Raw genomic sequence first — 72,089 nt, 5'->3', positions numbered from 1 at the left:
ACAGCGTCAATGGATCACAGAGTGCAAGTATTGACTCAGCCACACAGCAACTAAGGGGAATGAGAACATAACGGGATGTGGGGGTGGTAATGTGTATTGTTAAGTATCTTTGGAGTATTGTTGAGTATTGTCCAGTAGTGTCGAGTATTGTTGAGTCATAGTAGGGAAAGGAGCAGAGGTAGATGTCATTTCTGTGGTTAGGGCACAATGGATCTTGAGGGAAAGGGTTCTGGTGAATAACCTAGACTATTGACTTAAGGGCACGGATGACAGAAGTTTTTGAATATTGGATTCCCTGTGGATTGGGCATTTTCGCCCGGGTCATGGATGATGGTATCCCTGTGTAAAGGTTTAGCAAAGGGAGTTGGCCTAGATTGCAGAAGGTGTTCATCTGATTAAGTCTCACAGAGACGTTTCATCTGCAAGGCGACGCTGTAGGTACAGATTGAACATGAAGAAATATTGGTATCCCCTGTTAGGAGGCAGAAAGACAGCTATGGGATCATGTTGGGGTTTTGTAAATGTTTGTGTAGTGAAACATTAGCACTGTGTGCATTGTAAGTGATTTGTAGCACTCCCTTGTCTAATTAAGTGGTGATGTCACCCATCAAGTCTGTGCATAGGACTCAGAGAGCACAAGAAGTTGGTGTTTAGAAACGTAGAATTGACAGACAAGGCTGTTGGCTGGCGTTGTGCAGAAAGCACATGTGCGAGATTGGTGGGTGTGCCTGAGGAGGCGGAGAGTGGCATAAGGGCTCTGCACGGAGCATGCCTGACAGGTTGCTTTGGGAGCCAGAGAGGCTTGAGAAGAATTGTTAAGAACTGATATTTGTGATATTCATGATTCTGCATTGAAAATATTAATTGTACTTGTGTAATAACGGAGTGTTGAAAGCCTCGACTTGAGGTCAAGCAAGTATAAAAGCAATGTATCGAGGGAAGTGCGGGGGTACACGCCCCTACAACCCTTGTGTAAGGCTCTTCTGATATTTGTAAATATAGCGTGGAATGGAGGAAAAGCACAGATGGTAAATTGACTAAGCCATGGCCACAAAGCAGAAGTTTCTCCAAAAATGCACAGCAACCATTACAGACACACATACAAGACACCTATAAGAGGAAGAAGTTGACCGAGCATGTGGCGATATTTGAGCTCTGGTGAATGTTCCAACATGACGAGGGGGAAGTAGCGAGGCATCAGTGGATGCTAAGCCAGCAGGAGAAACCGTGGGCAGCGCCCTCTGCCCCCTGCTCACCCACCTTCTCCTGAAAGCGGGAAACAAGGAGCTGCAGCAGAGTTGCAGGGATTATAACCTATACGGGAGCTAAAAGCAGTGGAGGGGTTCACAAATCCAATATTTCAACCCACCATATAGCAAGGAGGAGGGGCAGAACGGGGTCAGACAGACAGACGATGGAAAGGGTTCACGAGTTGAGACCCAGACTAGCACTAAGGAGGGTCTAAAGAGCATAGCAACAAACAAATGGGTAGGAGGACAGATACTCCTGAAGTTAGATGGGAAGGCAAAGGGAGAATCAGCAGAGGCGACTAAAGAAATAGAGGGTCATAAGGGAAGCAGTGAAGCACGAGACTGGACGGAGATAATGGAAGAAGTAGAAAGAAAGTAGAAGGAAGAAGAGGAAGGACATGAGAGAGCATGTAGAGACAAGAAAAGGTAAGTGGAAAAAGAACAGGAGCAACAGGAAATGAGGAGAAGGGTAGAGTGAGGGGGCGACCTCAGTACATAGCATGGAAACACATACACAAGGAAAACTTGAGGTGTAGGCTACCCTTGTTAACGGTGGGTACGGGGAAATGGATATATGAAATAGAAAGCATAACAGCGGTACAGAAATTAACAGTGGTGGAAGTAAAGGGGCTGCTCGTAGAAATCCTCGGGGAAGCCGTGGATGACGTATGGAAAAGGGCGGGGTACCCAGAAGTAACCACCCAGGACATAGCGCACAATAGCGTGCCATTTGCTAACTGCCAAGCAGCTGTATGGCAAGCTCTACAGACACAGTACCAAGACACGCCAGACATTAGTGCGATTATGGCTTGCAAAAGGGGGGAAGACAAAAACCCATTACACTACATTCAGAAGATTCAAGAGCTTTGGCACCTTGAAATGCAAGAATCTTGGGACAAAACAGTATCACTATTCTACCACATAATATGCCAGGGGTTTCCAGACCAGGTGCAAAGGCAACTCACGTAATTGGTGGAGATGGAGGAGAAGCCTTGGTCAGAAATATAGCTCACAATAGTACATTACCATAGGTAAGTACAAGAGAATGTGAGGAAAAAGCATGAGGAATGAAAGCAGGATGAGGTGCAATATGCACAACCGTCCGCGGGAGGCAGATTCTTGGGACGGGGGATGCACAGCATGGGTCCCGAGGAAGAGGGGAGCCACCTAGAGGATGCGGGTATGGACATCAGATGCAGCAGAACCATGTAGGGGTTCCCGGGGGGTTTTGAGGATATGGGCAACAAATGCAACAGGGCCCAGGGGGGTTCCAGAGGCAGATAAGAGAGCCACCCCAATGCTCGGTGTGTAGACAGATAGGGCATATCTTGAGGGTGTGCAGAAGCAGCTGAAGGATGCAACAGAATGGAGGAATACATACCAGCCAGTGTACCAGGGGGAACAGAACGAGCACTTCAAGCAGGACCAGACACCACAACAAGGACAGGTACCGAACGCATACCCAAAGAAACAACAGCCCATGGCACAGGCACCACAAATGCAAGCACCTATGCAGTATTCACAGGCACCACAGATGCCACAGATGCAGGGTGACACACAACACACATACACGCCACAGCAAATACTGCAGATGCAGAACAGCACACAACTAAACGATGGGACAGTGGCCCGCGTAGACTCCATGGCAAATACTCCCATTAGGAACTGGGGGGAGTCACTGTAGTCGGAATCAAATCATTCCTGTGGAACAGATGTCTTTATACCCTCAATAGGACAACCCACAGACAGACTTAATTTGTTCCATCCTATCGATTACACCAAACCCTGCAGGGATCCACCTGTAGGGTAGACACAGGGGTGACCGAATCCAGCATCTTGGAAGAGAAATATAGCATGTCAGGTGATGCTATGCATATTCAAGTGTTCTCTGGGGCAGCGGATATGGTTCCTTTTACAGGTGATGTTGCACTTTCTATCCTTGCCCCTACTCTATTCTCGACAGATACCTGTAAATATACTGCAGAGAGACATCATGAGCCGACTTAACATGACCATTTCATTCACCAACAAGGGAATAGTGTGCTCCACACCAGGGATACACTTTCTAAATTTGAGGAAAATCATTCAAGCTTATGGTAGGTGAAGGGTATCGAGGGGGGTGCCATTGGATGAGGAGCTGTTCCAATATGGGACAGAAATTAAAATAGAATGGCTTCCATGGATTAAGGGGAAAATGTGGTGCGTTCCAAAAGAGTACTTATTCAGGCCAGAGATACCATTAGATGAGGGACGATAGTGCCACTATAATTAGAGGCAGTAATCATGGAGGATGACTGAATAGCAGTACACAGGGGAGATGACACAGGACGACCATGGCGAGCAGTAATCGCCATAACTGAGGGGTACAGGTTGACTACAGTCACAGATGAAGAACTATTCAGAGACAACAGATCAGACCACGAGATGGTGTTCGAGTTGAGCATCACATATTGGGTGAGAATACATTACAGAGAAGTACCACAGAGAATGCTGATGGCGCTTAAAGCACTGCCCACCTTTTTCTAGCAGTATTTGGCAAAGATCCCCAGCATTTTATGGACCACAAGTCCCTACGATGCGGGGCTTCTGAAAGGGATAGGAGCCATGAGGATAAAACTAAAGCCAGGAGCCATTTTACCACAAGTGAAAATATACCCACTTTCAAGAGAGGTAGATGAAGGTTTTCTATGAGACTATTGCATCACTAGTAAAGCAGGGCATCCTAGTGCCATCAGAATCACAATGCAACACTGCTCTGTACCCTGTCAAAAAGCAACAGGGGTTAATGTCGTTTTATACAGGACTTGCGCCCTCTTAACCATATTGTAGAAGCAGAATATCCCTTTGTTCCCAACCCTGCAACAGTTTTGTGCAGCAATCCCATGGAAGCTGCCTGCTTCATGATCATAGATTTGAAGAATGCCTTCTTCTCTATACCATTGCACCCAGACTCACAATACTTAACTTCGTTTCTATATAGAAATAAGAAATGGAAACATACTAGACTTCCTCAAATGTACTGTGAATCACCTTCCATATTTAATAGGGTCTTCCAAACGGACTTAGACAATGTATAGTTGGAAAGCATGGTTATCCAGTACGTAGACGGCATATTGATTTTCAGCAAGACAGAAGAACAGTGTAGAAATGACTCAGTACAAATGCTGACAGTACTACCAGACAAGGGATACAAGGTGGACAAGGCCAAATTACAATATTGCCAGACAGAAGTTTTATACATTGGACAGATGATCTCCCAAAATGGCTGACGAGTGACACCAGAGAGGGCAGAGGCAATACGCAGGACAGCAAAACCCACAACAGTCAGAGAAATACAGCAGTACTTGGGATTACGTAATTACTGCAGGGCATGGGTATTCAATTACAGCACATACACTGGGCCCTTATTGGGCACACCGAAGGAAGCACAGAGAGGGGAGAAGATGATACAATACACAACAAAAATGACTGAGGCATTTAACAAGCTGAAGGAAGCAATGTGCAGAGCTCCAGTATTAAGGATCTCAGACTATCAAAAGGAATTATTTCTGTTCTCATACTGTGACGGAGTAGTGATGACTGTAGTACTGTCACAGAATACCAGCTTGGGGCACAAGTCACTGGCCTAATACAGTGGTAAATTGGACCCAGTAATGAGAAGACACTACCCATGCGAACAAGCTTTGGCTGCAGCCGCATTCGCAGTGGACAAATCAGTGAGTATAAACATGGGATGCAGCCCCACTCTTTACGTGGAGAATGCTCCCTTCGCAATACTGGAAAGACCAAAGAAAACACTGACAACACAGAGGGCCTCGGGATATGAGGTGTTACTATCTAACCCAGCTCTCAAGATAGTGAGATGTAGACTTGTTAACCCTGCAACTTTTCTCGTGACGCATTGAAGAAGGGTGACTCCTCACACGACTACACAGCAAGTTTATAGAGGAATTCAGTGACACTCGCAAGGTACAGGTGGACAGACCTGAGGGTGGAGACATGCTTTATATTGTTGGGTCTTCAACAATTGACCAGACATGTGGGGAAAGACATACTGGGACAGCAGTCGTGAGACTGAGAGAGTATGGGACAAGTGAGGCAGTGACCAGTGCACACATTATTCAGCACAAGCAGCAGAATTAGTAGCCTTAATATTGGCATTCTAACCACAGCAGGAAGAAGGAAGTGACAATGGGCCTCATTAGGACCCTGGCGCTCCCGTAATGAACGGTGCCGGTAGGGGGCAGGCACCGTTCATTACGGGATGCCCTATTACGAGGCCTGCTAGCGGGTCCCCCTTTTCACATCTGGTCTGACCAGACCCGCTAGCAGGCCAGGATGCTAACAACAGACCCATCATTAATGGGCTTGTTGTTAGCATCCTGCCCATTCCCATTGAGCCCTATAGGGCTCAATGGGAATGGGGATTGATTTTTACAGGGTCCAAGAAAAGGGCAATTACCAGGTCCGCCAAGGTCAGCATAACCCGGTTATTGCCCTTTTCTTGGACCCGGTAAAAAATCCTTACTGGCAGCAGCCGTGCCCTTAATAAGGACATGGCTACCGCCAGGGTCGTAATCAGGCCCAATGTATTCAGATTCAACCTACGTGCCATCTGCAGTGCATTCTGGGCTGTCATATTGGGTGAGGAGGGGCTTCAGATGTACTGATGGGTCACCGGTGCAGCACGCACTCCTATTGGGCAGATTAGTAGACATCATTGATCTCCCAGAGCGAATAGCAATTGTGAAATGCCAAGCACACACAAAAGGGGAAGACCCTACCTCAAAGGGTAACGAAGCAGCAGAGGCAAAATGAGCCACCTACTTTGGGGACATTTTAAAAATGGAGGCTTTATCACATGCATGCGATTATGCAAGAAATATAATGTTAGAAGAGGGGTACATCATATTACCAGTGACATGAATTCTGGAACTGCAAGGAGCTGCACCGAGGGAGGAAAAGACACTCTATGGTGGCAAAACAACACAGGGAAGGTGGATATGCCACTTGCATTATTGCACACAGCACTGACACAGCTACACTATCCAACCCAGACAGGGAAGGAGGTGCTTGCCGCCCATATTTGAGAAACATGGTTCTGTCCTAACTTGGCGGAACATGTGGCCGAATTCATGATTAATTGTTTGGTATGTAAACAGTATACTGTAGGTCATACATTAAGAGTAGTGAAAGGAGCCATTCCTCAACCAGTGATCCAAGTCTGCCAAGGGTACTGCTACATGATAGTGGTTGTATGCCCATTTTCCCATTTGATCGAAGCTGGTCCTTGTTCTCATCCTGACTCGCTTAAAGCAGCGAAATTCCTGGTCCGGGAGATATTCCCACGGTGGGACATGTGTGAGGTCCTGCGTCCTGACAATGGCCCTCACTTAACCAATGAGATGTTTCAATATATCACAACCTTCCTGGGAATCCAACACAAATGTTCCTGTGCCTATCACACACAAGTAAACCAGGTGTGTGAATGCCTCAATGGCTTGCTGAAAGAAACCATAGCCAAAACTAAGAAGAGTTTAAACAAGAGTTGGCTGCATTGCCTCCCTTTACCCCTATTCGCAATGCTCAATAAGCCCGGGTCCAACCACCATTTAACCCACCAAGAGGTGGTAACAGGACACCACATGGGACTTCCCTGGCTCCTACCACTAGAGCAGTCAAAGATATTGAAAATGTGGCTAATGTATTGGGTCAGGAAATGTACAAATATACAACTTCCTTCATTGCTAGTGCCTCTTTTATTTCTTGCCAGCTGCAACGACACGAGGAGAGGCCTGAATTCAGAGAAGAAAGCAGCAGCGTTGACAACCACAAGGACTTACTTTAGCAGCCGCCCATATACCCAGGAGGCTAGGTTCGCCTATGTCATTTTTCCAGAAAGTAGGACGCACCCAGGTTCATGGGCCCCCACACTGTGTAACCAGTGACTGAAAGAGCTGTTAAGCTGATTGGAAAGAGCATTTGAAATCACTTAGGTGACATCAAGCCCTACAAAGCAGTGGCCTCACTTGGCACTGACATCGACAGGGCCAACAATCCTCAGCAAGAAGAGCAAAGGAATAATTCAGAACCAGCACTGCCGAGCAGAGGACACCCAATGGTTACTCACTCACAGACAGCAGAGTTAGGGCAAGAACTTCCTGCATATTGAAAGTGAGGGTACACTGTCTGTTATTTTTCTTTCCGCATACATTCATTGTGAAAGTGCAACTGTTTTTATTGTATTTCTTCCATGTTGCCCATTGATCCCCAACCTGATACTTTCCAAGGACAATCTTTCAAATGTATTAGAAGATCCAACAGGTCTCAAGCACTCCATCCTAATGTGTATTTCCATGTATTCATAGCATACCTAGCCCAAGTTTACCCACATCTAGAACAAGGAAACCCAACGGTCCTTGCAGTCCTCAGAGACTCTAGAATTAAGGCTGTTTGGGAACAACTATTCATTTTTGCCATGACAGATTACATGGTCTTTGGGGCTTAAACCAATCCAACCCTAATACATGAACACTACTTTCTATGCATTTCAGATGGGCAACTGATACCTTCAAGGTGCACCAGGATCCAAGCAGCACAGATAATGGAAAAGGTTATTAAAAAGAGGCTTATCATGTCTTGTCTCTTATTTTCGAGTGGTGGTTTGGCTCTTCTGTTTTGGTGAATATCACTTGTATTTAGTGCTACCGCTTTATCCTCTACTAACATTACCCCAAATTCAGCAGGTGGAACGCCCATGTCAGGTGGACATGAGAGCACTCTAAGCACTGGAAGGAGAGGTAAGCGCAAAGCTGATACAGACATGAGAGAGGTGGACCTATATTTTGCTGACACTGCTCGATTGTCTAACAACATGTGGTACAAGCACATGACCAAAGAAGGTAAAGAAACCACTGGGGAGAGCTGCTATGTCTGCTCACTTATATCCTGATCCTTATATGCAATGAGTGCCTCCAGGACATGTATAGCAACTGAAATACCAGCAGCAAGAGCACAATGCCTTATGTACCTATCCATGGTTACAACCCGAGGAATATTCCAAGGTAAAACAGCAACAATGAGATGGATGTCCGAAGCAACTTTTTCCTATGACGACAGTTATATAAAGACTCTTGACATGATGAATAATTACTGGCAATTAGACCAAGCGATACAACATGTGACTGCAGGCCCAAAGAAAAGAGAAACCAAAACTATAACACTGAAAGAATTACCATGCCCGAAGAGGGGAGTCAAGGAAATACATGGAGAACCAGGATGTTGGGAAAGACTACTGATGCTTGTGTATGGCCAAGTATACACAGCAGAAGGATGGAAAGAGGGAATAGTAGGATGCAAAGCACACACCCTAGTACAAGCAGAAGTAAACACAGTGCAAGGAGAAAATGACAAGTGCCTGAAAGAATGGGACACAAGCACCAAATGGCTTACCTGGGTAGATAATTAAGCTGGACCAATGCCCATAATACCATTGAAGAAACCAGCATTATGCTAACAGAATGACAGTGCAGCAAAGGTTGGAGATAACAACTGTGTAGGTGCACAGAGAGAAGCATCCAGCAATGAAGGTTGGCACAGCAGTATTAATGGATCACTGTTGAGCGTGAGGATCCAAGGCAAATGAGAAGCTGCCACCCAACTGGGGAGGAGTTTGCTCATTAGTGCACATCAATATGCCAGCACCGGTAGTGCCACAGAAGGATAGCCTAGATGATTTCACTAAAATGGATACTAACAAGAGAAAGAAGAGATCAATAGAAGTGCTGGAAAAGGGAAGAAAGAAATGGTCAGTAGAAGTAAGTAGGTTGAAAAGAGACAACTATTTCTCATCAGAATCAGAAGCATCCCTGGATGATGTAACACCTAAAAATCGGTTGTTTGGCGGGACAGAAATGTTCTTTGCATCAGTAGTTCCAGCTGTCCAGACATATGCAAATGCAAATGCTTCCCTTTTCTAGCACTCTCGGCTGGTTAGCTACTCTAAACTGCGACACCAACATCCTATCTAGCCAACCCTGTACCTGGACAGACCACCACCTCATCACCTTTAGTATCCCCACTAAAGTCACCCACACTGAACTGGACATCGCACCTGCCACAGCCACAAGAAACAAGCGTAACATAACTTTCGCTAATTTACTCCCACTCATCCTCCCTGCACTCAATGATTTCTCTTCCTCATGCTCTGATCCCACAGTCTTGGTAGACACGTACAATCGGACCATGTTACAAGCACTACACCTCATCGCACCCACCAAACTTAGAAAACCCAAACCTCGGGCCCACCTCAACTCTTGGTTCATGCCACAATTGAGATCCCTTCGCAAGGAAAAAAGGGCCTGCGAACTACGCTGGAAAACTCACCCAACTGAAACAAACAAAGCCAGTGCTACGCTAGCTACTCTCAATTTCAAAGAGGCCATACTGCAGGCCAAAAGAGATGAGTACAACAAACGCATTGAACATGACCAATCCAACACCAAAGAACTATTCAGAATCCTTAAGGAACTTGAATCACCCGCCACCCCCCCGACACCTGCTCCAAAGATAGCACTTGGTGTACGAACATTCAAAAGGCCCTCCTTGGCAAAATCGCCAACCTCCACATTAAAATCAACAACAAAAAAAACTGCCTGCGGTCTAGCCTGCAGCAAAAAACCTTCCAGGCCAACACCAACACCAATCCTGACAATATCAAACCTTTCAGCTTCGCTCCCCTATCTATCCCTGAAGTTGAGCACATTATGAACATCCTCAAACCCTCTAACTGTCAGGGCGACCCATGCCCAGCCTCCATCATTAAGGAAGCCTCGCACAGTATACCACCCTTCATCACCACCCTTATAAACTATTCCTTCAGCTCTGGGACTGTCCCTGACAACCTAAAGGATGCCTGGGTCATTCCCCTAATTAAAAAACCTACTTTGGACGCAAACATACCCACTAACTACAGGCTCATCACTACGGTCCAGTTCCTTCTGAAGATTCTTGATCGAGCGGCCTACCTGCAGATCCAAGATTACTTGGAAACTAACAATCTCCTGGGACTTAGGCAATCAGGCTTCCGCCCCCGACACGGCATGGAAACCGCCCTCCTAGATCTTAAAACACAGATTGAAGACCTAAAAGACAAGGGCAAATTAGCCTTCCTACTCCTATTAGATCTCTCTGCAGCCTTCGATCTAGTAAACCACCAAATCCTCTGCCGCCACCTGTAAACCGCTGCCCACTTCTTGGACAAAGCCACGACATGGATCACCTCCTTCCTGGAAAACAGATCCATGAGAGTCTTCCACTGCTAACCCTGCTCTGGTCACCTGTGGGGTTCCACAAGGATTGTGTGTCTCCCCAAAAACTCTATAACGTATTCACGAAACCACTCTTTGACATACTGGACTATCTGGGTGTCACATATACCAACTACGCTGATGACATCCACATACTCATCCCCATCTCTGGTGATCACAAAACTGACATGCTAGCTATCAATTCCATTTATCAAGTCATTCAGGCTTGGGTGGCGCAACATGAATTGTGCCTGAACGATGAAAAGACAGAGATTCATATCCTAGGTTCTCACCAAAGACTTAGTAAGCTACATCCGTCCTTCAAAGCCTTCACAATTGATGGCAATACCATCAAAGTAGCCAAAGACACAAAAACACTTGGAATCTATATCGACTCCTCCCTCTCACTCTCCAGGCAAATCAATGTAGTTTCCTCTGCAGCATCTTACACCTGCAAGCTCATCACGGCATGCCGCCCAGTCCTATCACCTGCCAACTGTACTACCCTAGACAGAACCCTAGTCCTTTCTAGATAGACTATTGTAACACTCTTTATCTCGGCACCAGCCAATGTAACATCAACAAATTACAGATTATTCAAAACAATGCCATTAGAGCGGCATTAAACATCCCCAGGAACTCCCACATCTCAGACTCCAGACAGAGTCTCCGTTGGCTCTCAGTCTCCCAAAGAGTCTCACTCAAAGCATTAGCACTAACCCACAAAAGCATCACGAACCAAGCACCTAGCTATCTGGCCAGTAGATTCTCTCTACATACCCCCGCAAGACCACTTAGAAGTGCTCAAGTCAACTGTCTCTCTATCCCCCGCTTCAACCTCCAGAGATCAGATGGGAGCAGCTTCCCAGTCCTGACTGCTAAACTCTGGAACACATTACCTAACCCTCTCAGAGCAGAACCGTCCTCCTTGGCCTTCAAGAGCAAAGCCAAAGCCTGGTTGTCCGCCCACGATCAGCCTTGATGCCCTGCACCAACTGCTCACCCAGTCTCTTTCCACTTGCGCCTCCCTGTTAGTATCCCCTACTGTTCGTTTTTATGTATAACATCTGCTAGTTAGCCTAAATTACCTATTTATTGTATTGCGTGTACTCTATTGTATGTAATTTGTTCTATAATGGGCACCTCATTGTTGCGCCCCTATTTTGTCTGTAAACCATGTTATGGGCCCGTATTCGCCTGGGCCTGCTGCGCTTTACAAATAAATAAAATACAAATACAAAATGGATGCAGATAACAAGATGGGAGCTGATGCAGACAATAAACTCTACAGTAAATGGCTTCAATGCGATAAAAGAGGAGCTCTAAGCAGTAAGGTTGATGGCACTCCAAAACAGATGTTTTAGGCCTTTTCACAGCAATGGAAGGAGGAGTTTGCACCAAGATCGGGAGTTCCTGTTGAACATTCATGCCAAGAAATGACGGAGAGAATGGCACACTGACAGAAGTGGTGACAAGATTGTCGAAGATGCATGCCAAGATGGAAGAAGAAGCCAAAGGGACAGGAAAGGACCAGAGCTGGTTGTCAGGCTCTGGCTGGATAACCTCCTTTTTTTCTGACCACCCACCCCATGTGGAACTTGGGTCCTTCTTCTCTACTATCACTCTCTCAACCTGTGACATTCCCCAGGGCTCTAACCTATCCCACTGATTCTTCAATGTCTACATGGCTGCCTTCGCACCTGTGATTGCCACCTTCATCCCTAACTTCCAGTGTTATGCGGATGACACGCAACTCTCCTTCAGGCTATCTCCAGCCACCTCCTCTACCTCGCTCATATCTGACTGTCTGTCTGCAATTCAGTCATGGTGTGGTGCTAACAACCTCTGTCTCAATGCCAGTAAGACTGTGATTGTGTGCATTCGGACTCCTGCTCCCGCTTTCCCACTATCACTCTGGCCTGGCCTTTGTTGGCCCTGCCTCCGCACCCACCTGTGAGGCAAAAACAACCTTGGGGTTATCTTCGACTCCACTCTCTCCTTCTCCGCTCACATTTTGGACATCTCCAAGAAGTCCAACTACCAGCTGCACCTCCTCAGAGGTACTCTTCCCTTTCTCACATTCCCCTAGCGACTCATTGTTTCTAGAGCCCTGCTTCTCTGAAGGCTGGACTACTGCAACAGCCTCTTTCTTAACATCCCTGCCTCTGTACAGCGCCATCCACAACTCATCCAGAACAGATCCGCAATCCTTGGCCTCAAGCCCAGGGACCGCATCTCTCTGGCGTTGAAATCCCTCCATTGGTTCCTTGTGGCTGCATGAATCAAGTTCAAGATGATCTGCATTATCCACTCGGCTTTCTGGGGCCTGGGACATACCTACATGCAACAATGCCTACCTAAATACTGTCCTTCCCGAGCCCTCTGCTCCTCTACCTCCAACCTTCGGTGAGTGAGCCGGTATGGCAAGCAGAGATTTGGAGGGAGGTCTCTATCCTCAGCAGTGGCCTCCCTCTGAAATAGCCTGCCGGCCACCCTCCGTTTGAGCCTGATCTCCTTAAGTTCCAGAAACTCCTTAAGACTTTCCACTTCTCCTCTTCCTTCTCTCTCCCTCTACCCTGCTCACCTATCTCTCTGCTCTATTCTATCCCTCTCTCCTCGTTTTCCATACAGCTTGCTGACTGGCCGCCTGGTGTACCTCAGAGTCTCACAGGTCCTGGGCACCCCTGCCAGGCCCCTGGCACTTGCTTCGGGGCCTTACACTCGCCTCATCATCACTGCACTTGGTCTTAGACCCTAGAGAGTGGTATCTATCTGCACTCACCCCAGCCTACACCAACTGGGTGCACTTGGACTCCCCCACCACCCTGTACTTGTCCCCCTCTCCACCTCCCCTTCCTCTAAACCATCTGCTGCACTTCCGAATGTACCATGCTTCAAGATTGTCTGTCTGCTTTCCCCTTGTCTCCCCTTCCTGCATGGTGGAGCCTTAATGCACTTGGAAAAACTGCAGAGTTGTCGTCAGACCTATTTTCTGTTATATCTACTTTAATTGTATTTTACGCACTTACTCTGCCTGTGCAGACTTGTATCATCTCAGAATGTCAAGGGCTCTGAACGACTGTTGTTGTATCCCCTTGTTCCCTCCCTCCTTGAGCGCTCTGAAACACTTGCTTTGTGTATAGGTGCTTTACAAATAAACATTACCATTACTATTGCCATACCTATGTCATGGATGCCATCATGGCTAGAAGATGGACTAAAGCTATTACTAGGAACCCTAATACTAGTACTAGTTGCACTATGTGTGATCAAGATCCGCTTTACACAATGTCGTAAATCCACTGAGAAGACCATGGCCCTCATTCCGACTCAGGCGTTAAGGGGTTTACGGCGCCGTAAACGGCGCCGACCCTTAACGCCTGATTACAAGGTTCCCTTTGCGGGATGGCTTTTAATGGCTGCTTTTTGCAGCCGTTAAAAGCCATGCCGCAAAGGGACCTTGGCGATAATTACGGCACCGTAATTTACGGTGCCGTAATTATCGCCTTTCCCCATTCCCATTATGCCCTATGGGGCAAAAATGGGGAAGGGGCCATTGGTGAATGGGGAATTACCGCCCCACTCACCTTGGAATGGGGCGGTAATTCCGCCATCCACCATGGCAGAATTGCAACCTTAGCGGCATGGTCCCTGAATGTCCCTACTCACCCCATGAACATGATATCCCAAAGAGTCAAAAACACACAAAGCCACTCACTATTTGGCCAGGCCCCAGGAGGACCAGCAACTGACACATATGCAGAAAGATAATCACTCAGCCATTCAAACCTTATCCAGTGAATGTCTTATGGATACAGGTGCTTCAACAATAGTCATAGATACAAATGCCTTGATGGATGGCGTTGAGTAAATGCTGAGGTAGCACTGTGCTGACGTCATTAATGTCACCACGACATAGCCACGTTAGTCATGAAGCACACTTGCAACCATCGACAATTTTACACAAATACACAATCGTATACACAAAGAACATTCTTACAAAAGTGGTATTGCTGACAGATACATTGGGAACACAGGTATCTTTAGTGCCAAGATACCTTCGGGTGAAAGTGCGCTGAAGAATTGTCCTTAACATAACATAACACATTGTCATTCCCATCACCTTGAAGAGGTGCACAGAGCACTGAGAACAGAGCTGTGCCCCAGGCCTGGGGAGACGAGTTCCAACCAATCAGGGAACAGAATTCTAGGGCTGAATGGTAGGGGGTAAGGGCCAATAATGATCCTGCGACCCTGCAATAATGAAATAGATAGTTTCTTGGGGAGGGGGCAGGTAGCCACCGGACATGCAAGGACCAATCCATCACAATCTATAGGGGTAATCCATAGTGTATACCACACCATGCATCCAACCAAAACATGGGATAGGTTTTTAGGGGAGGGGCCCATGTTGTGACAAAACTCTGCAACAACACGGGTTGACACAAGTTTGGGAATGGTGATTCCAGAGATTGTTGAATGTCCAGTATAATCCTTGTCAGTTTTTGTAATAAACGACAGTTTAACTTGCCCTTGGCTGAGTCCTCCGTTTGTTCTGCGGGTCAGGGTTGTTGGGCCCTGGGACCTGAATCAGTACACTTGTATTAACCCCCAGACCTCTGCCATAGCAGACCTCACCAACAAGATATTCTTCCTTCTACAAGTAAAGTGTATGCTGTTGACATAAAAGTAGTGCCCTTTGAGGTAGGGTACAATTGTGAAGTAGGTAGTGGAATCAGGTTGTAGAGGTTACACTTACAGGTACAAGTAGATCTGTTGACTATGATTGGTCACATATATTGAATACATTGCATGGACGAAATGATTTGGCCAACATTGGGAGTTGAGCAAGTCAATTTAAAGTAGCCTCTTGGAATACTCTGGGCTCTTCCCATTTGTCCAATCCTTGTAGCCTTTGGGGTGCATGTGCAGTTAACACACTACAAGGAACCTGGATCTTAGATAAGCCAATATTAGAATGTTATACTCTTTGACACGAAACTGCAAGAAGAGATTTAATGGGAAGACCTTTTGGGGGCTTAATTTTTCTCTACGAAATGATTGTAAATTAGTAATGGAAAAATTACCAGTGTACAATAGAGATATTTTGGTTGTGAAGCTAAAGATGAAGGGGAAGGGGAAATCTTGGTTGGGCATTAGCCTAAATTTTAACATATATTGTAACCCTAACAGCAGAGATTTAATGAAGTTTGTATCAAGGTTAGATGAGGTTATGGAAAAGAACTTGAATGAGATAGTAGTTGTATGATACTAGGGGACCCAAACAGTGAGTGTCTTGATGAAGAATAATATGAGGGACTCCAGTTAAGTGATTTGGATGCCCGGGAAAGAGGGTGTTTGTGGAAAGAAGCACTGTTAGTTTGGGACTTGACATCAGTAAATGGTATTTTTGTGCAAAGAGAACTTTTAATGTGTGCTGAAATGCCAGAGGTGGTTGACTGGGGTGGGAGTGACCATCAAGGTTTGGTGCTCACCTTACACCTAGGATTTGAATAAAAATCTATCCTAAAGAATATGAGTGTTGAAATAAGTGGGGGAACCAGGTAGTAATTTGGAGACCGAGAGTTTCACTTAGATTTAACAGTAAAATGGCAGAATGCTTGGAGGAAGACAATAGGGGAGTTTTAACTCCTGGAAGATTTGTACTCTTTGTTCAAAATACTCTGGTGGGTTTATTACCTTTTAATGAGTTGGCTAGGTCAGGGAGAAGCAAATCACATAATCATAATTTTGATGAGGAGACCCAGAGAGAAAAGAAACGTTTTCGATGACAAACAAGGTCAATTATGAAAGTGGGGAGTTTAGGCATTCCTTTGTTAACATTTTTTTTAAAAGAATTATTCAAATCGGGTGAAAGCAAAGAGGCACATGAGGTACCAGGGAGATGCGGAAAACATTTTTTATGCATTGAATATGAAAAATGGATTGAACTTTTGGTCTTTGATTAAAGAGCAGAATATGCAGAAATCATTATAGGCAAATTCAATTGCATGCAATGTTTGTGTTCATTATTTCTCTTACTTCTACAGAGATGTGCCTTCGGCTACACCTGGAAAAATGAGAATCAGAGGATTGACCACTCTTGTTGGAATTTCATTAACATCAGCTTGGTGGACGTCTATGGGAACATTATTAGAATTAAAAGCTCAAACGCGCCCAGAACTGATGGTCTTTCTAATATCACTTTAAAATCAGATCCTGAATTGTGGTCACGGATACTCTTAGAGTTATTTGAAAATGTTAAAGATTCAAGGACAATTCCTATCTCTTAGAGGGGTGCACTAGTTGTACTTATCTATAAAGCGGGTGATAGTTTAGAACCGGGCAATTATCGTCCAATTTCATTACTGGATGGGACACTTACAATGTTTACATCACTCGTCCTGAAATATATGGTTAACAAAAGAAAAGTACCATTGAGCCATGATATATATCAATCAGGATTCAAGAAGGGGGTAAATGTTTCCCTGAACTGCTTTATTATATCTCTCCTGACTGCGCAGGCTCAGGCTGCAAAGAAACAAATATGTGCTGCCTTTTTGTACATAACAAAGGCATTTGACTATGTCAAACGTGCCCTTCTCTGGACAAAGTTATGGTTACAGTGCTGACCGGCACTGATTGATATGTTGAAAGTGTTACAATCAGACACAAGATAAAAAGTTGGCTGTGTGTTGGCCCCTTTCCTCTACCGTGGAGAAAACAAATACCCATCTTCCTAAATTGGGAAATGTATCAATTCCATATCTAATGTACGCTGATCACTTAGTGTTTTTTTGACTATACTCAAGTAGTACTTTTTACTATACGCAAGTAGTACTCCGGAGAGCATTGGTGGCAGTAAACAAATACTTTAGTCTGAGTTTGGAAATCAGTGTGGGAAAGTCAACAATTCTTGTCCTAAATACACTAAGAAAAAAAGAAACAAGTCTTATGGACTGTTAATGATCAGAAGGTTGAGCAAGTGCTATACATCAAATATTTAGGTGCAATGATTTTCAGTAATAAAAAGCTCTATGAACAATGGACATTGAGCAAGACTGCAGTTTTATAATCAGTGCTACAGTTCAGACAACTTGGTAGGAAATTTGGACTATTTCCTCCCTTACCCTTATTACAATTCTATCGGCAGAAGATTATCCCAAAGGCAATCCATGGTGCTGAGGTGTTTAAGGATGAGGGGTTTTGGCCGTAGTTTTAGGGTAGGTTATGGCAGAGAGTGCTTTCTTTGCCGCGGGGTACTCCAGTGGCTGCAATAAGACATATATTGGATAATACATTGATCCAGGCTGTAATTGACTGGTGAAGTCTACAATTATACAAAGGTCTGTTAGTCCCGCCAGCTAGTACCTGTTTTCAAAATTGTGATATGTATTGCTCTCAGGGGATTGCAAACTGCTCCTCGCTTGGGCTGATAACTGTATTGAGATAATGACTTGTGTGGGGATTACAGAGGGAATGCTGCTATGTAGACCAAATACAGCTAAGAAACATCTCTATGAGTTTGAAGGGATAGAGAACAGGGCAGGGTTGTCGAGCTACATGATCTTTAGTCATTTTATTTATGACATACGGCCCCACAGCTCGTTGGGCATAGCCCTGAAAAAGTATCCATCAAAAAATGCAGGCGAGCCTGGTTGTATTTCAAATTGAATTTATTTGAAACATATCAAGTAAGGGGAGTGAGAGAACAAATGCCTAGCTGTGAGAGAATCTGCTGGTTTTGTTGTAGGGAAATAGAAACCCTGCATCATCCAGCAATGATATGCCCTGAACTTAGTAAATCTCGAGATAACATATTAGGGAAAAGTTTGTGTTCCACATGGGTAGAATGGAGTGAGAACATTTGGTATAGTCTGTTTGGGGATCCCTCACCTTCACTGTTGATTGTGGGAAGGAGATTTTTAGATTAGATTTTTCCCGTTCAGTTGGGTACTTGAATGTTTAATTATGATGAACGTACTATTCCATGCTTTTACAAGTTAGTACATTTTATGATGAGTTTGTTTAAGAGAAGATACATTAAATTAATTTAAGTATTTGAATGATATGATCATGATGAGTTTAACAGTAATGATGAATTTTATATTTTCGAGGAATCGGTTTTTATGGAATCTATGAGGAGCTTAATATTATTGATGAGTTTGAACTTTTAGATGAATTTTTTAAACAAATGTATTTGATGAAGTTGATGATATTTATTTATGTGGAAAAACATTTTTTTGTTAAACTCAGTGATACATTTTCTTTTCTGCTGCTCCTTCAAAGAAACTTGTTTTGTGTGAAAAGTTTATGTTTGTTTGTAAACTGTAACACACAATAAAATAAATAAAAAATTATGATACTCTTGCCAGGGACCTAGATTCAGTTATGAGCCCATTTTTGAGATCGGAATAAATGCCTGAGCGCTGTTTTGTCATGTTTGGAAAGGAAACACATGCAGGAAAATAGAAGGTTTCCATTGGGAAGTTACTCAATTGAGCAGTTTGTTGGTAATTCCGGTCTCTCTCCTCCATGATGACATCCATGGGCTTGACAGAAGAGCTGCTCAAAAATTCCCATGGACAGTTTCTAATATAATATTCTGAAACGCTTACCGTGTTTTCACCAAAGCTATTTTTAAAGTAGCATTTTTGCTGTTGTGTTTTCACTGCGGCTGTTTTGCCGATTTCTTTTATTTAACATATATATTTTTTGTTGCATTTATATCAGCGTGCCAAACCCTTGGGCATCGAGGCGCTAGTTACAGTGAAGTGCAAGGTGACAAACTTTGGGATGCAAGATCCTGAATGCATGTCACATCATACAGATGTTTCTTAAAAAGCATAAACTGGCAAAGCCGTGCCGCATGGTACAGGGAGCTACATCAGCTATACAGAACATAAATCAAGATAAGGTATATGCATATTCTGGCAGCTGCGCCTCATGGTACAGGGAGCTACATCAGGTATACAGAACATAAATCAAGATAAGGTATATGCATATTCTGGCAAAGTCGCGCCTCATGGAAACAGGGAGATACATCAGGTATACAGAACATAAATCAAGATAATGTATATGCATATTCTGGCAAAGTCGCGCCTCATGGAAACAGGGAGATACATCAGGTATACAGAACATAAATCAAGATAATGTATATGCATATTCTGGCAAAGTCGCGCCTCATGGTATGAGGAGCTACGTCGGGTATACAGAACATAAGTTAAGATAAGGTATATGCATATTCTGGCAAAGTCGCGCCTCATGGTATGGACAGCTACGTCAGGCATACAGAACATAAGTCAAGATAATGTATATACATATTCTGGCAAAGTCACGCCTCATGGTACAGGGAGCTACATCAGGTATACAGAGCATAGTTTAAGATAAAGGTATATGCACAGTGTGGCAAAGCTGAGGAATGCATTGGCCGCAGTCTACTGCCAGAGTCTCAATCGGTTAGTTGCAGGAAACATTAGGTGCAGGATATTGCTTAGAACAAGAAGTGAGGAATGTATGATAGGTGTGTGTACACAGACTGGCAAAGCCACGCTTCGAGGTGCGGGGCTACTTCAGACTTTCAGACAGGTATATGAGGGGGAAAGTTGGGCTAATTCAGAGTAGCAAAGGCTCCAAAATGGTTCAGTTACACTGAGCAGGTTGCGTTGCAAACTGTATCTCACGTCTTTTAGTCAATTTGAACGGTAAAGTAACAGAAAGCGGCAGACAAAAGTATAGGTCAGAACCGAGGGAAACAGAGAGAAAGTGGAAATGCATGAGTTGACAGTTTGTAGATCTGGTTCCGGAACGCCAACAGGTGACTGGAGCTACGTCAGGTGGGGAGCGCAAGTACAAGCATCAGGGTTAGCAAAGGCAGTCAGAGCCTTACCTTTCATGTCACGTCCAGAGGCAGAATATAGTAGCAGCTGTAGGATGGTGGGGAAGGATATCACCCATGCTGGTCAGGGTGGCCAAAAAGGTTGTGGAGTCGGCATGTTATATCTTCTGTCCAGGATAAGAGGATAATTGTGCTGCTGGGTGCTCGAGTGCAGTAAAGAGAGGTCGGGCATCCCACGGCATCACCGGCAGAGACCGACAGTGACAAATAATCAGGGCCTTAGCTTCTGGCTTTGTCTTATGGCCGGCTTCACCTCCCGGCTCGGTTGCATCATCAGTGATGATGACGGCATCAGCCAATCGCCTTCCTCGGTGGACTGGGCAGTCTGGGAGCATGCTGGAGGCTCAGAAATGGTGGTGGCCATATTAGCAGGGACCAGGGCCATCAAGGCAGCAATGGGGGTGACATTGCATTCGCATTTTGGTGCAGCCATGGTGCCGGCCCCAAGGTGGAATAAGGGACCGGCAGAGACAAATACAAATATTTTAAACTATATATGTATATTGCAGGGCCTGCAGTAGCGGCACTGTAGTTATGGTTAAGTTGCTCAACCCATAGCAAGAGCACTTTTTGGGCAGCTTATAACTTCACCCCCCCTGAATAAATCCTCACGTAACATTCCAAAAAAGGTATATTGCCCCATCAGATTGATCCTGCAAAGTTTGGTGAGGTTTCGTCAAGGAAGGGCAAAGTTATAGGGAGGGTCCCAAAATGTGTGTGTTTTTTCCCATAGATGCGAAAAAACATTTTGTTCACGTCTAGAGCCCAAACCACTGGATGGATTTTCACCAAATTTGTGGCAGGAGTGGCGGCTTGGTTCTGAAAGCGTGCTTTTGTAAATTTGTTCTAAATCTATCCATTAGTATTTTTTTAAATGACCAAAAAGAAGGTTAAAGAAAATTAGTGCTATCTGGGTTAGGGCCGCAGACTCACTTCCCGGTTCAGTCCATGGACGGGCATCCGATTGGTCTAGAAGGAGACGTGAGGTCCGCGGACATCGGACACGCCCGCTGATTGGTCAATAAAAATGTAAGGTGCGTCAGATTTTTGAAAATGCCCGCCGTGTAAACGCATTGCGTTAAACACATATTAAAAACACAACATTGCACTTGTCAAACTAATGAAACAATCTCTGGGGAGCTGAGGAGTGATGAGGATATGGCCTTAAAAAGCCAAAAACAGGTGTTTTTCTTCGCCGATGTCCGTGAACAGTCCAGGGCAGACCTGTGATGTCAGCAAACATATTAGATGTTTGGGGGTATCTATGCCTATTTGTGCATTACAGCGTTGGTGAAAAGCAGTTTTTGGATGATTTATAACTTTGGTGCCACTCAATGAAACTGCATGAAATTTCGGAATTTCATTCTAAACCTGATTCTGAATGGTTTCTAAATGTGTGGTGCTGTTTTGTCAAGAGGGAACAAAATTAGAGCGGGGGGTCCCAAAATATTGTAAAGGCTTTTAAATGTGGTGCAATTCGACGAATCTGCACAAAGGTTTGCAAAATGATTTTAGATCTAGCTATAAATGTTTTTGCAATGTTTGGTGGGAATTTGTCAAGAGGCGTCAAAATTAGAGGGGGGTCTAAAAATATTGTAAAGGCTTATAAATGTGGTGTTATTTGACATATCTTCACAAAAGTTTGCAAAAAGATTTTAGATCTAGATATGCATGTTTTTGCAAAGTTTGGTGGGATTTTGTCAAGAGGGGCTACATTTCAGGGGGGGTCTCAGCTATTTTAGATGGCTTATAACTTTGTTGCTGTTTGACGACTGTGGACACAAGTTTTCAGAAGGATTAGAGACCCAACCTTGAATGTTTGTGCAAAGTCTAAATGAATTCTTTCAAGACAGTGCTAAATTATATGACTATTGTATGTACGTACATATCTACACTTTTGAAAAAATAAAACATGGCTGGATTTCTAGCAAACACGTGTAAGGAGCATTGGCAAGGACCTTAAAGCATGGTTTTGCAACTGTGTCTGTGTTTTATTTTTTGACAAGTGTCATAATGTAGAGCCAAAAAATTGTGATATACTTATGGTGACTGAGGTACAGCCTGTGGTCATGGGAAGTGGGCAGATTTTCCGGGTCCTGGCATAAGGTCAGGAGCCAGACAGTCTGGTTACTGGCCATGACCACGAGGGACGACCAATGGGGATAAAGTGGCCATGTCCACCAGGGACCGGCTATGTGGTAAAGCTTTTTGAAATTGGGATAGGTTTGAAAGGGAAAAAAATGTGCTTGTGGTAATAGGGTCATAGGGTTTCTCTTTGCCTTCTGCAGGCTGTCATCGAAAGGGAAGAGGCGCTCTGTACGGAGCCCCGCATTCCCTTTCCATGGTGGCCATCTTGGAAAAGGATTTCCTTCCTACAGTGTAACGCTGCATGTGTCCCGGTATAGGAAGAAAAATCTTTTTTTTAGCACCCTGTGTTACCGCTTTGGCACCCCAGGGTGCTAATGGCCTACATCCATCATTGCAGGGGCTAAAATGGGGGATAACAGTCCAGAGCCTTCGTTATTTGCCCTCGCTTTGCTTGGGCTGATAACTTGGGCTGGCGGGCCGATATCCCCCGTTCCAGTCCCTGGAACGGGGGATGAACGCTGCATTATTCCCATTAGCATAACACAATGGAAATGTTGGAAAATCTTATTGAGTCTATGTACTTTACTGAGAAACGTAAAGTAGATAGAGTCTATAAGACTATTTTTGTAGTTTTATTTTTTTAACTGTGAAAGGTGGTTCCAAAAGGAACCTTTTTTGTTGTTGTTTTATTTTTTTTGTTCCAGGAGAGGTTAGAACATAAGGTGGGGAGGGAAATGAGGGACGAGGCACCAAGCACTAATATGGAGTGGCAGGTGGACAGGGGAAGATGTTGCACGTGTGTTACATCTAGGGTAGGGGGCAGTGTTTCTCATGCACCTTGATTACAGCTTCAAAAACACTTATAAATTGCTCCCCCTTGCAGAGTGGTGTGTTACAGTATATTCAGAGGACTGTTGTCTTCGAAAGATATGGATCAACAGCTTCTTCTATTGCTTGCAATGTAGCTGGTGGGAGTTTGTGTCTCACAGAAATAGGCTGTGTGGTTACAGTACTGGTTGAGGAAGATGAGTTGGAGGAAGACAGCCTACTACTTGCTAAGAAAGAAACAGCCTTTCTTAGAGAATTGCGGTGGTTGGATTGGGTGTGGCAGCACATGGTGGTGGTCCCGTAGGAGTACTATCCAGGTAGTCTGCAACTGAGTACAACGTTGCACTCAGTGCATTTCACTTTTGTAGCTTTAGCCTTTAGTACATTCCCAACAGTGGTAAAGAACTGCCACACCCATAATTCTCTGTTGGTGCTAGAGGTAAACACTTCCTCTACCTCATCTTCTTGATCTTTTTCATTGCCTTTGGAAGTATTGCACTTGCTTTGTTGTGTAGGTCCTCGAGATGGTGGTGGTGGCTGTGGTTGTGGCTCTTGGGGAGGAGGGATGGCAATAGCTGATGCCATTTTTAAGATAAATAGTAGTTTTGCTAATATTCCTCCAAGTGTGGGCTGTGCACTAGATTGTTAATGGATAATGAGTAAGAATAGGTGCAGGAGTTTTGCAATGGGAAACTTATGAGCTTGAAAGTCCCTAGATCAGTAGAAAGTGCAGTTGCAAACTATCCGTGAAGCATGGGCCTGATTGCGAAGTGCAGGCACGTTTGAGAACATGTCATAATGCCGTGCGTGAGCCCATGATAACGTGACACTGTTTGGAAGATCCGGGATTAAGTCAGATGTTCACGAACGTCGACGGACGCATAAACAGTGGAAAAAGTTGCTAAAAGTGTATAGAAGTGTTACAAATCATAGTAGAAGGTGGGACATGGCAGAATTATAAGGTGAAACTTTGTAAATTGGACAGAAATGTTGCTATATTGGGGTAAGGATGATATTAGCAAGTTGTAGGAAATTAGTATGCACTGTTAAAAACCCATGAAATTCACTGAAAAAACTTTGTTAAAGGGATGTTATGGTTAAGTTGCACTAATAAAAACCTATGAAATTCAGTGAAAAAGGCTTTGTTAAAGGGACGTTATGGTTAAATTGGACTCATAAAAACCTATGAAATTCAATGAAAAGCGTTGTTAAAGGAACGTTATGGTTACAAGTAAAACTGAAAAATCTAAACAGCCATAACGCGAGCCAGCACCGTGCACTACTAAGACTAACACCCAGTACATTAAAGATGACATCACAAATGTCATTGATGACATCACTGATAACATAACATATCTGGGCCACTTGTTTTTGTTTACTGACATGATTAGGTTTGTTTTTGTTTACTGACATGATTAGGTTTGTTTTTTTTTTACTGACAATGATGATTTCCAAAGTTTAAAAGGTGCTATATATCTGCACATTAACCTTTTTATATGTTCTTAAAGTACTTTTCTTAGGGTCTGGTCTCAGCTCATGGTGCACATACATGGGGCAATAAGCAGGCCTCAAACACACAATGTATTTGTATACATGAAGAAACACCCCTTAACTGCCAGGCTATTGTGCAAGTCTATGCAAAAAGGTATTAACATTTTCTGGTGATGCAGATGTTTTCTTCCTTACTTTAGTTTCCCTCTATATGCCTCTGAATTGTATCTATTGTGGGTCTTCATGTGAAATAGTTGTACTAGCACAAGTGTGTAGTACGTCTTGAATTGTTAGCCAGTTATTACATGTTTAACATTACTCCAAACTCTGATATGGTGACATTCATTATTTTACCATCCAAAATTACAAGATTGTAAATATTGTACTTCTATGGTGCATTCTGTAGCCATTGCCTATGTTTATGTATGATTAGGTTCCTGTATTAACATCACTCCAGTATAATGTTTTGCTTAGAAGAGTACATTCTTTAATACATTAAGTAGTACATGCTAGGTCTCCCTATCAGCCCTGACATCTTGTTACCAACATTATAAACATAACCCCTTTTAGGAACTTTTCATCAAAATTAATTTCATATGTGATGTCATCAGTGATGTGATCAATGACATGTGTGATGTCATCTTTGATGTCCTAGGTGTTAGTCTTAGCAGTGCACGGTGGTGGCGCGAGTTATGGTTGCTTAGCTTACCATAACTGGCGAATTTCACCACCCCATAGTTAAGGTGAGTCGGAGACACATAGGAACCACTCAAAATTCTATTGTTAAACTGAAATTCCGACAGTGATTAGAAATCTGCGGGTTTCCCCAGACTGTAAAGGTTGGCCCAATGTTGTCACAATGGTGTGGTTAGGTTGCTAGTGAAACACTACTTTGTGAATGGTAGTGGGTAGGAGTGAGCGAGGCTATGGTATGTTTGTGGATCGTGGTAATTGCGACCTGTTTTCGTCCATGGGTGCTTTATGGAGTGAGGGAGTTGGGTTGAAGTGCTGCTATGTATGTTACATTTGTGTACTATGTTTGCTGCCTGCATGGTCGTATGTATGCATTGATAGTGTTGTTGTGGGTGTGCGCAAGGGTGAAGTGTTGTCATCTTTGTGATGTCATCTTTGATGTCATGGGTGTTAGTTTTTACAGTGCACAGTGGTAGTGCGAGTTATGGTTGCATAGCGTACCATAACTTGCTTATTTCTAGGGTTTTTATGTTTTACCTGTAACCATAACGTCCCTCTAGGAACATTTTTCCATTGAATTTCATAGGTTTTGTAGTGGTGCAACTTAACAATAACGTCCCTTTAACAACGTTTTATGTTAATGAATATACATATATATGTGAGTGCTGTAGGGGATTGAAGGTGGCGGGTGATAAGGTGGCTGGTGGGAGTGGGTTAGATGGAGGTCAACCCCGATTAAAACATTAAATAAATAGGAAGAAACGGGAGCAGGGAAAACACCACAGTGAAAATGTCCACATTTAAAATGGCTGTGATGAAACCACAGGAAACCATTCTTCATTGTCTGTTGAGACTTGGAGGAGCTTGGATTGTTTGTTTTGGAACTCAGTGCAGTCCCTCAATGGGAGACTACGCAGTGATCAGAGAGCTCTTCCCCAACTGCATGGGACACGTATCACCATTAGAAGCGACAAGCAGATACTATCCACTACACAATAAGGGACCCTATTGACAACAGCCTCCCCTGCTCCCACCACATCAGAGGATATGCAGAAAAAACTGTGGTGCAGTGAATAAATAAATCAAGAAGCAGCGATGCAGACGTGCTGAACATACCTGATTTCCAGAGTCAGGGATATCATGTACAGCGCCTGCACAATATCAACTACGTGGTAAAACATGCTGTAAGTGAGCCTCAACAAGCAACATATGTGAGTATATCACACGAATTGCAGTAAGACAGTCCTGAGGAAAGTGGGTAGAAGAGATTGCGCCCCACTGAAACCGGTCGAAATATGTAAAGATGGCCTGTGATTAACTGCCACAAGCCACATTGTGCTTACACTCCAGGGACTAAGTTAAAAAGATCTCCTTAGTGGATTAAGCTGGTCTTTAAGATTTTTCAATTTTTATTTTATTCGGTTTTTAAAGCTTGTGAACCCAGACTATTGGCCCGTAAAGTTGTATTTCTGAAGATAGATCTCTGGGTCCCACATGTAGTTTTTAGTTGGTGATGTGGGAGAAAGGTTGATATGAGGTGAAGTGGTGTTGCACAATTGGTGACAAGGTAGCACCCTGCATCCTGCTAATACACGGTGCTGTCAAATTTGTCTTTATCTATCCATTTTTAGATAGGCGGCACAGCCATGTCTGCTCGAGAAATTAGAGTACAGGCAGGTGCAGATAGCATGCGTTTCCTGTCCCACACTTTTTCACTCCGGACGCCATTTATGAGATGCGAATCATCACCTCATAAGAGTTCCCTGCGTGTTTGCTCCCGAAAAAGGAGAAAAAAGCGCGCGCTTTTGAGGAAGTGCTGTTGAGAAAGGGCTGTCTACGGCTGGAGACGCTGTGACCTGCTGCCTTGATTTACTGCGGATACGAACTGAACTGAACATTACTGGAAAGAAAACGAACATTGGAATTGCCTGCTTTTTCTTCTAAGTTCTGTGGTCTCCGCCCCTTTCCCCCACAATCCATATAGCCTCATGAACTTGTGCTTTTGCGCCGCGCTTTTGAGGAAGTGCTGTTGAGAAAGGGCTGTCTACGGCTGGAGACGCTGTGACCTGCTGCCTTGATTTACTGCGGATACGAACTGAACTGAACATTACTGGTACAACCCCAGCCTTCTACAAAGGATTTTGTGAAGACTGTCTGTTTTTTTTTTTTTTCTGTGCTAACGCTTACAGTGTTTCACTGTGTTTCTTTCCGTAGGAAAGAAAACGAACATTGGAATTGCCTGCTTTTTTTTCTAAGTTCTGTGGTCTCCGCCCCTTTCCCCCACAATCCATATAGCCTCACGAACTCGCGCTTTTGCGCGTGCGCTTTTGAGGAAGTGCTGTTGAGAAAGGGCTGTCTAAGGCTGTCCACGGGTGCCGAGGGTGGAGGGTTCCCCCTTTTCTGGTAATTGAAGCTCGGATTCAGTAAGCTTGTGCTAAGTTTACTTTTGAAGATTGCTGTTACTGCTGTTAGAGCGGTTAGAGTGGATTGAGAGGGAGGTTTGGGTGAGTGTTACTCAGCACATAAGTTCTTGCCAAATTGCGTGTTGCATGAAGGGGATTACTTATACGCTGACATCGGGGATGCCAGCGAATATAGTGGTTACTAGAGCTTCAGTTAATCTCAAGCCTGCGACCCCTAAATCGTCCCCGATTATTGCTCTAAAAAAAAAAAATTAGGAGGGCTGCCTAGCGTGACTCCGGAGAGAAAGAGCTCTACTAGTGACATACGAGGGTTTTATATAACAAGGTGTGAGTCGGAGGTACTTACGTCCACGTGTGCTGGAAATTACGCTGTGAGCGCTAACAAAATGGAAGTGAGTGAACCGGCGCCACGGGTTACATGTGCGAATTATAATGTCTCAATTTCGGATACCATCATCGCTAACGAGATATGTATCTCACAACGGGCGATTGATGGGACTGTGGCGGGCCCTCTTATTGACCTAACAACGCAAATCCCTGCCCAAATAAGCCCCCCAGATTCTGAGCGCCTTATAACTAAAGAGGGCGATGGAGTAGGAATTAATGATAAGGGAGTGTCTCCATTGAAGGTGATTGATCTAAACACAACCAATTTAGTCGATACCTGCATTAACGCTATTGATACTAGTTTAGTGCTGACTGAATCCCCCATTACAAACGATTGAACTAAGGGTAATGAGGGTAGTTTGTATGGCTCTCCGAGCCTCTTTGACCATCAAACACAGGTTCCAAAAGATTTAACATCCTCATTTGCCTATCCTACCACGCAGGCTCCATATAAAAAGTCAGTCATGAGCTTGGGAAATGTGGATGGTAACAATTGTGCTCAAAACATGAAGGGCGCTTTGGTAGAAATTACGTTGAATGCCATAAAAATTTCTATCATGTCCCTTTTTAAATTGTTTGAGACCCTAGATACAAAGATAACCCGCCAAGCAGAGCAGTTGGAGTTGATTACCCAGAATCTAAACAATATTACTAGATATATAGAGTTGGGTGAAAATGAGATAACTAAAACAATAATAGACGCTAAAAACAGATTGACTACAAGTAGCGTTAGATTCAAAAGAGAAAGGGGAGGTGGGAAGTGTAATACCTGTTTTACCTGTCTTTGATGCGATCATTCGCCCTGTTGTATTTATAGATGAAGTTGTGCCTAGCATTGCCACTAACACCGAGACAGTGCTAGTAGTAGACCATACGCCCCCAAAGACGAATGAAGATAAAACTGATGGTAGTAACCAAGTCAGCGAGATTGTGGTGTATAATATGTTTGATTTAAGAACTAGTACGAAACAGAAGCCCGCTACAACGAATAATAAAAAGAAAACAAAGAACCAAAAGCAGGCCCCTCGGATAACGAAGTCCGCGACCTCCCCATTTGTAAAGCGCCTGCAAATCGCTACTAAAAGTAGAACCTTAGTGGGAGGAGGCCTGAATGCTAACAACACCAACTTACGGCAATCTAGACAACCGGTAACTAGTGAGACCGTGAATGCTGTATCTCCTAGAGATCATGCTCCGTTAGATGATTTGGTTTCTTTACTTGCTAATAAAAGGGATTGAGGAACAAACACTGGCCCAACGAACTATTGAGAATGTTACAACTCAAAAAATACCCACAACCTTGCTGTCAGGCACTGCCCTCCCAAACTGCCCAACGAGCGGTTCTATTACAAATATTGTAAACTCAAGTACCCTTTTAGCCAGCGATTCTCCTTTGGATATACTTAAAGACGTCAAAGTGACAATACAAAAATCTGTTGATGAATACCTAAGATGGAAACAGGAGCAAGATCTCCCTTTAAACACAACAGGAGAGAAGAGAAAAGTGACATTTAATTGTAATGCTTCCATACATCAAGATGAATTAATATCAAGGTCTGACACGAGATTGGAACCAAACTCTTGGTTAGATAAAGAATGGTCGACTGGTGGCGTAGCAAAGAAATTAAAACACGCTTTAGATCCGAAACTTTACCATAGATTCATTCTGAAATGCCGCTCCTCGCCACACATAGCCTATGACCTAAATAGGAAAGTGTGTTGATGATATTCGGAGATATAGAACAGTTAAGAGATATTTCATCAACAGATATCCAACAAGTAGAATTTTTGAATGAGGGGAAGTTGGACGTTGTTCGGTTGTGGATTTCTTCCAATTTAGTAAGAAATACCATATGGCAAGGTAGGATGGAACTATTTGACACAGGTTTTCTATTAGCAGTAGATCCCACTATTCTATCTACCACTAAGAATATTGAGCAAACACAAGACCCAAATGATGGTGTGAGTATCAGAGCTTCAAATATTTACCATACGCAAAATACAGGTGAGCAAAATAGGATGATGAGAGGCCCAGGGAATAATTAATACAGACCCGATGGCTTAAGATCATAACAGAAGGAGTTACAGTGTGATACACTGACGCTAGCGAGTTGGAATACTTGCGGTTATGTACACCTTTCCATTGAGGGCAGCAATGTCCTAAATGTTTATGACGTTGTTGCCCTACAGGAGACGTGGCTGGTTGATTGCCCGGTATGGAACAATCATGAAATCGCCTTCCACTCAGCCAAAGCAAATAAGAAAGGTCGCCCTTCATCTGGGTTGATGATTGCTATTAAAATGGGTAGAGGACTGTCAATTACACCTTGGGCGGCCCGAAATATATCCATGCAATTGGCCAAAATGTTCTATGCCGGTGGTTGTTTAGCTATTATTAATCTATACCGCAATCCAGTGTGTATCCCAGATAAGATATTTATCAAAGAATTGGAGAATTTCTTCAATATGATCTTAATGACTCCTGAAATAACGAATATTATGATGATGCTTAATGGTGCTATACTGGGTGACATACCATCCAATAAGACTTGGCGTAGAGGAAATTGTAGCTCTACGATAGACTATATATATACTGATAAAGTTACTTTCCAAAACACCGTCTCATTTAAGGTGATGCCTCAGAGTGCAAGTGATCACCATATGCTAACCATGCAATGGAATTATAACAGAGAGCCCGTAAAATCAGGGAACGGGCTGTACACTGGCCTCTTGACAACTAATAATTCAAGGATACGGTTTAGGTGGACTGAATCTAAGCTTAACGAATTGAATAAAGAGTTGCTAGGAAAACAGGCAGAAATATTATGGGCTGAAGAACCTTACAATGTTACCCTCCAAATGTTTAAAATGCATTCTGCAACAAGAACTCATACGTACTTTGCACTGAGACATAGTGCTGATGAGCAGGTACAAAAACGTAAAACTATGCTGAGACGCGAAAAGAGATTAGCGCAATTATTGCCTGCGAATATTAGGTTTGAGGTGATTCGTATTCTCCAGCGTGCCTACACGACGTGGGTGCGTTTTATATCAGACAGATGGAGAAGAAATGCTTAGAGTGATAATGACAAAAAATATAGCCCAAATATGGGGACTCCTTAATGCTGCTAATCACTCAAAACAAGGTCCTGTACAAATTAATGGTGTAACTGAGTCCTTGTGGGTATCCTACTATATGGAATTATATGCCGATCCTGGGATAGATCAAAGGGAACCCGTACAGAGAAATAACAACACTGAATTACTGCAAATAACTAGAGAAGACATACTAGGATATATATATATATAGATCATCCAACTCCAGAGCCCCAGGTCCTGATGGACTGACTAACTGTATGATGAAACAGTTCCCGGAACTGTGGGCCCTGATCCTTTACAATATCTTTGCTCATGTTCTACAAACAAATAGTATCCCTAAGTCTTGGAAATCATCTGTGGTGGTGCCCATCTTTAAAAAAGGTGATAGGTCTAACCCCGCCAACTATAGACCGATAGCGCTGCTAGATATACCTGGGAAGATCTTTTGTAGGTTTATCTTACGAGACTTTAACATCTGGGCAAGAACATATGATAAACAAGATCCACATCAAACAGGGTTTATACCTGGCATGGGGACGTCTATAAACCTGCTATCATTAACAGCTATAATACAGCATCACAGCCACCTAAAGCAACCCCTTTACTTTGTGTTTGTTGACTTTAGAGCGGCGTTTGATTCAGTAGTTAGATCTATACTATTCGATAAATTAGTACGCGAAAAGTGCCCTACATATCTAGTTAATTTGATAAGAATGTTACACTCTGAGACCAAAATAAGAGTGAGACTAAACCTACAAGGCTTGCTAACTACTGACATTATGACTCATAGAGGCCTAAGACAGGGATGCATACTAGCGGCAACCTTGTTTAATTTTTTCATTTCAGACATATGCAGAGCCTTTAAAGAAGTTATAAGTGATGCTCCGAAATTAGCAGGCAAAGCCCTTGCGGCCCTGCTATATGCAGATGATTAGGTGTTAATATCGAAGACCCCCCATGGCATCCAAAACCTGCTTGATGCGCTTGCTAGATATGTAACTAAGAACATGCTAATTGTGAACATGAAGAAAACAAAGGTAATGATCTGTAATCCAAATCCAAGGGGTGTCCTAAGCAAAAAACAAAAAACATTAAGGTGGTGCTTACAAGAACATACCTTGGAAATAGTTCCAATATATACATATTTGGGAGTTGTTATTGATGGCCCGGATAACAAGATATATTTGCAGAGCCTCAGTAGGAAATTGAATATGATGATTTCACAGGCTTTGATTATCCAGGCCAAGTATGGGAAATTTACCCTCATACCTGCCCCATCATATTTCAAGCAGAAAGTGGTACCGGTATTACTGTACGGTTCTGAAACAAAACCATATATAGTGGGAAAATTTAGTTGCGTTTCGAAAGTAAATTTTGGAAAATCATTTTAGGATTACCTAAATGCATACCTATGGCCTGGATCAGGACTGAATTAGGGCTTATATCACTATATGCTCGTTACACCTGGCAAATGACATCACTGTTTAGAAAGTTTATTTTAGCCTCTGGTAAGGACAAATTGATAAATACGCTGGCTGATTATGTATTTACAACTAATGACAAGTTCATGGTGAAATGGTGATACACTGTAATTGAGGTATTGGTGGAAGCAGACATCTCCTTTGATGATCTACTCACGAATCCAGGTAGAGCTAAAACCAAGATATTTCTGCATGACTGGTCATGTACAAGAGAGAAGTGTTTGAACTATCATGATTTCCCCAAAAACCCGTACTTGCATAAAAGGTGCAGTGTTGTAGAACCATATTTGCTTAAGTCCCCTTCACATGATCATAGAAGACAATTTCTGAGAATACGATTTAATCTATGTGAGACGAGGGATCTAAAAGCAAAACGTAAATTGATAGTGAAGGAAGACAATTTATGTCGCTTTAGTAAGATCATAAATCAACCTGAAGCCCTATGCCATCTACTTACAGAATGCCTAGCACTCAAACATAAACAAGAACAATATTTCAAACCCTTGCTATATGAATATACCTTAATAACATCAGAGTCTCTATGGTGCTTGATTTATTATGGTCGCACTACTGCTCTAAGACTTGCTACAATTGCCTTTGTGAATACTTTGGATTTAGAAAATGAACAAATGATGACAGAGACAAAAAAATGATATATGTATCACGGAAGTAATTAGTGAGTGGTAAATGATGAAATACCATAATGGAGTGGATTTTTTTTGTAATGTACGGCTGGACATTATTTCAAACTACCTATGTAAAGAGGTGCAGTTAGGTGGATAATGAATAATGCCTAGCTTGTAACTATATAGTTGTAATGTGATGTATATATATATATACAGATGTCAGAGTTAGAAAGAATCTGATTGGAGTTCAGCAGAATTCTGTGCAGGAAATAGAAGGAATTTGGGCTGACCTCAATTACATGAACATTTATGAGCTGTTTTAATGACAGAAGAAATGAATTGATGCTTGGGAAGGGATAAGACATTTTTTTTCGAATTGGATTGTTGTAATTATATGTTGCTATGAAATGTATTATTGTGTTTTGACCTGCTCCCCCATCCCGCCCAATTTTAATAATTTTAATAATTTTAATAACTCTATTTTTTTTATTTTAAATTTAATTTTTTCCCCAAATTCTAAAAATCTGTTGCAACTTAGTTAAAACTATTTTCCTTCGCTGATCTGACCTGCTCTGATCTGTATGATCTGTATGAACTGTATGTGTATATAGATGTAAACATGAAGATTAATGAAGAGAATGAAATTCTTGTAAAGCTGATTCAGTTCAGTTAAAACAATAAAATTAAAAAAAAAATTGGGAGGGAGGGCAGGGAGGGGATTGGAATTTACTGAATGCAAGTTTGCACACAACTAGCATAAAAGATATTTTCCCCAATCTTTGTGTTAAAACACTTTTGAGCTGGGGCATTCCCTTATCAAAATTCTATTTGACCCTCCTTTGAGTGCCTTATGGTCCCTTAAGGAGCCCTCATTGGAGCAAAAGAGGAAATCCTTGTTTCCGTTGACCCCATTTTTGATCGGCACTGGTGCTGCCCTCACATTTTAAACAGACACTCGAGCAATGGTCATGATACTTGTCATTAGCTGAGTTTTACTCTTGTCCTTACACCTTAGGTTTTAAAAAAAGAATGTTCACAAAAACCCTTGAAAAATATTCTGAAGCAAGGTTAGTCTTACCGTCTCGATAAGAGATATGCCAACCTTCCACCATTGAGCAGTGTTCGCCTCTTCAGGCAACCAGGTGCGTCTTGTCCATTAGTACACGGCGAGAGACAATCAGATTGTTAGACGCAATCTGATTGGCTCTCGCCGGTCCATACCCCACGCAGAATCCCTCAAATCTTCATCCCCGGCGGGGGAGATGTGGCAGCCCCTCAGCCAATGAGTAGGCTTGGAACGGGGCAATCCTTGCTCCGAGCCTACACACGGCTGGAGGCTGCCATTCTCCCCTGCCAGGGATTCAGGTAAGTCTTTTCTTTCTCCCCCCTCCCCTGCAAACAATCCCCTCCTTGCCCTCCCAACCCCACTTACCTTCTTTCTTCTCCTTTTTCGGGGGCAAACGCGCAGGGAACACTTCTGTCCCCATCGTGTCCGCTCCCGATAGCCGCCATGGAAAGTGAAAACAGACTCCATTTTCATTTTCCCGGCAGCCATTTTTTAAACTTTTTTTTCTCTTCCAAAATGTGTTTCGGAACAGAAAAAGAATGCTTTTAGTACCCCGATCTTGCGGGTCGGGGTACTAATAGCAATAAGCCCCTCGCCACAGGGGCATTATGCAGCTCGGGGCTTATTGCTTAAGTAGAACTGGGTGTCAGTCCTTGCCACAGTAATAGGTTCACCTCCCCAGATGACTGAAGATTTTAAAGATTGTTCCCCCAGCAGGTTTTCGGTGCATTAATGGGTCCCATCCCTGTTTTCTCTGGCTTTCTTGATTCTTGGTGCAAATGGCTCCCATGTGACTGCTTCTCCTGCTCATTGCTAGACTTTTGTGATCTGGTCAGCTCCTGGTCGTGGTTCACTTTAGTTCCTGCCATTACTCCTGCCTGCTTTTAAATGTCCTGGATGTCATTTTGGTATCAAGCGGAAATCCTAACCTGTTTTCGGCACTGTTATGGGGCCAGGTAAGACCATGCCCCCTCCCACACCCATTCATGAAATCAGACACAGGAGTCAGAGAGTCCAGGTGATAACTGCGCTAGGCGAGCCATGCACCCCTTTTATTAACACTGTCACATGATACTGCATGTGTCTAACCAGGTGACCAGGCTCGGGCCTTGTGGCATGGCTCAAGTTACAATAGGCTCCATGTGGATCTGTGCTATCAAACCTCAGCAGCCTGGCCTCCTCTCTACCTGTTTCCCTTAATGTTTCAGTCTTGGCTCCCCTGAGATTCTTCTGGTCCACTTCTGCCCTACATTTCATCTCCCAGCTACTGCACTCCGTCCTGATGATATGTTCTGGGGAATGGCTTGCAGGGATTCCACCTTGCAAATGGAGAACTGCAAAGGTCTGTGTAGCACACTGTTCCCTTTGATCTCCTTTTATCGAATTCTGTTTTTGCCCCTCTGTCTGGTGCTGGGATCCCATAGAAAGATTATTCAACCAGTAGCCTCAGAGAAAACTTGGTCATGACCACTCATGTATCTATTAGTCTGCGTGTTAGTGTTCCTTCATGTTGACTTTGCACAATGATTGCCAAAGCCAACAGTGATATTCTAGTCATTGTTCCAAGAACCTGTGACTGATATTACCAGGTTCTCAAAGCCAGACAGGACTTGTATTGTATTATACTTGTCATTTGTATAGCCCCAATATTACCAGTATTATAGCTAGAATGTGCTGTTAGTGGGAACGCCCTCATAGGACCGAAGTCCAGATTGTTGGAGGTCCTGGTGCACAATTATGATATGTGTGTGTGCATATCCCACGGACACGTTTCCAGAACCAAATATGGACCACATCTCATTCTCACACTGAGGGAAAACCCAAATTTGATACAGTAAAGGCAACGAGGGATCCATGGGAAGGAAAGCCGTGGGGAAAAACCTAATCAGACCAAAGAAGTATCTTCCAAACACTGAATAAAACAGTTGTGGAAAACCTGCAGTTTTCCATCCAATTAAGCAACCAGGGTGATAGAGAGAAATGCAACTCTTCCTTGTGCAGCAACCAGACACACAATTGATGACACAACTTCTTCTCCAAACAAGAGGCAGATGGTGAATTGTTTATTTGGCTGGTCAAAAATATTTGCTGCAAAAATGCATGAGCGATCGAGGGTAGCGACGGAGCCCAAAACAAAGAAGAGGGGTCACTTTTTTCGACTAGTGGGCAGAAATGGTGCATTATACATTTTCAACATGCCTTTTCCACACATAATATGCCAGTATACAGAAACATTTTCACGCTGGCTGTTCCCATACATTTCCATGCTGGCTGCACCTATACATTCCCATATAAGAAATACTCACGTTTGCTTTGTGCATAATGCCAAACATTTTACTATAAGGCAACAGGTGCAAGCTGGCTCTGCCAAAATATGCCAATATCTGCACATATTAACTTACTCATGTTGGCATTGCCATTAGAAATTCCATGCCACACTAAGAAAACATGTCTGAGGCAGAATAGCACTTATCATGCTTGCTTTATCATAGATGATATGATATGATATTTTATGTCTATCGCGCTCGTACACAAGTGTTTCAGAGCGTGACAAGGCAAGGGAGGGGAACAGGGGAGAACAAAACAGCGATCCTACTAGGCCCAGTGACATTGAGAACGCGCAAGTGCATGGGAGAGGGGGAAGGGAAAAGTGCATGGAAGGGGGAGAAGTGGAAAGTGCAAAGCAGAGGAGAAACAGATAAATAACAATAAATAAATAATAAAGGCAACAAACAGTTTTAGTGCAGCCAGCAATTTGCAAGTGCTAGGTTTAAGGCAGCAGACAGGGTAGGTCTGATAAGTGCAGGGGATGAAAAAGGGGGGGAGGCTGTATGGGGACTGATACAGACCCCAGTGCAAGGGGTGGCCCGGAAGCAGTGCGGGAGGGTGGCAGGGTGAGCAGGTACCTTTGCCCGGAAGACAGAGGGTGGCCAGGTGCACGGTTCCAAGAGAGAACAGATCAGCAGGGGAGAAGGGGAGCAAAGGCAGAAGAAAAGAGGAAGGTCTTGAGGTGCTGCCGGAACCAGAGATGGTTCTCCTCAAGTTTTAGAGTGGCTGGGAGGCTGTTCAAGAGGGAGGCCCCAGCCGAAGACAGAGAACTATCCCCAGTTTGTTTCTTTGAAAAACAACTGACCCTGAGGGAGTTGGAGGTAGAGGAGCGAAGAGCTCGAGAGGGGAGGTATTTGCGGAGGAATAGCTGAAGGTATTTTGGACCCAGGCCCCGGAAAGCCTTGTGAACAATGCAGAGGGTTTTGAATTTAATCCTTGCATCCACTGGGAGCCAATGGAGAGATTTCAGGGGTGGAGAGATACGATCCCAGGGCTTGAGGCCAAGGACAAGTCTTGCAGTCCTGTTCTGGATTAGTTGCAGAGGGCGGAGAGTAAAGGCAGGTAGATTTAGAAAGAGGCTGTTACAATAGTCCAAGCCTGAGAGAACCAGATCTTGGGATACCATGAGCTTCTGGGGGAAGGAGAGGAAAGGCAGAGTACCTCTGAGGAGGTGCAGTCGGAACATTTGACTTTTTAGAGACCTCAGAGATGTGGGCAGAGAAGGAAAGGGTGAAGTCAAAGATGAGCCCGGGGTTCTTAGTCTCGCAGGTGGGGGTAGGAGGAGGGCCAAGGAAGGCCAGCCAGAGAGTGAGGGGAAAGGATGGTGAAGGTGTGCCGATGAGGAGGATCTCCGTCTTGCTGGCGTTCAGACAAAGATCATTGGCAGCACACCAATCTTGAATGGCAGTTAGGCAATCAGAGATGAGAGAGGGAGAGGAGGTGGCAGAGGGCAACCTGAAAATGAGTTGAGTGTCATCAGCGTAGCACTGGAAATTTGAACAGAAAGTGGCAATGTAGTGGACGAGAGTTGCCAGGTATCGGTTGAAAAGCCAGGGCGAGAGAATGTCTAATATCATGCCACAGTAAGAAATGGGTAGACTTGCTGCAGCAAAATACCATTCTAGCCATGTAGTAGCAACTATCATGCTTGCCTTATCATAAATGACCAGTAAAAATGCCATGCCTGAGGCAGAAAACATAACTAGACTGGTTATTTCCTTGCTGCCTACTGACGGCACTATGCTGATTGGCGGTTTCTGGCTCTTAGGGTTTTGTGGCTCATCGAGTGAGCTCACTGGTCAGAGCAGGCTGCTTTGCCCCTTACTCTGTTGTTATTGTTTTTATTACTTTTATTTTCGCTCTGCTTAAATTTATCATATGAATTTCCTTTAACAGGACATGTGTGGTGCCCTGGACATTTGACTGGGTGCTTTTTTCTCATGATTGCACACAGCCTTCATTGTTCGTTATTTATTATGTTATTTTCTCTCATTTAATGAACCTTTTATTTTCCTTGTAACCGCTTGCAGCGGCCCTTGGGTGCCTGGCCACAAGGGTACTCTGGGGTCTCGTTTCCTGGCAGTTTGCCTTGAACGAGTTTTATTTTCTATCCTGCACACACAGCGTGAGTATTTACTCGTTGCGTATTGCCGCAACACTGATTTGCTCCCTCCAATAATAAGTGTGTCTTATCTGATGCTTTCTATCAGAGGCGCAGTGGAAACAACCTCAGCGCGCCAAAGTCATGCCAAAGTCCAGCTCATCTGTGCCCATCCGGGCCTCAAAAGGGGCTTGGACCACAGCACCCCAAACTCCTTACAATGGTTTATCTTGTGAAGCATTATTACATCTTACTCCTGTTGAGACTGATCTACCTAAGGCTTGGAGTTCCCTTTCTACGCCCAGTACCGGGAGCTTGCAATCTCCTCTCAGGTTAGATGCTTCCTCTTTGATGCGCGTGCGCTTGCCGCACATACATTAGCTTTTTATGAGCTGGTGCAGGATCATGTTCCCAATAATGTTTTTATCAACAAAACTTGGTTGAACGCACTACCAGCCCTAGTTTGGCCCAGGCGACCCCATCTAGTTTCAACATCTTGAGACTTGATAGAGCCTCCTCTCAACCAGGTGGGGAGTAGCTTTGGTCCATTGTTCCTGTTTTGTTCTTTCCTACCTTTTGGTCCCAACACTTATATGGAGGCTTTGCTCCTTCGTATTACTGTTTCTCCCTCTCGCGCTATTTACGTGCTTTTAGTTTACTAAAAGCATGTTTAGCATGACTCTGCTTTCATCTTAGCCTTCACAGAGATTTTGACTAATTTTAAAATGAACTATTCTAATTTGGTTGTGCTTGGGGATTTCAATCTTCTTTCAAATGATTTAACAGACTTACACGCCTGCTGCTTAAGTGCTGCCCTGCTGGATCTTGATCTCCCGCAATTGGTCCTTTGTCTGACCCATAGCTGTGGCAACACCTTGGACCTTATTTAATTTCTCCTTCACTGGTTTATCTGTTTCTTTTCCTTTTGACTCACCTGGTTGAACCATAACATCCTTCCATTTTCTTTTATGATCTTTCCGCTTCACACTCTTGCCTCTGTTCCTCACCCTTCCTTTCGGATCTGGAAAGTTATCAATAACACTGACATCTGTGTAAATATCGTTAGAGCTTGTGTTTTTACTGAACTGGTTGACCTCTCTTTCTTATCGTCAGTTCTTAACTCTACCACTGACATCCTAGATCTGCAAAACAAAATCTAGGCCCTGTACACTCCCTTCAGAGCTTCGGTTTTCCCCAGAACTCGCAAAACTTTGCCTCCTGCGGAGGCAGGCTGAACAAAAGTAGATTGTCTCTGATTGTCCACCCGCTGAATTTGCTCACTGCAGGGCTATGGTTTTGTATCAGGCAACTATTATTGAACAAACACACCTTTTCCACCACCCAGTTTGAGTCAGTGGTTAACCAACCAAAGGAATTGTTAAAGCTTGTTGATTCCTTGCCTTCTGACCCATCCTCTATTTCTGTTGTTCCTTCACAATCTTTCTGTGACTCCTTGTCATCATTTTTTAAAGAGAAGATTGTTTCCATTCGACGGAAGATCTCTGATTCTCAGGCTCATTCATCTGTGGCTATTCCAGTTTCATCACATCTGTCTTCCTCCTGATCTTTGCTTTCTGTGTTCGAAGTGCAAGAAATTGTTGGTGCTACTACTGCTTTGAACTCACAATCTCCCTCTATATCTATATCTATTCCTTTTACTTTTACTAATCTTAATATCATTCCATCCATCTCGCTACATGTGCCCTTTGCGATAAACTGGACATTTCTGAATAGTTCCATCCCTTCTTTGCTCAAACATGCTCTGGTGATCCCTCTTCTCAAGAAACCTTCTCTTGACCCTATTCTTGCTCTTAATTATCGTCCCTTTACTGTTCTTCTTTTTTTAATGAAGTTGCTTGAGTCCTTGACCCACCCCTTGTTGCGTTCTTTTCTTGAGGATTCCAGTTTTCTTGTTCACTTCCATTCTGGTTTTTGACCTGGTCGAAGCACTGAGTCTGTGTTGGTATCCTCCTTGGATGACCTGATACATCTTGTTAATCATGGTGGTGTTGGACCCCTGATTTTATTATATCTTTCAGCTGATTTCGACACCCTCAGTCACTCCATCCTTATCAGCTGGTTGTCCTCAGCTGGTATCTCTGGCACCATGTGAGCTGGGTGTTCTCTCAAACAGCCCTTCAAGATGAGCAGCAATACCCTGGAGATGGATGAGGATGCAGATTTTATTCATACATTAATAAAGATGACACAAATAGTTTGGCAAAGTTTGTCTGTTTTAATGTCAAGTATCTAAAACAGGGAGTACAACGAACATTAGCAATCACTCCATCCTCTGACTCTACTTACTTCATAAAAAAACTGGACTCTGATACCCAAAATTGGTCATCATTGACATTTTGACCTGCGTCATTACCAACGTCATCCTATGTGGCAAACTACAAAAACCTAACGGAGGGTGTGATTGGGTCTAAGTGTATTTCTAAGTATAGGCTCTATATCTATATAGAGAAGTGGAGGAAGGTGATAGGATACTTAACATCAGGTGGGGCAAGTAAGCCCTCCCCACAAAATGGCCACTATGAATGTCACTAAATGTACGACGTCCCATTGGCTACACAAACTATAGGACCCTTTATTCCTTGGTCCCCTATGATTGGTTAGCTTCTAACCCCTGTCAGTACTTTTCCACCTACGTCTAGCAGCATGCAGACTGAACAGCCAGGTGTGGGTGAGCTTGTTTGAGCACCAGCTTCCCACCAATTAGCATATCATCTATCATCACCTCAATGGTCCAGTGTCAATTAGTGTTCTGAAGTTGGAATTGAGTTTGTACTGTGTTCTGAGAATTTTAAGGAGTATGGACACAGCCCGTCTTTGTGCGTAGGTGTGACCCTCTTGCTCATCCAACTTCCCTCTATCACGTGACTGGACACCATGAAATTGAGCCTTTTCGTGTATTTGAATTTATTCTCCAATAGTCCTCTGACGTCTTTTGTTCTGCTTGATCTTTCTGAACAGGAGTTTCTGTTCCTTCACGTTAATTGTATCCAATGTCAGCCAATTCCAGTTTGAGAAGACCTTGGCTCTCTTGGCTCTGTAAACGCCTTTAACTGAGATTCATGTTGTGCATTCAATTGCTTTATTAACTGCGACACACTAAAAATTGAGGCCTTCTTGCTTTAGTCAGTACTGCTTAGATGCGCAGTGGAAACATCCATCCTTTACTTGTCCATATGTATCTATATATGTATATGTTAGCGCTTTCCACAGTCTAACTATTAAAAAGCAGTGGCTAGCTTCATGATTGCTTTGCTGCTTGTGTTTCATTGCATCTTTACACGTTTAAACTAAGTAAGTATCTTCATCAGGTCTGTGGCATACGTTTCTTCACCTTGATCCCAAGATGTCACTTATCCTTGGTACTTTCTTGATGGTTTATAAATCATCTGTATCCTCTGGTCGATTTATCTCTTCTATGGGTGTCAATTCAATTTTGTGTGACGTCACCATTCATCTTTGCCATTTAGTTTCTCTGCTTCTTCAGGAATCTCGTTCAAATGGCCATCATATTGTCTTTTATGTATGTATGGTTTCCTCAATGGGTACTTTACCTCCCATATTCTCTTAGGTATAGGTATTCTTATGGGTACTGCACAGAGTCCACGCTCTTCTCTTTGCTGGTTTAACTGTTCTGTATACATGACATACTTTGATTCATATTTGTCAGGTAATGTAGGCAGGGCCGTTAAAGTGGGGGTACTTGGCTCCTCCTTTACAGGTGCTTGCTTGGTTTCACTCGTTTTTGTCTGATCGGTCCCAATCACTCTTTCTTTCTACGTTCACTTCTTCTACAGTTCCTATCACCTTCAGTGTTCCCCTTGTTCCAGTGTTTCTCCTCTTCTTTTTAATGTGTATATCCACTCTTTTGGTTTTCGTTATTATTCTTATGCAGATGATATACCGATTCTTGTCTGTCTCAATCTTTCTCTTCAAGCCACTGCTGAGTGCTGCCATTCCTGTTATCTCTCTATGAACACGTGGATGAGCGACAATTGGATTTGCCTTGATGGTGACAAGACTGAGGGCAATCTTTGGTCTTCTAATTTCTGGCCCCATGACCTTGGCCCGCTACCTAAGCCAGCTCCAGTTGTTAGGAATCTTGCAGTCAAGCTTTTGACCTCACGCTCCCTTGAAGCTCAAGTTGGCTCAATTTGTCAGAAGGTTCACCTCAAGCTTTTAATTCTCTGCAAAGTACTTCTGTACTTACTATCTCATCTGCGCCCTCTTGTGGTCTCCTGTATGGTATCAAGGTCCCTTGACTATTGCAACTCTCTTTATTTGGGCCAGCCTTCTTAGCTTCTTCAAAGGCTATAGATCCTTCAGAACTCTGCATCCAGGGTAGCTACAGGCACTCCATTCTCCACTTCTATCTCTCTGGTTCTCGTGTCTCTCCATTGGCTTCCTGTGTCACAACGGGTGAAGTTCAAGGCCTTAATCCATCGTGCATTTTACGGCACTGGACTTGAGTTCCTCCAGGACAAATTTTGTCTGTATGTGCCTTCTCATTTGTTGAGCTCTGCGGCTGCACTGCACATCTCTGTTCCCCAATTCAGACCTCCCCGTACTGGAACTCTATTTCAGTGTCAATCCTTGCGATTCAGGATCATTGCCTTTTTTGACGTTTTCTCAAACCTGTTTTGTTTTAGTTTTCCTTGTTTCCCCTTTGCCAGTTTCTCAGTGCCATGATGCCATTGTTACATGGCTAGACTCAAATGCATTGCTGTAGCCAACCTAGTTACGCTTTATGCCTCAGTCATGGAATTTTTATAGGACATCATGGTTAAAACAAACATGTTATCATGTTGGCTTTAACATTGATGGCCAGTAATAAATGCAGTTCCACCCACCTCATCCACAATCAGAGGCCCGCTCACCATTCCCAAATCAAAGGTCTGCTCACCAGCATGGTGCTGAAGTGTGGGCCTGTGATTTGGTAGCACTGTCCCCCCATCTGATTTTGGGGTCCAGTGGAATAGGGTGCATGTTTTACACATATAACACGCATTCATGCACCCACAGAGCATACCCTCTTTCGTTCACACACACACCCAAACATACACTCATTCATTACACCCACACACGAACATGTGTTTTCTTACATGCAGCCCCAGCCCAGGAACCGACCCTGCAGGTGGGTCCCATAATGTCACTGTGGCTCCATGCAACATGAACATGAAAGTGGAAGCAGAGTTGCTTTCTTTTTTCTACACCTGCGGACAGGAGCTGTGGCACCCCTTGGAGTACACCCCAGCACCTCTGAATGTGCAGGGTGGGGCAGGTGCGCTTTCCCACACATTCAGAGCTGCAGTACCCCTGCCAGCATCCCCAATCAGTCATGCAGAGCTGGGGAAACAAAACGTCCCTGGTCTTGCATGGCCCATTGGACATGCGCAGTTGGGGTACGAACTTTCAAAGGGAAACTGAGTTTCCCTTTGACAGTTCAAGCCAGCAAAAGTGCTCCCTTAGCTGCTTCTTGCAGCTGGTTGAGTGCTTACCATTTTCACTGGGCTGGCTTGACAGCTTGAAACATTTTTCTAAAACACCCAGTCCAACAAAGGGTTTTTAAAGCATGCCAGTAAACATCCAGATTATAGGAAACAGCCAGACTTGACTCCAAGAAGGGAAAGTTCTGCTGCCCGAGAGGAGCGTCAACACAGCCACAGAAAGATAGCAGGTTGTCTGTCCACACACACAGGAGATCCAAAATAGCAAATGGCCCACTTAAAGACATCAATCCCAGGATCAGGATCACAAAGCCACACTGCCACTGAGCAGGCTCTGACAGACCACCTCACCTTCCCAGCCACTCATGGAAAAGATATTCAGGACAAGCACAATATAAAGGCCACCTACCAAAAGACAGCAGTGTAAAGGAGTTTAGGTGTGCACAGTTGGTGAGTTGCAATAGTGTAAAGACTAGGCTACGCTGATGATACAATTTTGCTCGATTACACCCCCATAGACCTACAGCATGTATCTGATGCACTCTCCATCTATTCCTCCTACAATAATATGAAAATTAAATGTTCTAAAACTAAAATCATAATTATAGGGGGCAGAACATCAAAAAGAATCTCATTCAATTGGGAAAAAGATGATGTTTCCCTTCAAATCGTAGATAGGTATATCTACTGGGCACACCAATCAAATCTAGTCCTACAGCCACTTTTTATTGGCCCATTTTAATTCCTAAAGTTCTTAAAAAGTGGCTTGTCATAAAAAGGTTCATAGCCAAAAAAGGTGGATATATCTCTTCAACATTAACCACACACCTTATTGGGGCTTTTTGCTTTGCACTATTCTAAAGAGGGTTCTAATCCCTTTCTCGGAGAACTGCAACTGACAGCTTTGACCCGTTTGAGCAATATGGGTCTCTCATTGGAACAGGCTCTGGACTCTCCTAATGCACAGTTATACTTAAAAAATAAAACAAGAGCTTGGGACAAAGCTAGTAACATAGATAAATTATGGGCTAAGACACGATGTAAGGAATATTGTGCACAAGGCTTTCGGCTGACTAAAGCCTGCCCCTATTTAACCAAATTGTGTCCCATCCATCTGAGAAGATGTTTTGCCTTTCTTCTATTTAATGTCCTCCCACAAAGAATATATCGGAATCTGGTCGAACCACCAACATAAAGAAAGATTATGTCAATTAAGCTATCGAAAGAGACCAGTCGCCACATCTTGGCTTCATGCCTGGCATTGAAAGTCTAATACCAAAACGGCTATCATGATTTAGCAGGCAAGGAGGAATTCCTTTTGCATGACCAATTTTGGAGAAGTCTGTAGGGGGCTGAATCTTTGGTAATTACGGCATCTGCATTTAATATCTGGAGGGAGGCATTGAGGCTCTTTACACTTGCACTTTAATCTAATCAATTATCAAATATAATCTCTAGTTGACAGGGATCCTGTTAGGTGCTCATTTTATAGAAGGTGATACAGTCCTTTTATAATAGATGCATTTTTAGTATTCATAGGTTATCTTGTTTTTTTCTACTGCTGTTTTTTAAATGAATGGTTGTAATACTTGTATGTTTGTATCACATATGTATATCTTTTTTAAAGATAAGAGTGGCTTTTTTTAACAATACTGGGATAAGATGTTTTTTAACTGTAATTTAATGTTATTAATTTTGATTATGATTATCACTGAGTGCTAATAGTTTAATGGGTGCTAAAGGTTTATTTTATAACCAAAGGCACAATAAAAAAAAAGTTAAGCTGGGGAACAGTTGGATATGGAGAATAGGAACGTGGAGTGGAGTATATGATCACCATATGACTGAGCAGAAGACAGATTGTGAATCTGAGAGAGTGGGGGAAGGAGGAGTGAACGAGAAAACCTGGAGAGTGGCGGAAAGTGGAGTTAAAGAGAAAAACCCAGCGAGTGGAGGAAGGTGAAAGGAATGTGAAAACGCATAGAGTGGAGGAAGAAAACCCAACAGAGGCGTAGACAGGGTAAGGTCGGAGTGGGCAAGGTCCACCCAGATTCTGTAAATGTCCATTTAGCAGGACTATGCCGGCGTTTACAGATGTTAATGTCACTGTGGTGGGCCCAACTACATTATCTTCAGGCCCCACTTGTTAGGCAATCCTTGCTACGCCTGAGCCCATAGAGTAGGGAAAGGTGATGTAAATGAGAAAACCCACAGAATGGAGGAATGTGGAGTGAAAAAGAAAACCTAGCAAGTAGCAGGAGACGAAGTGAAAGTGGAAACCTAAAGAATGGAGAAAGGGGGAGTGAAATAGAAACCTCAGTGAGCGGAGGTGGTTGGTGTCAAAGAGAAGACCCAGCGCATGGAGGAAGGTGGAGGAAAAGAGAAAACCCAGAAAGTGGACGAAAGAGGAGAGTGGAGAATAGTGGAATAGGAGAAATCCAAAGAAGAATCCAAGAGGGGGAGCAGGGCAGCTTATGCCACGAGGATACAAAGGTGAGTGGGGCAACTTAACCTAAGAAAAGAAAGACAGAAGCTATGAACAGACACAGCTTGTGGCCATAGAAAGATCCGATCAGAAGAAGGTTAGCAGGGCATTTTCTACTCAGAGAAGAAAGGGAGAGTGTGGCCCATGAACAGGCAGAAGCTGTGTTCCATAAAAGGGGAGCAGAAATAAAGGCATAGGCTATGGCCAAAGCGAAGCCAGAGAGAGAAACACCAGACCAATAAGAGAGCAGAAGGAGAAAGGCCAGAAGCTCTTGCCAAATAAAAAGTAGGGAGAGAAAAGGCTGAAGCTCTGGCCAAGGAAAAGGCACACAAATGAAAAGCCAGAAAGAAAAGGAGTGAAAGAAAAGGCAGAGGCCCAGGGAAAAGAAGAGCCAAACCAGAAGACTGGCCTAGGCAGGAACTTAGGGAGAAGACATTTGCAGAGTCATTTTACATTTTGAGGTATACTTTGAAACAGCAGAGAAACGGACAACCAACTGGACAAAACAAATGAATCATCCTAGACTAGAATTCCTTGCTTGTGGCATTTCTACTGACTTATCACAGCAATCGAAGGTGCTTTAATTCTCATGTAAGCATTAGGGACTTGGTGTTCTCCATAGAATAAAGGTTGTGTCCTGTACTCTGAGTATCTGAGATTGAAGATCACATCATGCAGGTCTGGAAACAGCCATAATCTGGAGAGGGCACTTCAGAATCATCCCTGGTTTGTCTTCAGCTAGCTCATTCTTCTGGATAATCCCTGGTAGATTAGCTTCCCTGGGCTTCACAATCCCTTTCATGATTGGTACTATTAATCATAAATAAGTACGGTTTAGATGGCAGGTTTGTTGAACCAAGGTTACACCAGTTATATAGGGGTAACCTGTTCCCAAAAGAAATTAGAAGTACAGCCTGCCCAGGTCAGCTCTATATTTTCCCTCTCTAATTCATAATTCCTTATTACATGTCATTAAATGTATAGCCCGGAGGCCGTAGCACCAGTGGCCATTGCACTTTATAAATTCCTAATAGCATATCATAACAACGGATGTTGTTTTAGGACAAAGTTGAGTGGTAAGGGGGAAAGGTAATGGGGCTTGTTTAGGGGAACAATATTTGATGCTGGGAATTATGAAGACATGTAAGAAAAAAGAGACATCTTTTGCACTTAAACAGAATGTTACTTTCCGGGTGTCTTAACGTTGAGCCCTATTCATTGTTTATTTTTCTTTTATGACTGTTACAGGACAATATTTCAGAGAAACAGTTTTGAAAAAACCTTCTGGAAAATGATTATCTTCTGAGCCTTTTCAAAATGTAGGTGTTTTTTCTGCAACCTAACCTTCAATGAGAACCTGCGGCTGACATTGTAACTGAGATTTTGGCTGATCTGCAAAATCAGTTTGCAGCCATCTTGTCTTGTCCTTTAGCGTTTCTGTGGTTGCTGACCATATGTTTCTCTTTGCAGTATAGTTTTTGACATGATTGTTATGGTGTAAGTATGGGGTCACTCCCCAGTAGTCTCTATGTTTACTCTCAACTTTCCTCTTTTATTACCTCTAACTTCATTCTTCCCCGCTTTCAATCTGGTTTCCACCCCTGTCACTCCATTGAGTCCGCCGTCCTCTCTATCTGTGACTAACTCCTAAACGCACGCTATGCAAAACAATCTTCCCCCTTGATTCTTCTTGACCTGTCAGCTGCCTTCCATACTGTTGATCACTCTCTTCTTCCTTCTTCCCTCTCCTCTTTTGGGTTTTCTTGGACTGTACGGCATTGGCTCCAGACTTAGCTGTCTGATTGCACCTACTCTGTCTCCTATGCTTGCAAATCCTCTACCACTCTCCCTCTCTATCAGAGCATCCTCCAAGGCTCCGTTTTGGGCCATTTCTATTCTCCCTCTACATCTATCCTCTTGCCTCTATAATTTCATCTTTTGGTCCGTCTGACCACCTTTGTGCGAATGACACCCAGCTTTTTCTATCCTTTTCTGCATTCTCCTTCTCTATTCTTGCTACTCTGACCTCTTGCCTTCTAGCCATTCAATCTTGGATGTGTAGGAGGAAGTAGCTTATCGCTTCCACTTTGCTGATCTTATTGTTGTATTGTGGACCTTCAGCTATGCACCATCAGACCTACTACAACATTTACTTTGGCATGGCATTCAAAACATATATGATTTTCAGATGTGTGCATTCATAGGTTATTGCAACGTTATAGGAAAGACATGTGTTTTTAAACTTTCTGTGACCCTCCCTTTGCTCATTTATCATTGAATGGCTTGTTATACTTTAATCCTCTGCAATAAAGGGAAATCTCCCACTAAAAATTTAGAAACAGCTTACTTCATTAATCTTTTGGTACCGTAAAGGTTAATGAAATGCTGCTTTGTGTCATATCTTACACTGTTGCAATTATTCTCAGGAGGAATTTTAACTTATTTGTTTTACACTGTATCTTAGTCGGGCCTTCTCGCCTTTGGAATCTTTCTTCGCCCACACCCACAGCCATCACTTTCCTTTCCTGCATCTAGGTATGCCTCCGCTCAGCCTTGTCAGACCGATGCCCCTAAGCCAAACCTCGAATCCTCCACAGTTACAGCCTTCGCTAGACTCCAACTCCCCACACAGCCTTCAGCCAGCTCTGACTCCAAACACCAACTTTTTAACTCTTCCTTTTTTGCACTTTTTCAACTCATTGCATTCATCCACTCACCTCTGTAAATTTTCTTTACATTTCCCCATCTTTTTCAAATGGTGTCCCCTCTCACCACATCACGTGCTAGCTCATGTAATAGTCCAGCTCCTACCTTGATTCATGATGACCTTAGAACAGAATTCTGTTTGCCACTATCTCATGCTGCTCACTGAATAATGTTACTCTTACATTCCTTCCCTTCCCTTTGCTTTCCTACTGTTCTAACTTGCACGGACAATGATTGGTTTCTTGCAAGGCCAATATCACTTCTGCTACATGCTCGCCCTGCTATTATTAGTTTTTTCATGAGGCACCGTTGTTCACATTTGATTTTACTTGGGTTTTCAAACCCAACTATATATGCACCTGCAGCTATGCTAGCATTTGCATGGCCTAAGTAAATTTAACCTCACTCTACTCACCTCCAAATTCTACATTTTTATGTAGAATGTTAATGCACCCAATGCGCACATTGTTTATCTCATAAATACTCTAACAGATGTCAGATCACTACCTTATTCATAGCCCCTCTAAGACTGAGGTTCTTTTAGTTCCTGCCTCAACATCCCACCTTCACTTTCTCCACTATTTTCTTTCCTTCCTCTTCACTTCCTATATCTCTTTCTGCCCGCAATTTAGGGGTTACCTTGATTCATCTCTTTCTTTATCCTACCACATCTCATCTTTCTCTTGCTCCTTCAGGATTAATCTGTTTAATGTCTGAAAAGCTTGGCCTTTTCTGACCATCCAAGCCTCCAAACTCTTAATCTCGTTCTTTATCGTTTCTCTTCTTTTATATTGCTCCTGTCTTCTCTTCAGACTTTCGATTTTTCGCCAATACCTTCTTAAATCTATTCAAATCTCTTTAATGTGTCTCCTCGTTTCACTTTCCCTTTGTGACCCAATCTCTCCAGCTTGTTCTTCCCTTCAATGGCAAGCTTTCCATTCTAGCCTCAAGTTCAACTTTCTTTGTCTGGTCATTAAGTCTCTCCATAATCATGCCTCCTTACCTTTCTTCCTTGCTCTCATTGCATTCTCCAGCTCGATCTCTCCATTCCCAGTCTCAATTTCTTCTATCAGTTCCCACCCACCTTGTGCCCAATCCCGCTTTTGTTACTTTCCTCTTTTGGCCCCTCTTCACTGGAACACACCCCCTTTCTTTCTCCCTCAGCTCTCTTTCCTCTCATACGCTCTTTCATTCTGGCCTCAAGGCCCACCTAAATGATTTGTAATTTTTGTTATTCTGGTCATTTTATCATTTAAATTTTACTGTCCTGTGATTCTGTTGGTAAGCGCTTTGGTGTAAAGTGATCTATAAATCCAAATAAAATACAAAATACAAATACAAAATAACGATGGCCAGAACTGCTTATATAGAGAAATATATCTCTCAATAACAATGTGTTATGAGAGATTGGATTATGACCCCACTTGAGAGAATGAAAAATCTTATCAGTGAGAAAGTGAAAAAGGCACTACATAGAAATTGTATCAGTAAACAAGACGCATAGTGTTTGCTCAAAAGAGAAACCTAAGATTCCCAAATGTTATATTCTGCCAAAAATACTTACATCTCTCGAAAAGCCTCTGTTTCATCACATTGTGTCAGGGATAGACTGAGTATTAGAACCTCTGTCCAAGTTTGCAGATGTGTATCTGCACCCGTTTGTCAAAATATGAGCTCATATAAACCAGACACAACCGAGGCTATTTGATCCAACAAAAGAACTTTTGATCGGCCTCAATATAATATCACTGTATACTGTGATATCCCAGGCCGCGACTTTTAATATGGTGGAAGAAGTCCTATATTCAAAACGGGATAACCAATGCACTCCTAATTTGTTAATTCTGTGGTTCAGTAGAGGTAGTACTTACAGAAAATGTCTCTATGTTTCTAAAAGACTTCCACTGTCAGATACACAGCACGGCTATCAGAGCCACAGTGGCGCCGAGCATCGTGAAATTGTATGTAGAGAAGATAGAAGAGACTAAAGTCTACTCCGAGCGCAACCCTTTTAGAAATAACAACAAAATATGGAAGGGCTACATGGATGATGTGCTTGTAATATGGACTATACAATTAGTTGGAGCCATGACCTGTACTACTTGGCTTAATAAACAGGATAGGTGTTTGCCATTCACAGCTACTTATAGCAACGACATCAACTTCCTTGATATAACTATACATGTGGCCAAGGAGTCTAATACTCTAGCTGTTAAACCCTTTCACAAACCCACAGTCAAAAACTCTTTGCTCCTACATGCAAGCTTTCATCCGAGACACACAATGGACAACCTCCCTTTTGTTCAGTTTGTATGGCTCAACTGGAACAGTTCCAACAATCGGAACTTTGCTATGGAAGGTGCTACATTGAGTCTCAAATCAACACAGAGAGGCTACCCTACATCATTGATTAAAAGATCACTTAAAAGAGCCAAACATAATAATCAAAATGCCTTGCTTGAGTATGCCAATAAAACAAAAACAATGATAATTTAGCGTTTGTGAACACGTTTTCAAGTTTGTCCAACAAGGTAAGAAAGGTTGTAACTAAGAATCGGAAAAATCTGGAAGGAGGTAAAACATCCTTGAAAAGACCATTATTTGCATAGAAGAGGGGCAACAATCTGAAGGATCAAATAATGAGGAATGATATCCAAATAAAACAAAATAAACAGCCACAGATAACGAAGATGTGGGGTCTCGAAAGAATAAATGGGCATACCCAATGCGGCCAATGCAAGTGTTGTAATCAAACTTCAAGGAGTACACAGGTAGACATTGGTCTAAGTTTTATCACAAAAAGGAAGGCAAAACACAACTGTGTATAATTCTTCTACGGCGCAGTAATCTTCCACACACCAAAATCCAAGAAGTGGTTTGGGAGTTACAAGGTTATTGTCGAAGACAGAAGGATAGGTTGATTTTCTAACTGTCCCTGCCTAGTCCCAAACTGTTACTAGAATGCGCTGATGAGCCGCTTATCTCATAGGGACAGGAAAAGAAGGTAAAGAGAAATAATTTTTGAATAAATTCACAATCTGATCACCTTCCTTTTTTAACTCTCTCACACTCTGTCTTGTACTAAGCACTTTAGGACAGAAACTGTGGCTCTGTGTTTTGTCTCCTTTCTAAATGTTTGTCCAAACAGGCATTGCCACTCTCTTTGGCATAACCTTATCTTGTTTGGGCTACATGATCTTAACCTAAGTTACCTTAGGATTACTCAGCCTGTCTACGAGATATTAAATTGCTACGTACCCAGAGTAGAAGGTTGCGACTTTGCCATAGGTGTTACTTTTTTAACATTCTTTTCCATACCTTCACCCACTAAGGTGCCAGTGGCTTGGGACAGACAAGGTTAGAACAATCACAAGATTGCGAGCTTATTCAAACATTATTTCTCTTTACCTTCTTTTCCTGTCCCTATGAGATAAGCGGCTCATCAGCGCATTCTAGTAACAGTTTGGCACTAGGCGGGGGCAGTTAGAAAACCGACCTATTCTTATGTCTTCGACAATAACCTTGTAACTCCCAAACCACTTCTTGGTTTTTGGTGTGTGGAAGATCTACTGCGCCGTAGAAGAATTATTTTTTTTATTAGAATTACTTTCGCTTAAATCTATCCCGTCCCAGCTATCCCATCATTGGAACAATTCAAAGATGTTCATTTTGATTGTGGAGCTGATTAAATGATTTGTGATACCAACATGATGCTTTTACTTTTTGGTCTCCGTGGTTTGTCTCTGTGAGCACCCAGAGGCCTTCGGGCGTGTTGGCACAATATAAAAACTCGATATATGATAGATAGATAGATAGAAAGATAGATAGATAGATAGACAGACAGATAGATAGATAGATAGATAGATAGATAGATAGACAGACAGACAGACAGACAGACAGACAGACAGACAGACAGACAGACAGATAGATAGATAGATAGATAGATAGATAGATAGATAGATAGATAGACAGACAGATAGATAGATAGATAGATAGATAGATAGACAGACAGACAGACAGACAGACAGACAGACAGACAGACAGACAGATAGATAGATAGATAGATAGATAGATAGATAGATAGATAGATAGATAGACAGGCAGATAGACAGACATATAGATAGATAGATAGATAGATAGATAGATAGATAGATAGACAGACAGACAGACAGACAGATAGATAGATAGATAGATAGATAGACAGACAGACAGACAGACAGACAGACAGATAGATAGATAGATAGATAGATAGATAGATAGACAGACAGACAGACAGACAGACAGACATATAGATAGATAGATAGATAGATAGATAGATAGATAGATAGATAGATAGATAGATAGACAGATAGATAGACAGACAGACAGACAGACAGACAGACAGACAGATAGATAGATAGATAGACAGACAGACAGACAGACATATAGATAGATAGATAGATAGATAGATAGATAGATAGATAGATAGACAGACAGACAGACAGACAGACAGACAGATAGATAGTTAGATAGATAGACAGACAGACAGACAGATAGACAGACAGACAGACAGACAGACAGACAGATAGATAGATAGATAGACAGACAGACAGACAGACAGACAGACAGACAGACAGATAGACAGACAGACAGACAGACAGACAGACAGACAGACAGACAGACAGATAGATAGATAGATAGATAGATAGATAGATAGATAGATAGATAGATAGATCAAAAAAGCCCATATTCTGGTATTTCAGTTTACGTCCAAATAATTTCTGCCAGGCTTAGTAGCCATGTGACTCCCTAAGGTAGATATATTTTAATTCACTCTACAAGAGCTTAGCACATGCTCCAAAACCATTGTAGTTCCTTCTGTCACCACTCTGCTCCCAAAAGCCTCTCTCCTCTTTAGGATTTTACATGGCCTCTGCCCCCTACCAGTTCACTTATATGGGCAGTCCTTGACTTTCTTATCACACTGTTTTTGAAAGGTTTGCCATAGGAGAGCACATGCAGTAACCTATAACCTCTAGCATATTATTTTAGAAACGTCTACCATGGTAATAAATCCCTGGTCACTCCCCCTTTGTCACCAACACACTACGATGATCGTGTGATGATGACATGTACGAAGCAATCAGCGATTGCAGTGAAGATCCGAGCGATGCGGTGATTTAATTTATGAAGTCATATGCGATGCAATTCGGTATCGTGCAAAAACGATCAGTGTTTTACCAATGATCTCATAGTAAGGAATATAGCTGTATTTGAAACCAACGGTTTGTATTAAATACTCTGGTCGTCATTAAGCAAGCCCTTTACATTTGGCAGCTGCCTTGCTGATAGCTCAGCGGGTTGAGCGCTTGCTGCTACGATCTGAGCGTGATCTGCAGGTCCCAGGTTCAAATCCCGGCAAGGCCAACTCAAGCTTTCATCTTTCCGAGGTCAATAAATGAGTACCAATTTCGGTTGGGAATAGTGTATGTAAATATCTGCTCTGTAAAGGCTTTGGATTAAGGCGCTATATAAACAACACCTCATTATCATCAACTGCATACACTGGAGAATCTTACTAGCGGCCTGCAACGGGTTAACGCTGCGTGAGATTTATTTGGGACAGTATTATTGAGTGCCTGGTTTTTATTTACCAATGCACGACAATTTAATAGCTGTAGAAAAATATGAACAGTCTAATGGAGGATTTCCAGGACCCCTGGCACATAATTTGCCTCATGCGGTTTTGGAATGCATAAATCCATGCTTTGTCAACGGTAATGAGACACAGAGTGCAGGCACACGCTGGGCCCCTTAAACTTTTCCTGGGAAATATATACATAATTATTGAGGCGCTGAGATCGTGTCTGATGTATTATTAAATGGATGCACTGCGAAATCTAATTGCAATATTAGCTCTGCTCTGCCTACCCAGATTACAGATTATTTCTCAGGAGCTCCAATTTTGCATACATCTGTTTAAGTAGAGCTTCCAACAAAATGCTTATCATTTGAGCCAAACCCAAGGCTCAAAATTCTGCAGCGCAAACACAAATCTTCTTGTCTGTAGTCTTTAGTTTCAGTTCACTGAGAGTTTTTCCCAGTCATAAGACATATAAGCATACACACACACACAAACACACAATTGTCATTCCCATCACACCATGTTGTAGGATGTGTGTGAGCTACATACCCTTTTGTCGTTGGCTCAAATGCTTTGCAGTCATACAATCGTGTATTTCTATTAAACCTTTAAACCAAATTGTGGTAAAACCCATCTTTATGGGGAAATGCCCCATTGAGAGATCTGTCCAGCCAAGGGAGAGTTAATTTGATGATCTTTAAAGTTGATAAAGACCATAGAGGAGGATAACCTGCAACAGTCAGTTTCATGCCTCTACAACTTTATGTAACTTTTGTTTACCCGACTCCCTAAGGTCCCATATTGCAAGGTCAAAAAAATATGTTTGCCCGGGGCTCTGCCAGCATTGTGGTGGAAGTAGGGCGCAGGTCTTATTTATTTCTTCCTGCAGCAAATTTAGGACAAATAGGGAATTTTTAAGGGCAAAGCAAGGCGACTCATATTTCCTAATGGCATTCCTAAGGTTAATATATATTAAGCACTTGCATCTATGTTCCCCAGACGACAGCAGTAAAGGAAAGATTATCATAGAAACATTAGGCCATGCTTGGCTGGTGGACTCACATTGAGAGGCAGGAGAGCATTCTGCTCCCACCCCGAGGTCCCAACAGTTGCACACTACTCCTCATTTGAACTTGTCTTACTCTGAATGGAATTATTAATTTGCAATAAAGCAAAGAAATGAAGGAAGCAGGTCTCCACTTGAGCCCTGCAGCACTGTGCCATTACAGCTAATCTCCCTAAGAACTGAACATCCAGGTCTTACCTGTGGGCAGGCCATTATCTTGGGTGGCTTGTGCCAAGGCCCAGGCAGACCTAACCCCTCGCTGGTACAGGACTGCAGAGCCAGGCTGAGAGACTGCCTAGGCCAAGGTGCGCAGCAGTTTCGTACCAGTGCCTTCCAAGTATCTCTTAGTGACACATTGGCAAGGTAGGCTTAATGGGTATGCTGACAGGGTACAGCCCCCTGGGAACGATGGAGGTTGGTGGAGACCAGAAAGGAAACCCAAGCTGTTAACAATTTCCCCAGGTCACAGTGGCTTAGAAGACTGTGGGTCTCTTCTATCTTCAGAATGTGAGTAACTGACAGCTGTTGCCTTACAATACTCTGCATTGTATCTACTGCAGCGTTTCATGCTCCGTGGAGCTGTTCTCGTTCACTGGTCCTGGTGCTCCATTAAACTCTTTCATAAGTCCATGGGAAAAAGCCAGACAGTTATATATTCCTAACTGACATTACTCTATTTGTAAAGGAACATCTCCCAAGACATCTGATGTTCGCCGATTAGCACTGGTCTCAGCTTGCTTCTAGTTTCCCGGTCTAAGCCCCTTAGCATGCAGCCAATTCTCAACAGACATGCAAGTCTGCTTAAGTGGAATCAAAGGGGTTCTGCCCGGTAATGGAAAGATAGACTGGGCTACTGGAAGCCCAAGGAGGACATCAGTCAGGGCATTCCTTTCACTGTAGGCATCATTGGCTAGTGCCACTCCCAGAGACATTTTGTTGACACCTATAGATTCTTTGCAATTCATGATAAGTGGACTAAGGTGCTCTTTAGGTCCACTATAATTAATCAAGGCCTTTGTGATAAACACATTAGGCCTACAGCTATAAACATGTAGAGGCAGCCACCTTTACACTGCTCCCATGGCGAAGGTGTGATGTGCATTTAAGAAGGAAAAAGGATTAAAACTATGATATGAAAATTGGATGCAGAATCCTTCAACTCTTGATTACCTGCATCTGGAGATCCAGCAGAGGAAGAATAAGAATGGCGATCACAATCCTGCTTGCGTCCCCTAATGTTGTACGCTGCAATGGGACATCCAATGAAGGATTGTGTCTAGGAGCATGTGACTGGGACCTGAATGCAATGGGTGCCTGGCTGTTCAAGTGGAGGCAACTGTATGAGTTTGTTTGTTTGTTTGCTTGTTTGTTTTTATTACTTGTATTGCGCACCAGACCCAAGGGTAACCGGGCGCATTTTATAAGACAACTTACAGTTTAGTTACAGGAAAAACACATGGCAAAAAGAAACAAGAAATATACAGAGAATATATATACACAAAATACACAGCACAGAAACAAGGAATATACAGAGAATATATATACACAAAATACATAGCAGGCAGGAATGCTGGTGTACGTATTTACAGTTCTACATAAGCAGGCAGTAACTGCTGGGCAGTAGGTGTGAACAAAGTGCAGAAGTGGAGAGAGATGCAGGAAACGTCCAGGCGGGATGGAGGTCTGTTATTTGTCTGTGTCTTTAATCCACCTTGTAAGGTTGTGTGGAAGGTGAAGTAAGGTTGGTTTGTCCGCAGGGTGGGTGGTAGGGAGTTCCAAAGTTGAGCTGCTTTAACCTGGAAGCTACAGCCACCGACTCTGGACAATTTAAATCTTGGTGTTGAAATGTTGTTAGAGTTAACGTATCTGGTGAGTCTTGTTGGTTTTGTTCTGGTGAATCTCGCAGAAAGGTAGCATGGTGCGGCATTGTTTAGGCATTTGTAAACAAGTGAGGCCACTTTTAGCTGGATTTTCTCCTGAGTAGAAAGCCAGTTGTTGGCCCTTCTGAGTTCTGTGATGTGGGTTCTCCTGTGAATGCCTAATGCTGCTCTAAGCGCGTTGTTCTGTAAGATTTGAATTTTTTTGATAACTTCCTTGTTGGCCCCAATATAGAGTGAGTTGCAATAGTCCAACTTAGATAACACGAGCGCTCTCACAAGTGTGATGCAGCTATTGTTGGACAGGAAGGGTTTGCCTGCTCTTATCAATTTGCAGGTGTAGGCGGTGGCAGAAGCCATCGCGTTCACCTGCTTGTTGAAAGAGAGGGTAGAGTCCAGGTAGAAACCCAGAGTTTTTACCGCGTGAGCGGTTGTGATTTGGTTATTATCTATGTTAAAAGAGGAGTAGTTAGGGCCCAGTTTTTTTAGGGTGGCGGGTGTGCCAAGGATAATGATTTCAGTTTTGTCATCATTCAGGCATAGTCCATGAGTGGCCATCCATGCCTGGATGATGAGATACACCCTGTTCACCAAGGCCAAATCGTTATCATAATCACCAGTAAGTGGTAGGAGAATCTGAGTATCATCTGCATAGTTAGTGTAGGTGATACCAAGAAGGTCCAGATCATCGAAAAGGGGCTTCGTGAAGATGTTGTAGAGTGTAGGAGAAACGCAAGATCCCTGGGGCACGCGGCATGTAATGGGGAAGGGGTCTGCTGCCACGGTGGTGGAGAAGACTCTCATGGTCCTATTATTGAGGAAGGATTGGATCCAGTCTGTGGCTTCTTCAGAGAAGTGCGCATCCATGTCCAAATGCCTACAAAGGACCTTATGGTCAACAAGGTCAAATGCAGCTGATAAGTCCAATAGAAGGAGTAAGGCTGGTTTTCCTTGATCCCTTAGCTCGTCAATTTGTGCTTTTAGATCTAAAAGGGCTGTTTCGGTCCCGTGCTGGGGACGGAAGCCAGACTGCCGTGCTCCCAGCAGGTTGTTAGTTACAAGGTGTTTCTGAATTTGTGAGTACGCCACTTTATCTATAATTTTTAGGAGGAAGGGCACGGTGGTGATTGGTCGGTAATTAGTGGGTATGGCTGGGTCTAGCATCTGTTTTTTAAGCAGTGGGAGAAACCAGGATTCTTTTAAGTTACTCGGTATAGATCCTGTTGTAAAAGAGGCGTTAATGAGTTTTGAGATAAAGGGAGCCGGGTCTCTGGCTGCGTCCTTTATCAGTTGGGCTGGACATTGGTCCCCCTGACAGTTTGATGGTTTGAGTGACAGAATGATTTTTTCAGTCTCAATAATAGAAACCTTAGAGAATTTGAAGCGAGGAGTGTCAGTGTTATTTTTGCGGGGGGTGATAGACATTTTAGGCTTCGTATCCAAGCTGAGTGAGGCTTTTTTCTTGGCAATTTTAGATTGGAGAGTTGACACTTTGTTAGCTAGGGCTAGCTGAATATTGGTGCACCATAGTTTGTCTTTGACACAGTTGTCTGGCACTGGCATAGGTGATTCTATTTCCTTTAGGATGATGAAGAGTTCCTTCATGCTAGAGTTGGCTTGGGCTATTCTAGTTTTATAGGTTTCACGTTTTGCCGACAATATTTCCTTTTTGTAGAGGATAGATATATCCCTCAGAGTGCTTTTATTTTCTTCAGAGGGTTGTAGTTTCCATGCAACCTCAGATTGTCTTTTTTTGGTGCAAAGTGTTTTCAAGTGGGGGGTGTACCAGGAGTTGAGGTGGGCTTTAGGTTTACTTTGTCTCATTTTAAGCGGTGCAATTGAGTCCAGTGCAGAGGCCATGCTTTTATTATACTCATTCACTAGAGTTTCGGGGTCCCGGTTGTCCGGTAGTGAATTGAGTGTGGGGAGGATGAGCGGGAGTAGGTTATCTGGGGTGATGTTTTTCTTATTCCTTGTTGGGATGGACGGAGCTGGCTGGGCTAAGGAGGGAGAAGGTCTGTCCATGTCTAGAACAAATGTTATAAGGTGGTGTTCTGTCCAGATTTGGGGGGAGATCGATAGGATGGGGGCGTTGCAATTGTGGTCTGCCACTCAATCAAGTATTCTGCCTTTGTTATGGGTAGGGAGAAGTACTCTTTGTGAGATGCCTAGTTCAGAGAGTAGGTTAACCACTCTGCTAGCATGTGGGTCGTTTTGGTCGTTGAAGCCCAGGTTAATGTCCCCTAGGAGGATGACCTGTGATGAATTTTTTAGGTTGTGAGATAGAGTGGTGGAAATGTCCTCCTCGAAGGTTCCAATAGGGCCTGGGGGTCTATAAATCAAGTGGATGGTGAGGGTTTGGGAGTTGTTAATAGCTAATTTGGCAGTTAGGCTTTCACAGGATTTAGTGTCATTAGCTGGGACTATCCTGGTAGGTAAGTTGGATTTGACAATAAGGGCTATGCCTCCTCCACGGGTTTCATTTCTGTCTGATCTAAGGATGGTGTAGCCATTAGGGATCGCTAACATGATAGCAGGTCCTGCAGCAGCGTGGAGCCAGGATTCCATAATGGCCAGGAATTCGAAGTTTTCGGTCTGAATGAGATCAGCAATCTCAATGGCATGAGCAATCATGGATCTGGCGTTAATTAAAGCACCTTTAAGGTTGAATGCAACCAGGAGCAGCCCCCAGCTACTCACATTTCCGGGAGGGGGGAAATAAATACTTAAACAGGTTAAGTTTTCCTTGTTCTAAGATGGTGTTGGAAGTGGATCTCAACGCAGCATTGAGGTGATGGGGTGGCAACTGTCTTAACCACTTTGCTATGGGTGCCTACAGTCATGAACTCCAGAAGGACAAGTTGGCGGGTGCGTCCTCATAATAAGAAAACTGATATTTGTACTCATTTATCTATCAGGTTTCTGAGCTTCTTCAGAGCTCTTTACAGTTACTGTTCCTGTCACTATTTTTATTCTCACAAGTGAGTAAATTAGTTTATTTGGAAACATATATTTCCATCAAACTTTACAACATTACAAACATTACATATATAAATGTATTAATCCAAATTGTTCCTAAAAACTGAGAAATCTCTATGATCTTAAAATACATAATTTGCATATTAAATACATTGTCCTACAGTTGGGACACATGCATCATTGTACCGTAGTTACCCCTGTTGCTTCTAACAGTCGCTCTCTTAGTCCCAGGGCAATGAGAAAAGGGAGAAAGGGCAATTAAAAGGCCACAATTTTCAAAAGGATATGTCTTGAGCTTGCAAAAGATATCAAAGTGGCTTATCCAGTCGTTATGGCCCAACGATGGACTAGGGGGCCAGATGCCAGTCAGTAATCCCTTCTCAAATGTCTTGGCACCGTTTGTGGGTTCTTTTCAGGTCGACAATGTGGCAGTTTCTTTTATTCTTTTATTTTTCATTTTGCATTTGTCAGGCACTTATACATCAAGGAATTCTGTTTCAAAGCGCCCGACAGGGCAAAGGGGGAGGGAACAAGGGAACAAGACAAGACAGTGGGCCTCATTACCACCCTGGCGGAAGACCATGGTCCATGCCGGTAAGTTACCGACTCTGCCATGGAGAAAGGGGGAATTACCACCCCATTACAAGGTTGGCGGGTGCGGTAATTCCCCCTTCCTCCATGGCCCTTCCCCATTCCCATTTATGCCCCATAGGGCTCAATGGGAATGGGGAAGGCGCCAAGTACGGTGCCGCAAATTGCGGCACCGTAATTAGCACCAAGGTCCCTTTGCGGGTCCCTACTTTAACGGCTGGTCTACACCAGCTGTTAAGGTCGGCTCCCGCAAAGGGACCTCGTAATTAGGCGCTAATAGGTTAACGGCGCCGCAGCCTTTTACGGCGCTGTTAACCCATTAGCGCCTGGGTCGTAATGAGGCCCAGTGAGCCGAATTAGCAATGATGAGCAAAAGACTGAGGCGGTCCTACTATGCCTTGTGAACTTTCGGAACAAGCAAGTGCAGAGAGAGAGAGAGAAGGGACAGGGAAGGGGGTAAGTGCTGGGGGTACCTGAGGGGGAAGTGCCAGAGGGCAACTGGTAATTGTAAGGCAGTGAACACATGATAGGAGAGTGGTCACCTGCTAGTGCAATAAGTGCAGGCCTATGAGATAATTCAGGCCAGTGGGTGACCGAAAGGAAGTGCAGGGGAGGAGGGCAGAGGCTGAAGGTGATTAGACAGAAGGCCAGGATGCAGAAGGACACATAAGAGCTCAGGCCACAAATCCCAATGAGTGAGGGGTTTAGCACGGGATGGAGATGGGGAAGGAGGAGGAGAAGAGGAAAGTCTTGAGGAGCTTGCAGAATTTAAGGTAATCTGTCTCAAGACGGAGAGGTATGGGGAGGCTGTTCCAGAGGAGGGAGCCAGCTGAGGAAAGAGATTGGCCACCCACTAGCTGCTTAGAGAAGAGCCTGACAAGCAGAGCGTTGGAGCCAGAGAATTGGAGAGATCTGGAGGGAGGGTATTTGGAGAGAGCAAGTTGTAGATAGCATGGTCCCAGACAGACTTATGGATGATAAAGAGGGATTTGAATTTAACCGTGCAGCGACCAGGAGTCAGTGGATATACTTTAGGGCTGGAGAGATACAGTCCCTGGGCTTGAGACCAAGGATAAGTTTTGCAGCCCTATTATGGATTAGCTGGAGGGCAGCAGAGAGAGGAGGAGTTTTAGATGGAGAGGCCACATTTTTTATATTGTGCCCATTTTCTTGTGCACTTACCCGTGAAATCAGAGCCCCCGGGCCCTTTCCCAATCGGGTGGCGTTGCTTTCCCCCACCAGCTCCCATTTCCTGATTCCCCTTCCCTCCCGCCTCCCAGCCCACCCACCTCCCACGTGATTGGCTGATTCCCCGCTTCTGTGTTAGTCTAGCGTCCCGCTCCCCCTTCGCTCGCCTCTTGTGTCGGTGATCCCAGGTGAGGACAGAGGCCAAATTTTTGATATTGTGCCCATTTTCTTGTGCACTTGCCCGCGAAATCAGAGGCCCCAGGCCCTTTCCCAATCCTTCGGCGTTGCTTTCCCCCACCCGCTCCCATTTCCTGATTCCCCTTCCCTCCCGCCTCCCAGCCCACCCACCTCCCACGTGATTGGCTGATTCGCCGCTTCTGTGTTAGTCTAGCGTCCCGCTCCCCCTTCACTCGCCTCTTGTGTCTGTGATCCCAGGTGAGGACAGAGGCCAAATTTTTGATATTGTGCCCATTTTCTTGTGCACTTGCCCGCAAAATCAGAGCCCTCAGGCCCTTTCCCAATATGGCAACGTTGCTTTCCCCCACCCGCACCCATTTCCTGATTCCCCTTCCCTCCCGCCTCCATGCCCGCCCACCTCCCACGTGATTGGCTGACTCTACTGGTCATAACTGGCCCTTCCAGGCCAGCCCCCTGCATGGCAGCCCCATTGGCTAAGGTCCCCCAATGCCAAGGACGGCTCCAATAGAGGAGGCTCCAAGAAGTATCAGCAGGTGTCCGCAGGGGAACCAGTGTCTAGCCATCAACCAGCAACTACAAGGACCAGTAAGGTAGGAGTGGCCCTGGGCTAGGAGTAGAGCCACCACTCTACACTAGAACCTGAGCTACTTAGCAAACCTGTATTAAACACGGTGATTACTCCCCACTGCATCCCTCTCCCTCAACCTCAACTTAGACACATTTTATCATTGTTTAATTATTGTACTTATCTGACCTGCTAAGCACAGACCTCCCCCCTATGTATAGACCTGCAAAGGTCTCCCAAATCTAGCATGGGTGTGATATTTAAATTGCATTCATAGGCCTCTCTTCCACTATAAAAGTCTCTCAAATCTAGCAGGGGTTCTATGCCCAAATTGCATGGTGGATTATTTAGATTGCATTGATAGTCCTCTCCCCCACTATAAAGATCTCTCAAACCTAGCAGGGGTTATATGCGCAAAGTGCATGGTGTGATATTTAGATTGCATTGATAGGCCTCTCCCCCACTATACAGGTCTCTCAAATCTAGCAGGGGTTCTGTGCCTAAATCGCATGGTGTGATATTTAGATTGCATGTATAGGCCTCTCTCCCACTATACAGATCTATCAAATCTAGCAGGGGTTCTGTGCCCAAATTGCATTGTGTGATATTTAGATTTCAATGATAGGCCTCTCTCCCACTATACAGGTCTCTCAAATCTTGCAGGGGTTCTGTACCCAAATTGCATTGTGTGATATTTAGATTGCATTGAAAGGCCTCTCTCCCACTATACAGGCCTCTCAAATCTAGCAGGGGTTATGTGCCTAAATTGCATGGTGTGATATTTAGATTGCATTGATAGGCCTCTCCCCAACTATACAGGTTGCTCAAATCTAGCAGAGGTTATGTGCCCAAATTGCATTGTGTGATATTTAGATTGCATTGATAGGCCTCTCTCCCACTATAAAGGTCTCTCAAACCTAGCAGGGGTTATGTGCACAAAGTGCATGGTGTGATATTTAGATTGCATTGATAGGCCTCTCCCCCACTATACAGGTCTCTGAAATCTAGCAGGGGTTTTGTGCCCAAATTGCATTGTGGGATGTTTACATTGCATTGATAGGCCTCTCTCCCAATATACAGGTCTCTCAAATCTAGCACGGGTTCTGTGCCCAAATTGCATGGTGTGATATTTAGATTGCATTTATAGGCTTCTCTCCCACTATACAGATCGCTCAAATCTAGCAGGGGTTCTTTGCCCAAATTGCATTGTGGGATGTTTTGATTGCATTGATAGGCCTCTATCCCACTATACAGGTCTCTCAAATCTAGCAGGGGTTCTGTGCCCAAATTGCATGGTGTGATATTCAGATTGCAATTATAGGCCTCTCTCCCACTATACATATCTCTCAAATCTAGCAGGGGTTCTTTGCCCGAATTGCATTGTGGGATGTTTAGATTGCATTGATAGGCCTCTATCCCACTATACAGGTCTCTCAAATCTCGCAGGGGTTCTGTGCCGAAATTGCATGGTGTGATATTTAGATTGCATTGATAGGCCTCTCCCCCACTATACAGGTCTCTCAAATCTAGCAGGGGTTCAGTGCCCAAATTGCATTGTGGCTTGTTTAGATTTGATTTGATAGGCCTCTCTCCCACTATACAGGTCTCTCAATCTAGCAGGGGTTATGTGCCCAAATTGCATGCTGTGATATTTAAATTGCATTTATAGGCCTCTCCCCCACTATACAGGTCTCTCAAATCTAGCAGGGGTTCTGTGCCCAAATTGCATTGTGGGATGTTTAGATTGCATTGACAGGCCTCTCTCCCACTATACAGGTCTCTCAAATCTAGCAGGGGTTTTGTGCCCAAATTGCATGGTGTGATATTTAGATTGCATTTATAGGCTTCTCTCCCACTATACAGATCTCTAAAATCTAGCAGGGGTTCTTTGCCCAAATTGCATTGTGGGATGTTTTGATTGCATTGATAGGCCTCTATCCCACTATACAGGTCTCTCAAATCTAGCAGGGGTTCTGTGCCCAAATTGCATGTTGTGATATTCAGATTGCATTTATAGGCCTCTCTCCCACTATACAGATCTCTCAAATCTAGCAGGGGTTCTTTGCCCAAATTGCATTGTGGGATGTTTAGATTGCATTGATAGGCCTCTATCCCACTATACAGGTCTCTCAAATCTAGCAGGGGTTCTGTGCCCAAATTGCATGGTGTGATATTTAGATTGCATTGATAGGCCTCTCCCCCACTATACAGGTCTCTCAAATCTAGCAGGGGTTCTGTGCCCAAATTGCTTGGTGTGATATTTAGATTGCATTGATAGGCCTCTTTCCCACTATACAGGTTTCTCAATTCTAGCAGGGGTTCAGTGCCCAAATTGCATTGTGGCTTGTTTAGATTTGATTTGATAGGCCTCTCTCCCACTATACAGGTCTCTCAATCTAGCAGGGGTTCTGTGCCCAAATTGCATGCTGTGATATTTAGATTGCATTTATAGGCCTCTCCCCCACTATAAGGGTCTCTCAAATGTAGCAGGGGTTCTGTGCCCAAATTGCATTGTGGGATGTTTAGATTGCATTGACAGGCCTCTCCCCCACTACACAGGTCTCTCAAATCTAGCAGGGGTGTTGTGCCCAAATTGCATTGTCGGCTGTTTAGATTGCATTAATAGCCTCTCTCCCACTATACAGGTCTCTCAAATCTAGCAGGGGTTCTGTACCCAAATTGCATGGTGTGATATTTAGATTGCATTTATAGGCCTCTCCCCCACTATACAGGCCTCTCAAATCTAGCAGGGGTTCTGTTCCCAAATTCATTGTGGGGTGTTTACATTGCATTGATAGGCCTCTCTCCCACTATACAGGTCTCTCAAATCTAGCAGGGGTTCAGTGCCTAAATTGCATTGTGTGATATTTAGATTGCATTGATGGGACTCTCTCCCGCTATACAGGTATCTCAAATCTAGCAGGGGTTCTGTGCCCAAGTTGCATTGTGTGATATTTAGATTGCATTGATAGGTCTCTCTCCCGATATACAGGTCTCTCAAATCTAGCAGGGGTCTGTGCCCAAATTGCATTGTGTGATATTTAGATCACATTGATAGGTGCCTCCCTCAATACACAAGTCTCTCAAACTTTGCTGACCAACTCACTCCAAAGTGAAACATAACCCACCAGTGAACTACTGTGGAGTGACACTCCTATTAGGGGCTCACGCCTCATAAGGCGTGAACCCTAGCTGCGCCCCTCCAAGCCACTCTTCAACTAGTAGATACCCTTCTCAAACCCACATAGCTAGCTCACCACAGTGAACCGTGTTCAGGGAGATGGACACTAAAGAGAGCCACTGATAACACCCAACTATATAACCCTTCACCACCCCCCCACCCCTATCAAGACAGCGTCTTAACAAGTCGACAACAACAGCCAGCATACCACCTACAGACAGAACCAAACTAGTAGCGGACAGCCCTCCACACCCACTACTACACCACAAGACAACCAGACCAAAGCAGAACCAACTGGACATCACCAAACAAACAAAGACTAAACAACTCTCAAGCTTACAATGCCGTGCAAACGACCCATTCCGAGGGAAAGAAAAAGAGAAGAAGAAAGAACAAACGCTCCGGAACAGCAACAAAGAAATACAACTACAGAACGCACCCCCACAGACAGGAACACAAATCGAACCAACACTGAGAGAAAAGACAAATCCCTCTATTTAACTCCATACCTCGCTGACAACTTGTCACCACAGCAAACCAAGCCAACACTAGAAGCAGCAACATCAAGCAACCTAACACAAGCACGTAGAAGAAGGATGAATAACACAAAAAACAACAAACACATGACCGATGCGATAACACCCTACATCACCAAAGCAAGAGGAACTTCCAATCGACAACCACAACTCCTGGAAGACAAACTCGGTGAAAACAAAAACCCAAGACAAAACCTAGAAGAATTCTTCAAAGACGCTGACACCCCAAAACCTACAGCCCAACAAGAGATCGACCTGGAAGGAAACCTCGACACTGATCAGAAGACGACCTCAACAAGAAAGTCCAAACCAAACAACACCTCCAAACTCCACTGCAATCTAATAAACGCAGAATTACCAATGCCACCAACACACAAAAAGAAATGTTTAACATCATTAAAGAGATGAGAAACCCACCAGGCTGCGATAACACCCCAACCCCCTCAGAGAAACTATGCAACAACCTGGCAGACACCTTAAAAAAAAAATCAGCGACATCTGACAAACAATACAAAAGAGACCAACCAACCACAACATACAACCAAACAAACCTAACACAGAACCACAGTACAAACTCAAAAACTTTTCTGAAATATCAGCAGAGGCATTAGCAATGCTGGTAAAACGCAGCAAGAAAGCTGGATCACCCATGGATCCCTGCCCCCCGGACATCTACAAATCAATCCTTGCACAAGGAACGCCAGCAGAATATTACAGAAACCTTCTTAATCTATCACTAGCAACAGGGACTGTACCAAGGATCTTCAAATCAGCATATATCAAGCCACTTCTGAAAAACACAAGTGGCAACGTAGAAGACCTCTCCAACTACAGGTCGATCTCAAACATTCCCTTCCCGGCAAAACTCCTGGAAACCTACGTATGTAAACTAACCCAAGACCACATAGAAAAACACTACCTGCTAGATCAAGCTCAAGTCGGTTTCAGACCAGCAAGAGGAATGGAAACAGCACTACTATCCATCTGGGATGAGCTAAAAATGAACGCAAACTCAAACACAACCTCAGACCTTATTCTGCTTGACCTCTCCGGAGCCTTTGACACAGTTAGCCATGACACCCTGACCAAAAGACTAGAAGACATAGGCATAACAGACTCAGCACTACTCTGGACTAAATCATTCCTGGCAGACAGAACAGAAACCGTATGGATTAAACCATTCAAATCCACTCTACGAGTTAACGACTGTGGAGTGCCACAAGGATCCTCACTATCACCACTATATTTCAACATCTACCAGACTCCAGTCATCAGAATCTTCAAAAAATACAACATTACATGCTACAACAACGCAGATGACACTCAAATCATCTACAAAATCAAAGACATCGAAGTAGATCATTCAACTCTAATCGACTGTCTGAAAGAAGTCCTCAACTGGATGAATGCCAACATCCTGAAAATCAACCCAGGAAAGACAGAAATCATGATCGTATCCAAAAACGAAGAGAACGAAACCGCCATCTCATGGCCAACGGAAATGGGAACCGCACCATAAGACCCCTCCAATCAAGCAATGAAATACGCCTGGAACTAAAACCATACCTTAAGAAAAAACTTGGAGGCACCTCCTTCTACCACTTAGCCTGAAAAACCTGGAACAACACCCCAAAAGAAATAAGAAACACCAAAGATCACCACAAATTCAGGAAATTACTAAAAACCTGGCTCTTCAACACCACAGACTCAAACTGAAACCGAAACAACAGAGAAAAGGGATGACTAAACTGGAAAGGACACTGGCAGCCCCAGAACCAACAGGGAAGCTCGCACCGCACCTGGACGGGCGACATCGGATAGACTGGAACACAGGTGACACCCATGGAGACAGAGTCAACTACCCCAGCCAATCCAACCCAACATCTTCACCCGCCCCTTAGTTGCTACCAGGTACCACAGTGTTGTGGCAATCAACATACTAGCTGAGTTGTGGACAATGGTAGGTGCACTGGCCCCAGGAGTATGAAGGGAGGACAGGTGGGGTTGTGAGGGAGGCGGGTGGAGGTGGGGGCCAGATGTGAAAGGGACCTTGAATGCCAGGCGGGCCTAGATCAGGACAGAGGTGCATCAGGGGAGACTATGCAAGCCCAGTGCCTCAATTAAGGATAGAGATGCCAACTAACCAATTCTATTAACAATTTCCCCCTCTGCATACACCTCTCAAACTCCAAACCAAACACAACCACAAACCTACAGCACAACAAACCGCACAAACTTCACTACACTGCAACAACAAAACAAAAACACACATAGACTTGCACAACAGTACACGACGACTACCGGCCGCAAACACCCCAGGCCCAGCCAACGGACCCACCAGGCTGATGCTGCCAACAGCACATCACTGCTCTCTTGCACTTTTCCTGCTTCCTCCCCCTAACTCACCCTCCCTTCCTCTTTTAGAGCCGCCATTGCGCCAAGGGGCCACTCCGGTGGTGATAGTGCATGGTACAAATTTCCTTTAATATTAACATTAACATAACAGATAAAGGACGAGGCTGTTGCATTAGTTCAGCATGAAAGAATATTTAATTTGATACAGTTTGTAATGTAAAATTGTATGTACATATATATCCTTTTCTTTTTATTGAATTGGAATGTGTAAAAAACCCAAATGTGGTTATATCACAATAAAAAAAAAAAATAAAAAAAAAAAATTAGTTCAGCATGGATAGTTCCAGAGCTCTAGAGACATTGAGCTTCTGGGAAAAGTGAGGAAAGAGAGGATACCTCTGAGAAGGTGGAGATGGAAGTGGGCCTTCTTGGCAAGGTCTAGGATGTGAGGAAGGAAAGATAGAGAGGAGTCAAAGATGACTCCAAAGATTCTGGCTTCAGAAGAAGGAGGGGGGGAGAGTACATAGAGGGTTGCCAGAGTGAAGGGAGGAAAGAAGGAACAGGAGTCCCAATATGAAAGATCTCAGTCTTACTGGCATTGAGACAGAGATCGTTAGAGGCGCACCAAGGCTGGATAGCAGACAGGCAGTCGGGAATGGTGGCGGCAGTAGGAAGTGATTCAGAGGGAAGTTTGAAGAAGAGTTAGGTGCCATCTGCATAACAGTGGAAGTGCAGGGAGAAAGTGGAAATAAGCTGAGCAAGCGGGACATGATAGATATTAAATAGCCAGGGTGAAATTGTAGAGTTCTGTGGAACACCGTAGGTGAAGGTAGAGATGGGAGAGAAGAAAAAGCCCAGGATAACCTGGGAGGGACAGTCAGTGAGGAAGGAGGTCAGCCCATCCAGTGCCCGCTCAGAGATATCCAGGGTATCATGGAGCCGCTTTGTGAGGATGGAGTGGTTGACCGTATCGAAAGCAGAGGAGAGATCGAGTAGAATGAGGACAGCAAGTGAGTTAGAGTCAAGAGATGTGAGCAGATCTTCACACGTGTTCAGGAGAGCAGTTTCCATGCCTCTGGATGCTCAGAAACCAGAGTGATGGTCATGTAGGCAACCAACAAGCTCTGTATGCTGGGTTAGTTGGGGGAAGACCAACTTTTCCAGGAGATTCACAAGGAAGGGAGTGATAGAGATGGGGCAACAGTTGGCCAGATACGAGTGGTCAGTGGAAGGCTTTTTCAGGCTTTTTCAGGAGGGGTGAACAAGGGAATGCTTGAGGGAATAAGACCCTTTAGCAAGAGAGTGACTACAGGAATCAACAAGTGCAGGGTCAAGGGAGCCGATTTTTTATTTTACTTTATTTTTTTACATTTGTAGAGCGCACTACAGCACGAAGGCATTGAGGCGCTTTTTACAAGAAAGTGTACGTAGGCAAGAATACAAATTAGGACATGCGGTTACTTAGTTACAACCAGCGCTTTAAGTGGGGTAAGAAATTGAGGGGAGGCCCTCGTTTGGAGGCGTGGCCTCCATTGTGGGCGTGGCCTAAAAGTGCACAAATCATAGTAAGGTGCCCACACAAATATATAAAGCCTTCTTTTATATTCATAGCAATGTTACATATTTCTATGTTTATAAAAGGTGGCTTGAAAGTGCACACACCATAGTAAGTTACGCACACTTGTGTGCTTACCTTACTATGGTTTGTGTACTATTCAAGCTGCCTTTTATAAACATAGACATTTGTAACATATGTCTATGTTTATAAAAGGCGGCTTGAAACGTAGGCATCTTTTATAAAGCGTTGAGGACGGACAAAACCCAAGGTGGCTTTGTCCGTCGACAAAGCTTTATAAAAGTTGCTTTGAATTGTGTACGATTCAAGCCATCTGTTATAAACATAGAAATATTTCTACGTGTATAAAAGATGGCTTAAACGTACACAGTTGAAGGCATCTTTTATAAAGCCTTGCCAAAGGAGAAAGGCGCCTCGGGCTCAGTGATCTCTGCTCAGAGCACTGACCCCGAGGCGTCTTTCACTCTCTGCGAACCCGCGGGCTCCGTGATCTAATCTACATATTAGATCATGGAGCCCGCGGGTTCGCTGAGGGTCAGTGACCTGGCGAGGGGAACTAAGGGACTGTAGCTTCCTCTGATGGCCCCTCAGATGAGGGGTCATCAGAGAAAGTTACAGAGACTGACGGAAG

This window comes from Ambystoma mexicanum, chromosome 1p, assembly GCF_040938575.1.
Source record: "Ambystoma mexicanum isolate Mex_15411 chromosome 1p, UKY_AmexF1_1, whole genome shotgun sequence".
NCBI lineage: Eukaryota > Metazoa > Chordata > Amphibia > Caudata > Ambystomatidae > Ambystoma > Ambystoma mexicanum.
The sequence above is the reverse complement of the archived record's forward strand: the minus strand, read 5'-3'. Positions refer to the sequence as shown.